Raw genomic sequence first — 72089 nt, forward strand, 5'->3', positions numbered from 1 at the left:
TGCCTCTCAGCAGTGATGATGAGGTGAATCTGTCTTTAGGCAGTGAAATTGAAATGGCAAATACTGAAGGCTCCATATACTGACTGAAAGAAGAGGAGTGACATCTTGGTGATAGCTTCACTCACATGAGCCTTGTCACACTTTGGTTCTAATGCTGCCAAGATGTGTTGCAGCTCACTACAACCTTGTCAGTGAAGACAGATATGCTTTTATTTTAATTACAAATGCTGTCATTTTGCCTTTAATAAATCATGCCCTGTGTAATGTGACCAACATAAATGCCCAAAATGTTATGATTGGAGGAATAATGAGAAGGTTGGAATTTTGCAGGATAATATTCATGTCATTATGTCATAGCAGACGGAGATGCCATCAATGTTAACATTATATGCTTCCATCATGAAATCACTAGTGATACAACTCCTTCCTGTTTTCAATATGGCTCATTTGACTGATACTGACCCCATCCCATCATCTCGGTTGCAGTGCACTTTAAGCCTGATTGGTAGCACTCTTTGACCTCAGTAATGGTTTCTTCAGATTACTATACTTGTTAAATGACACACTTTGTTCAGTGTCCACACTAGGGTCTACCATGGCCGCCAAGGGTTCATTCTGATGCTTCTTTATGTATCATGGCACTTTAAGAGTGCACTACTCACTGGTTTACAGTTTACTGAATTTAATGTCACTTATATAAATGTGTTTAAAGTACAATTCTATAATACAGGCTAAGTAACAGTTTATTGTTTTTAGTGCTGTTAGACTTCACTTCACATTTTCTGCAGTGATCTTATAGAAAAAAACTGTCCATGCACAATATTGTGATCATACAGTATGCAAGTTTATTATTTGTAATTCTTGCTACTGATTTTCAAGTTTTAACAGTTCCATACTAAAGGCTTTCAATACATATCTTCTGCTTTCCTTCTTTTATTTATTTCTTTGTTTTGCTGACACTTTGAACACCCAAGAACTCAGTTTTCAGTTTAGTTCATTGATCTCTTCTACCTGTCATCTTTCACGTTTATTTGAAGGAAGAGTGAGTTCCTGTGTAAACAGGGACAGCCAGAAATCTATTATCAGTAGTTCTAGATTTTATTAGATCAATGCTGTAATTGAATACTTAATTAATAAATTATTACAAAAACATATTTACCACTCATACATTCAGTTTCAGTGGAATATCATTGGAGTAGTGTAGTTTTATCTATACTAATAAAAGGCAAAGCCCTCACTGACTGACTCACTGACTGACTCATCACTAATTCTCCAACTTCCCATGTAGGTAGACGGCTGAAATTTGGCAGGCTCATTCCTTACAGCTTACTTACAAAAGTTGGGCAGGTTTCATTTTGAGATTCTACGCGTAATGGTCATAACTGGAACCTATTTTTTCGTCCATATACTATAATAGATGTCTGCTTGATGGCCGTAGGAGGTGGAGTTACGCCTCCCACATAATTTAGTGCCTGCCCATATAAGGCCGTCCGTCAGCGGCAATCCAATTGAAACACTGCCGTTAAATATTCACGGGTGAAGGACTGTGCTTATGCAGACGAAGATGAGATGGTCAGGGTGGTGTTTGGCATAAACTCAGCGAAACTGCGAGAGAAACTTTTAAGTGCCGGGTCTTAGCTAACATTAAATACAGCCGTGGACATCGCACGAGATGGCACCAGCACAGCTGGGAACCTTCGATGCATGTACACCGAGCGGCTCACTTAAATTGACGCAGTGCACAGACAAAATGCAACAGTTCCAAAGAGTGCCGAACAAAAAACGAATTACACAATTGAGAAGGCAGCAAAAAAATATGAAGCGTCTGACACATACAAGCATATTCATAAGTGCAACTACTGCGGAAACAAAGCACACGGTGGAAAAAGTCAATGTCCTGCTAAAGGAAGACAGTGTAAAAAAAAACCCGTGCATGCATTGTGTCACGTCTCAGATAAAGAGGAAGACGAGCTGTTTATTGATGCAGTAAGAAACGAATCGATGAATGAAACCTGTTATCTTTACAACAGTTGACAAACACGGAATGTAACTTAAACACAACACATCCTCCAAATACGAACCTGATTGAAAGAAATAATGATAATCAAATCCTTGATGACAGCAACACTCATAACACACACAAAACAATTACTGTATATTGACAATCATGTTACGTTATTTTTAAAATGTTCCCTTTTCTTTTTCATAACTTCTTTAACACACTACTCTCCACTGCGGCGAGTGTATATATATATATATATATATATATATATATATATATATTATATATATTATATATATGCGCTGATCTACATACTCTCAAATAGAGAAACCACATGCCGTGGCGCAATAGAAGAGGCTTCGCCTTTAGCGCCGACGTCCGAGGTTCGATTCCCGAGAGGGGGTGCACTGAGTATGTACCCCTGATGACCCTAAAATTAGGGCGAACCACGTGTCGCGTACTCTTTGCATTATTTCACAGTAAAACTATTTCAATATATATATACATACATATATATACACACACATACATATATATCAGTGCTTCCCGATTCATTTTACCCTCGCATCCCCTTGGTTTGAGACGTATGAAAAAATATGCGGTTAACGCAGAAAGACAGATCACCAATTGAAGCTTTATGAATAATGGATACTTTATTCGCCATCAATGATCGCTTTGGTAAAGCCATACTCAGTGTAATCATTAGATGAACGGTAAAAAGTAAGAGCGAGGGGAGGGTGACTTATTGAGGCACGCAGGCGAAACCACAATAGCACGCGAGCTCGATGTAGTGCGCGTCAACTCAATTTGAATTGCACGATCACATTCAAAACAATATATCTTTTCAAGTTATATTTAGTCGACACAAATATCTTTGGTTGGAATGTAAGGTGAATTTACTCTTTACATTTCTGTGGTGAAGAAAAATGTATGCAATGATGCCTACATTTAACTTACATTCCTACCAAAGACATTTCTGTCAACTAAATAAAAATTCCTTCTATTTAAAATTTAAATAGAACTTGAACAGATACGATAGTTCATAATATCCACGCAGACTTGCACGTAAGAGCGGGAGTCATCCGTTTTAACAAACAGCGTATTGCACTGATACGAAATAGCCTGCCCATTTAATTATTTAGGAATGGATAAATAAATTAAGATCTTGTAAAAATAATGTTTTTCATTTTTCTTCCTTGATGGATTCTGGCACCCTCAGCAACAGTTATATATATGTACTAGCAGAATACCCGCGCTTCGCAGCGGAGAAGTAGTGTGTTAAAGAAGGAAAGAGAAAGAAAAGGAAACATTTTGAAAATAACGTAACATGATTGTCAATGTAATTGTTTTGTCACTGTTATGAGTGTCGCTGTGATATGTATATATATATATATATATATATATAGCAAAATACCCGCGCTTCGCAGCGATGTCATGTGTTAAAGAAGTTATGAAAAAGAAAAGAAAACATTTTAAAAATAATGTAACATGATTGTCAAAGTAATTGTTTTGTGTATTTGGCGGCAGCGCCACAAGTTGTTTTCGTAGCTGCATCAGAAAATGTACCACCACGCCTGACATGCCTCCTTTTTACTGTTTTCTCACAGCTTGGATTGCTGCTGTCATATATATACACACACACATACACACACACATATACATATATATATATATATACACATACATATCTTCGTATCTACATATCTATATACATATCTACATGTACACACACATATATATATATATATATACATACCTATCTACATCATATATACACACACATACATACATACACACACACAAATTATATATATGTGTGTATGTATGTATGTGTGTGTGTGTGTGTGTGTAATATATATATATATATATATATATATATATAATCTAGATAGGGGTGTGTGTGTGTGTGTATATATATATATATATACACATACATACATATATACACATACATATACTTGTGTGTATGTTTGTATGTGTCTATATGTGTGTGTATAGCTTTGGTCACTGAGTGCAAGGGAAAAATAATAAAATATAGTCTATAAGTTATTAAACAGTAAAACATTAACGTTTTAACAAGTACAGGTACATTGAGCACTACTGGAGTGGTTTGGGTAAACTACATTTTAAAGACTGTGTAACACAACATGTAAGTAACTAACAGCAGCTAAAATGTATATGGATCATCTCTCGGTAGTAGATCCCTTTTGAAAGGCGCTACACGACGGCTGTGGTATAGAAATTACATTTTCTATGTGAACGTTCAAATTTGTGCTTCTGGTAATGTGCCTTACCGGCATCTAAAGAAAATTAGTTTTGTGTCCTCTGCATTGTTAAGAGAGAAAGGCTTTGGTTTGGCATAAAAGGAAAAAAGGTGTAAAGAAAGGAAAGTTGCCTTTTTCTTTTATATAGTATAGAGAGATGTGTTCGCTGACGTTATGATCGCCTTTTGGGGACAGTCGCGTGGGTCTTGTGTAGACTGGTGAGACGCCCCGCCATTAATCAGCTGTGATGGCACTGTCAGTCCTCCACTCGTGTGCGTGTCTTCATAATCCGAGGTGAGGACCTCATAATCGTATACGTTCAAAAGAAAGTGTGAATCGTCTTAATATTATTTTGCCGTGGTGTAGAAAAGGGGTCCCGTGTTTGCATTTGTCTGGGCTATAGCGCAGGTGGAGGATGAAAAAAATTAAAAGTGCTCACTTTGACTTAAAGCAGAAGTGCAGTCAGCGTCTCAAAGGCCGGCACAGCTATGCACGCGCGCTGGCTTCTCGACTTTTGCTGGGCAGGAGACCACAGTTTTGCAGACACGCTCATGATATCAAAAGTCTCAGCGCTCTTTGGAGGTCATTCATATATATATATATATATATATATAAAATACCCGCACCTCAGCGGAGAAGTAGTGTGTTAAAGAAGTAATGAAAAGAAAAGGAAACATTTTAATAATAACGTAACATGATTGACATTGTCATGAGTGTTGCTGTCATATATATGCCTGCCTAAATAAGTCACCCTCGCTTTGCTCTTACTTTATTTACCGTTCATTTAATCATGGCTAATTGGCGGAAAAATTATAAAATGGAAGGAGGATGGCTTTACCTAAACAATTATTGATGGCGAATCGATTATTCATAAAGCTTGAATTGGTGATCTGTTTTTCTGTGTTAACCTCATATTTTTTCATACTTCTTCTCAAACTAAGGTGGTGCGAGGGTAAAATGAATCGGGATGCGCTGATCAATGTAATCGTGTACCAGGAAATCATGCATTGACAAAAGCTCCCTTTGCTTGTAATGCAAAGTGTGATTAAATGCATTATTTTTTAACGCGTTATGGAGCACATGCATCGAAGCTTCTCAGCTGTGCTTGTGCTAAGAAAAGGAAATATTTTAAAAATAACACGATTGTCAATGTAACCTTTTGTAAGTAGTGCCTGGAGGATTCAGTGTGGAGAAACTCTAGACACAGCGTGTGTATTAACTAGTGGATTTTTCTGTGAGTATTTGGTGGCAGTGTGACGAAGTTGCTTCGGAAGACGGCGTTAGCCGCGGAGCTCAGCTCAGAGCGAAATGAGGTGAATGGGAGGGGAGATGATGACGTCACTCCTCCACCCACCTTAACTGTCAATCCCCACAAACACAGTCTCGGAATTTGCATAAGCACAGCCTTCACCAGCAATTTTAACTTAGTTACAAAGTGATCAAAACTGTCGCTTATACCCGCGTCCTCTCATTAAACTTGTATCCCGTGATTACCCGTGGGCATGACAAACGCCAGCGGCTGCCGGTCTATGAACTTAATTTAAACTTTAGTTTTACACCGTGCTTTGTTTCTGAAGTAGCTGCAGGCATGAATATGCTTGTACAGTATGTGTCACTCGCTCGCTTCTTATTGTTTCGCTGCCTTCTCAATTATATAATGCATGTTTTCTTAAGCGCTTTTTGGAGGTCTTCCTGGTTTTCTACGCACTGCGTTGACAGTCAGTTCATGTGATTACGTGGGAGGCGTGATGATGTCACACGAAACTCCGCCCCCCCCACATCATTCCAGCTCAACTCCATTACAGTTAATGGAGAAAAATACCTTCCAGTTATGACCATTAGGCATAGAATTTCGAAATGAAACCTACCCAACTTTTGTAAGTAAGCTGTAAGGAATGAGCCTGCCAAATTTCAGCCTTCTACCTACACGGGAAGTTGGAGAATTAGTGATGAGTGAGTGAGTGAGTGAGTGAGTGAGTGAGTGAGTGAGTGAGTGAGTGAGTGAGTGAGTGAGTGAGTGAGGGCTTTGCCTTTTATTAGTATCGATTTCAGCCTTCTACCTACACGGGAAGTTGGAGAATTAGTGATGAGTGAGTAGGTGAGTGAGGGCTTTGCCTTTTATTAGTATAGATATATATATGTATGTGTATATATGTGTGTTTGTGTATATATATATATATATATATACAGTGGTGTGAAAAACTATTTGCCCCCTTCTTGATTTCTTATTCTTTTGCATGTTTGTCACACAAAATGTTTCTGATCATCAAACACATTTAACCATTAGTCAAATATAACACAAGTAAACACAAAATGCAGTTTTTAAATGATGGTTATTATTATTTAGGGAGAAAAAAAAAATCTAAACCTACATGGCCCTGTGTGAAAAAGTAATTGCCCCCTGAACCTAATAACTGGTTGGGCCACCCTTAGCAGCAATAACTGCAATCAAGCGTTTGCGATAACTTGCAATGAGTCTTTTACAGCGCTCTGGAGGAATTCTGGCCCACTCATCTTTGCAGAATTGTTGTAATTCAGCTTTATTTGAGGGTTTTCTAGCATGAGCCGCCTTTTTAAGGTCATGCCATAGCATCTCAATTGGATTCAGGTCAGGACTTTGACTAGGCCACTCCAAAGTCTTCATTTTGTTTTTCTTCAGCCATTCAGAGGTGGATTTGCTGGTGTGTTTTGGGTCATTGTCCTGTTGCAGCACCCTAGATCGCTTCAGCTTGAGTTGACGAACAGATGGCCGGACATTCTCCTTCAGGATTTTTTGGTAGACAGTAGAATTCATGGTTCCATCTATCACAGCAAGCCTTCCAGGTCCTGAAGCAGCAAAACAACCCCAGACCATCACACTACCACCACCATATTTTACTGTTGGTATGATGTTCTTTTTCTGAAATGCTGTGTTCCTTTTACGCCAGATGTAACGGACATTTGCCTTCCAAAAGTTCAACTTTTGTCTCATCAGTCCACAAGGTATTTTCCCAAAAGTCTTAGCAATCATTGAGATGTTTCTTAGCAAAATTGAGACGAGCCCTAATGTTCTTTTAGCTTAACAGTGGTTTGCGTCTTGGAAATCTGCCATGCAGGCCGTTTTTGCCCAGTCTCTTTCTTATGGTGGAGTCGTGAACACTGACCTTAATTGAGGCAAGTGAGGCCTGCAGTTCTTTAGACGTTGTCCTGGGGTCTTTGTGACCTCTCGGATGAGTCGCCTCTGCGCTCTTGGGGTAATTTTGGTCAGCCAGCCACTCCTGGGAAGGTTCACCACTGTTCCATGTTTTTGCCATTTGTGGATAATGGCTCTCACTGTGGTTCGCTGGAGTCCCAAAGCTTTAGAAATGGCTTTATAACCTTTACCAGACTGATAGATCTCAATTACTTCTGTTCTCATTTGTTCCTGAATTTCTTTGGATCTTGGCATGATGTCTAGCTTTTGAGGTGCTTTTGGTCTACTTCTCTGTGTCAGGCAGCTCCTATTGAAGTGATTTCTTGATTGAAACAGGTGTGGCAGTAATCAGGAAATTGAACTCAGGTGTGATACACCACAGTTAGGTTATTTTTGAACAAGGGGCAATTACTTTCTCACACAGGGCCATGTAGGTTTGGATTTTTTCTTCCTAAATAATAAAAACCATCATTTAAAAACTGCATTTTGTGTTTACTTGTGTTATATTTGACTAATGGTTAAATGTGTTTGATGATCAGAAACATTTTGTGACAAACATGCAAAAGAATAAGAAATCAGGAAGGGGGCAAATAGTTTTTCACACCACTGTATATACATATATGTTTATATGTGTATATGTATATATGTATGGATATGTATATATATATGTTTATATGTGTGTGTGTGTGTGTATGTATGTATGTATGTATATATATATATATATATATATATATATACAGGTATATATATCACAGCAACACTCATCACTCACAACAGTGACAAAACAATTACATTGACAATAATGTTAGGTTATTTTCAAAATGTTTTCTTTTCTTTTTCATTACTTCTTTAACACTGTCCCCACTGCAAAGCGCGGGTATTTGCTATTCTATACTAATATAAGGCAAAGCCCTCACTGACTGACTGACTCTCTCACTCATCACTAATTCTCCAACTTCCCGTGTAGGTAGAAGGCTGAAATTTGGCAGGCTTATTCCAATAGTTAAGCAGGTTTCATTTCGAAATTCTACTCATAACGGTCATAACGGTCGACAACAACATGTTGAACTTTCTTTTTTATGGCCCCATTTTCACAAAATTTGGTAGGCGGCTTCCCTGCGCTAACCGAAACCGATGTACGTACTTATTTTGGTGGTATGACGCCACTGTCGGCTGCCATATTGAACTGTCCAACGTCACTAATTCTCCAACTTCCCGTGTAGTTAGAAGGCTGAAATTTGGCAGGCTCATTCCTTACAGCTTACTTACAAAAGTGGGGCAGGTTTCATTTCGAAATTCTACGCGTAACAGTCATAACGGTCGACAACGTTCACCATGTTGAACTTTCTTATTTATGGCCCCATCTTCACGAAATTTGGTAGTCGGCTTCCCTGCGCTAACCGAAACCGATGTACGTACTTATATCAGTGGTATGACGTCACTGTCGGCCGCCATATTGATCTTTCCAACGGTCTTTGTTACTTATGGGCCCATCTTCAAGAAATTTGGTACGCGGGTTCCCAACGCTAACTGAATCCTACTTACATACATATATACTGTACGCCCATAGCCTGCAGCTCGGTCACCTTGTGAGGCGCCGTTGGGTCCCCCATCCCAACACCTCCCACGTTGTTGGCTGCCTGCCTATATAGGGCTGTCTGTCGCTCCGGTCTCTACATTCCCGTCCTTGCTTCGTTATGGGATTCACGTCTCCCTGCTGATAACTACAGCCTTTTTATTTAATCCATGGCTTCTCCGCTATTTTAGTGTTAGTTTATTACGATTATAGTTATTGTGTAGGTATTTTAGACTTACTTTACATTGTTCAGGTACCCATTTCCTTTATCGTTCCAACCGTACCCCCATTAACATGTTTATCAAGGTGATAACCATCCATCAAAGAACTGTCACTTACCGAGTGGTTTCCATGCCCGGAGATGGCACCTACCTTTTTCATTCTCTGTGTTACATATTGCGCGGCCATATCAGGCTCACTCTTGATATCCGGAGGAACATTGTGTCTTATGTATTGAATGACTGGGACAGGTTCAAGGTGTGGACTGATGGCGGTACAGGAGATAATTATACTACACAGGAGCACTAGAAGAGTGAAATGCTTAAGCCCTTCACCTATGGTTCTGCATGTGAGTTGATGGCTGCCGCTGAATTGTTCGGTTGTCGCTTTCAAGTGTACCGAAATGGCTAAATATTACACCTTTGGACAACCGCCAATGCCTCTTAAACATCTTAGATTCACAGGTGATGATTTCAGTAGAGGACACTTTGATGTTTATGAATGTTTAAACTCTCAAAAGCTGGATGCGAGGTTATTGATGAAACCTGTTGTGTGCTTACAACGCTTGACAGATGCCAAATGTCACTTCAACACAAGTCCTGCAAATACTGTCGTAATTGAAACAAACCGTGAAACTCAAACTGATTATGACAGCAGCAATCCAAGCTGTGAGATTTGAGAAAAGATTACTTTTCACATGGCCAACTGTATGTTGCATGCTCAGAAGTAAGCTCAGCGCACAGCTTGGTCATATTACAACCAGAGGGTCGAACTGACAATGTGGTATACAAAGAGATCCTTAACAAATAATTATTGGTATATTTTCCCTCAGTTTAAAAAGGTTTAATTTTCTTCTTAATAAAAATTTTAAGGCAGTACTTCACCGCTGCGAAGCGCGGGTATTTTGCTAGTCACCAATATATCCTGCCACACAAAACTTCAAGGGAGACTCCCTCATGGACCATAGTTCATTTGTCAATACACTGATCTGCTGTAACATTCAAGGGGGAAAGGCTGATTGTTTTCCCACCCAGTTTCTTCCAGGTCCATCCACTTTGGAATTTCTGGTATCACCATTGTCTTCCAGAAAAGCATTCATTGGTTGTCAGCTCTCATGCACAAACAACTGACAACATGACTGAAGACATACTGTACTTGAATCTGTTGCAGACTAGCTCGGCATGTCAGACTAGATAACTGCTCTTCACAGGTGCGTGCTGCTAACTGCCTCTGACTTCTTAACATTATGTAAATAAAGGCTATGACAGAAAAATCACTGGAAAAGTTGTATAATGTTACATTGCCTTAATATGGCACTGGTGAGTGGTGAGGTCTTGCAGGTTTATTAGCACATGGAGGGAAGAACTTCACTGTGCATATCACAATGATACTCCTATAAACCTATATTATTTATAGGTAGTAATTACAAGATGCTGCTCCTGCTGAATCTATTACCTAACATCACAATCTACCCCTCAATATTCCTTCTTTATTGATTTTATAGTTTTGATTTATTATAAATTAAGTTTGACTGCCAACTACTAGCACTAGCTTTCAGTGGGAATTTAAGACAATTCCGACATTTCATATGTTCTGGTATACACAGATCCAATTGAACCTTTTCTTTTTCTCCCCCCGACACACACAAGCAGTGTTTTTACCCATTTTTGAGTTTGTCCTGATGCCAAATGCTGTGATGGGCTCTTTTTGATTATATTTAGCCAGCAGCTGACAATGCATTCTGTACCATAAAGACGTCTGTTCAGGCCCTGCTGTTGAGTCAGGGTTGTGCTCCTAGTGTAACATATATATGGAATATAAACCACTGAGCTATAACTCTGTACTTTCAGGTTTATTAATGAAAGGTGGTTTAGGGAAAACATACAGACATGAGGAGAACATTCGGATTACACATGGACTACAGTGGGATTTGGATATTTAAATCCAAGATGCCTGTTTGGTCAGGCAGGAAAACCTCATCCCTGTGTCACCTGTTTTTGTGTAAAAGACTTAACACCTTTACAAATACTTAAATCTGCAAATCTAAGATACTAGATGGAAATACAGTAGAACAAATGCTGATTTCTTACGTCCAAGTTTTGCAAAATTTAAAGGATTCTGTTTTCAAAATATCCAGTCCATTAAGGAGTACGGTCAATTTAGGTTTCCTATTTATTTAAATGGTATTTTATTACATTCTTATTTATCGTGGCACCATAAAGTGTTTGTATGTGTCATGGTTGAACATGCAAGTACAATAAGAATGTCTCTGGACTGACCTGTTTAAAACTTGTCTTCAAGATGTTCATGAAAAATCAGAATAGCTAAAGTAATAAATCCAGAAAGACCTTAGAAGGTCTTGGACAGAAGATGTCCAAACTGTGATTTGAACCAAACCCATGATTCTGTAAGGTAGCTATGGTAGCTGTTATGCCACTATGCTGACAATTGGGTTTCTTACTTTAGAGGTCAGTTTATTGAATACCCTTTCCAAACTTTGTTAAGCATCACCACAGCACTTAAGTCACAGTGCCACACCAGAAAGAAACCACTGTGATTTTATGTTTTGATAGGAAACTTGTCTGTGCTCATAGAGGCTCTCGCCTATCTGAGACTTGATGGTTCAGAGCCAATACAGCATTCTGCTGAAGGTATCTTCTCAGGTTTCATGGAAGTTCTAGTAGAATGTCCTTCATGGAAGCAAGACAGCAAGATAAAGCTGGAGAATCTGATTATGTCATGGGCTACATCACTGGCATTAAAATGGTAATGAAGATTCCAAGCTAATGTTGTACTGGTGACATTAGGGACCTGCATGTACTTTATATTCATTTGGGCTTTCCTGATCATATTGCATATTTTATTGCACTCTAGAATAGGCTTTAACACAGCCTTCAGTTGCATAAACATTATAATGTAAAATTCATTTATTTAATTCAAAAAGGCAAAAAGCAAAACCATTAAAATGACATGGGTAAAAATTTGGGTACATGGACAGTTAGTCAGAAAGACAACTGAAATACCTCTAATGTATTAGAATGTGTGCTTTGCATGTTTGCAAACATTGGTATTAGGACAAGTCAGATTATTACTTATTCATTCTTAATGTATTTCTTTTCCTTTTGTTGCACTGAAACAGAATCACCAAGACCAGGTGCCTTTATATTTACCATCTAATTATTTATTGTCAGTTGGATAGGAAAGCATGGAATGATTAAACATTTATGAATGCAATTAAGGAACATGGCCAGCCTTTAACAATTGAATGAATAGAAATTAAGCCAATAGGTATGTAATAATAGTTTTTTGTTAAGTAATTTAACTTTTAATATTTATAATTACCCAAGAGTGATGTAGGCCAAATGGCCTATGCCATCAGAACTGTCACTTTGTCTTTTTTAATTGACCATCGACACTGAGAGGTTTATTTTCTTCAGGAATACTGCTGAGATTTTGTTTTCGTTTCTGCTTATTGCTGTTTAATGTCCTTTATGGTGTCATTAGTTGTTAATCAGTTGCTTTACTGATCTTTACTGAGTGTTTAATGTAGTTTAATTGTATGTAGTAAAATGTATGTTAATGACAACAATTCTCTCCAAGCACTGTGACCCTATACTTTGTGAAGAATGCTGTAAAAAAATAAAAAATAAATTCAGCCCTTGAGGCCCCCAGACCCAAAACTAAGGACCACTGTCATAAGACAATTTGCCTGATGAAAATTCTTCTAATAACTGAGCTCATACATACAAATGAAACACTGCAAGATGCAAATCATGCACAGTAAACAAAAGTCATGCCATATGTTATGTAGTGCACCTTCTTCACGTGGACATGTTAATTAAACATTTCTGAGCATTTGCCCTGATGAGTGATCGTTCAGTTATTTTTCCTGAGATGCGGTCTGATCAGCTGCTGTCTTTCTGCTGCCGAGCTGTGAGTTCTGCTTGTTGCACTGCATGTCGATCATTTAAAAGCCTGTGCAGCAGCTGTTCTTTTGTCTCACTGCCTTGTCTTACGTAATGTTAAAGTGACTTAAATTGTCTTCCAACAAGATCACATATCATCTCCTTCCAAGCCTTCCAAGATTTTTTTTTATAATAGGGAGACTATTATCATTTATAGGGCATCTGCTTGTTTCTTAATCATCTTAGTCATCTTTCAGTACACTTTGTTGTTCGCTTGACCTTTATATGATTTCCGGCATTTTTCAACCCTTTATGCTATTTCTTTAAGATGAATGCTGTTACCCTAAAATAATCACATAATCAGAAAACTTTTAACATGATTGGTTACATCCAGTTGCTAATGGGACATGATAAAACATTGATATCTTAAATAACTACAGTTAACCCGGTCCATTAGGCTTATTGACAGTTATGTTAGCTTAGGAGTACACTTTTTTATGTGTGTCAAAAATGCCATATGTGCATGAGATGGCAGGTCTATTCCATATTTAAGACACACTAACATGGAGGATTTTCAGCCAATGGATTATTCAGCAGAAGTGTGTCAGGAAACAATACTGGGGCTCCTTTATACCAACAGCAATGTACTTGCATAATGCCTCACTGTGACTGACACATTTTCTGATTTTATCTGTAGAAATATACAGTAGAGCATTATAAGCCCAATTACAACCTCCAGAAGCCCTTTAGAATTGCTAAATAACAGCGCAGAGACAACATAGAAACATAGTATAGTACCAGTGATGCAAGGAGCTTGGCAATGTCTACAAACCGTAACAGACTTTACAAGGAAAGTCAATGGTGTTATAAATCTGAGAACGTCTTACCCAGTCAAATGCATCATTTGCCTAGTTTGAGGCCATTAATGACCTCTGAGTTCCCATTGCACAGGCAAAAAAAACTTTTTGGTCCCTGTGGAAGTTGTACAAAGTCCTTTAACACCTCCAAGGCAGCCATTCCTGACAGCATCCCTTACAATGCCTTTAGAACTTTTCTGAACTAATTAGCTGCTGATTTACTGAAAATTTCAACCTACGTCTTTCCCCATCTACTTTCCCAACTTGCTTTAAAATATCCAGCATTGTGCCTTTATCCAAACATTCTTAAAATGCTTGGTATCTTGTCACTCTCACTTCTATAATTACAAGTTCTTCAATTGATATGTTACTTGCTACTCTAGTCGAATTTACAATTTGACTCACCAAAACTGATCTACTGGTAATGCAATTTCCAGTGCACTTGTATATCCCATGTGGACAAAAGACCCATTCAACTAAGTGCTCAGCACCATAATGCCTTCAATGTTCATTACTAAAGCTAAGAGCACTGGGCCTGGAATTTTCTTGGTGTAGCCAGAGCTTTTATGGTTCAAGGCCTGGCATTGAGAATAGGCTCTAATATTTCCAGTACACTTGCCCTCAACACAGGTGGTTTTCCACATCACATATCTGTTTTTCCAACACACATGTAAATATAACCTGGTTAGATGTACAGTTAATTTCAAATACGCCCAGAGCGAAAACAGATGTGCATGAGACTGGTTCTGTTGTAGACTGGTGCCCTAGCTAGGTCTGGTTCCTTCCTTTTGCTCAATGTGGATTGGATTGTTCATGTTTGCTGATGACACCAATTTCATAAAACCCATCTCAGGTTTTGATGAAGTCACAAGTAGGAAGGAGGTAATAAAAAGATGTGGTCAATGAACTGTGAGCAGACTTGAAAAGATTTTTCTCGCCGTTATACTGTATATTGTCATGGTTGTGTGCAAAAGGATTGCCTTATAGGGCCACCTAAGGTATGTGGTGCCACCCCGGGATGAGAGGGGGCACTGTCGCTAACAGTTTTGTCTCCCTTTTCCCCTCACAGGCCCCCTTGAGGGCAACAAAACTAAGGAAGCCCCACCCCTTTTAGTGCGCTCAGTATAAAAGGGAGACAATCCCGGAAGATGGCATTTCATTTTGAACCTGACCACTGTAATGAGCATGAGAGAAGGTGCATCCTTTAAAAGAGCACTGTTTCTAGGGGAAGTGTCCCAGCCGGAGAGCAGCATCAAGCAGATGTTTTATTTAAAAGTTTTCTTTTTTTTGGAATTAAATGGGCTTCTTTCCCTGCATAATCAATGGCTGGGTTGTAGAGGTTAGAGTTAGTATTAAAGTTAGTAAATATCACCACTTTCAGCAATCTGGTTAGAAACCACACCAGAGGCAGTTGTTTCTTAAAGAGGTTCAGCAATGCTAAAGTGGCTACCCTACTCTGGTGATTTATTACAGAAAGTGTTTTGAACATCTGCATTACTGTCTATTAGGTAACACCTCTGTGGTATGCTAGGGACAAGAAACTGCAAAGATGATTAGGAGGCACTGCTTCCAAAGTCACTGGATGTCAAATAACCCATGTGGATTCGCTAAATGCTTCAAGATAGAAATATAAAGCTTTAACATTTTGCTCATCCACTGTTATCACACGTACAGAAAAGATTTATCAAGACTACAATTATTAGGTTTCATAACAGTACTTTTCCTTTAAGCCTTGAGATGAAGCAACCAGACATCTTGGGCCTAAAAGTGTTTTAAAATGCAACAGACCTCTTATTTTGTGTTCTTTCACAGGGCTTTTAAGAAACTTTTCAAAGAAAAACAGAAGAATCTAAGCTCAATCTCACTCTGGGATCACTCATTTCTTTGGGTTTTAATGAACGATTAACCTTTTAATCTCTTCCTTCATCTTCCCTAATGGCAGATTTTTCTCACCTACTTTCAATTGCCCTGGTATTGTGCCATCTTTTCCCCTATATGTGTTACTTGCTCTTCCCTTTTCAGTTGCACACCTCATAAAGGCTATACAGCCAAAACTGTGCATCTTTAAACTCCTTTCCTTTTCAGTGTGGTAATAACATCTGACCTTTAATCTTTGCATATTTTAAAATTATCTGATAACCATATCTATATTTGTTTCTTTTATTTGTTGGCTGCTGGCTAATGATAACTGTTATGTTGTATGTTTGTACTGATGTTTTATTTCATACTACCTGTGATCCCCATCTAAGTAATCAACATAGACCTCAGCATTAACATTTGCAGTGCACCATCTATTGGAATATATTTTGTAATGCATACAGTAACAAAATGCATTGCATTTGTCATTCCAACAGATAGTACATCACAAAACATTTTTAGTAATAAAATACATCATTACAAATGTTTGTGATACACCATCTGTTGGAATGACAAATGCAATGCATATGTCTCTGTGCCATTTGGTATGGGATTCGTAAAAGCATTTCTTATGTTTTTATGTGTCGAATGAAAATGCAATGCATTTTATTACTACAAATGTTTGCGATGTGACATCCGTTTGGAATGACAGGGACATAACAACCGTCCAGACACACAGATACAGTACTTGTCCTTTTAGTAAGATGGAAAGGAGATATCTTTCTCAAGGCACTTTTGATGCCTAAAGTTGCAATGTCCTGTTTTAACTTCAAGTTAAACTGTTTGAAAGGAAATTAGTTCATATTGCCAAGAACTGTGTGAATGACATAAAATAACAGTCTGATATGCAGGAAAGAAAAACACTTGAGTATAAGATTTTATCATTTCTTTTAAGCATGTTATGGAAACATATAATTAATATGTAGTATCAGCTTAACTTTGAGTAAGAAAAAATACAAAAAAGTTAAGAATTGCCCATGCAGTGTCGAGAGGGGTCTTCCGATAAAATGCCTTACTCATGATGGTCAGTAACATTCAGAAGACAGGACCAGAACTTTTCTTAAAGTACCTTTTATTGTTTGCTTTGTTATGTCAATGCTAATTGCTTTCTAAACAATATTGTCAGAAGGCTAAGTTTAAAGAAACAACTTTTTTGTACCATTCAGTGATAGGTTTAACCAATGTTGTTTATGTGGCCAGAACACACTACAGCCATTTACCTAACTCATGCATTTGGTGCACAGGCAAATCTACACAGTGAATCAAAGGAGGGGATTAATAGGCCCTACCTGATAAAACACATCATACTGCGTTCGAGAGCAACAAGTCAGATTAGCAAATTATGGCAGCATCATCAACCTCATAACCTAGCTGCACTATCTGCTACTTGAGCATAAAACCCAGTCTGAACGTTTCAGATTCTTACAATTAAAAGATGGCAGGTTGCTCTCCTCACTTCTATTTTTGAGGCATATCCCTCAAAATTCAGATCATAGTATATGTTTGTAATCTTCTTCACATCAGCTTCAATTGTTGTTAAGATCACATTTGAAGTTAATCACTGAGGACACAAGGACTGTGTTCTTTCAATCTTGACTCTATTTTATTAAATTAATACATGAGTAGTGAACTTCTTTGGCCTGAACTGACTTTTAAGCTAAGCTATTATTGTTCCTTTCATCTCAGTAGCACTGGCTTTCTTTGTTTTCAACATTGATATGTTGGAGCTGCTTAATGTCCCTTCTAGAAACAATCCACTCTTTGTCCTTAGGCTGTTGTCTGGTTCTTAGTTGCCACTTTATTAGGCACACATGTCGAGTACTGGTACGTCCCCCTTTTGCCTCGTTAAATTCTTCAAGACAAGAATTCAACAAAGTATTGGAAACCTTTTCTATGATTCAGGTCCATGCTGATTCATATCGTCAGAAAATTCCTGCATATTGTTTGCTGCAAACCTCCAGCTCCACCTCATCCAAAATGCACTCAGTTGGATTGTGATTTATGGAGTTTGCACACCATTGGTGTAAACTGAAGTCACATTTACAGTATATTTTTGGAACTGGCTTGATAGAATCTATTTAAAAACGGGCTGTGGCCATAAAGATGTGTGTATGATCAACAACAATGCTTAGGAATGCTTTAACATTTAAATTACACTCATCTGCAACATTAAGGAGCTTAATGTAGGCCATGAAAAAATCCACACCTATATGCTATCATGAATATCTTGTACAATTGAAACAAAGCATGTTATATTCATGGATTCATACAGTTTATTTTAAGATTCTAATTATTATCTCCAACAGAAACCAAGATACATTTTTCTAATCATGAAAATTTCTAAATTTAATGACCAATTGACCACTATGGTGGCCTCATCTTTCTCTTTCCAGTGACAGAAGTGGAAAACAGAATGGCCTTCCACTATTGCAATCCATCCACTTTAAGGTCTGGCATGTTGTCCCTTCTGTACAGCACAGTTTTAAAGAGGTATAATTTGAGTATTAACAGCTGTGTGGTTGAAAAAGACTAGCCACTCTCCTCTGGCCACTTAAGTGGACAAGGGGTAAACTTCTGCTCACTAGGATGATTTTTCTTCTAATTGCTGAACTCTCCATGATAAGTGCATGAAGATTCCAGGAGGGCAACAGTTTCAGCTGTAGCCAACACATCTGGCACTGACTGTCTTACCATCATTAATGATGCTTTGAACATGCACCTTGCCAATTCTAAAATTTGGTCAATGGCAAACCTCTTGAACATGTCTTCATGCTTTATGTACCTAGTTGCTGATTGGTTGCTAGGAGTACTCTGCTATTTGCAATAGCATGCTTATATATGTAATAAGGTGGCCAATGAGTGTCTTTTATGAAGACAATGTCACAGATAATAAAGAACATTAATATTTACAAATAAACCACATATCCTAACAATCATTCTGAAGATGACCAAGGACAACAGCAATTTTTAAAATTCACCTTTAGAAAATTAATTCAAAGTTATGTTTTAGGTCCCATGCTGATTCAGATTCATGTTTCGGTTGTTTTTACACAGAAATTGTTTGTAGGATACATAAACTGCAATTTCATGATGTCATTTGTAATCTCTTGATTGTAGCCACAATGAAACAGCAAAATAAAATATAGGCCCACAAGACTGCAAAATGCAAAAAGTGTTCTGTAAGATGTAACTATTAAGCCAGGGTTAAAATTGCAGTTTTTATGAGCATCAATAGGAAAAATAAAATCACAGATTATGGATGGAGTATCATCAAACATCTCAAATTTACCAGCAGATGAATGCTGTGCCACTCTGCTTTTCAAGCTAGTGCATTCCTAGTACATTTAAAAAAGTAATTTTCATATTTACGTCCTCTTCTAAATCTTACACTGCTGCTTCAGTGTACCTTTGCTTAGGCAACAATGCAGAGCGAGAAGGAATGAGTCATTGACAAAGTGCTGGCCCAGAAAAATAGACATGTTGTGCAGCCATTGTGTAAGTAAAAGGACAGTTAAATACTGGGTAAACAGTTGACAAGATTAAAACCCATATTATAAAACAGAAAAGGTTGCCACAAAGTTAAGAGGTGGACACTAACTAACTTCAGGAAAGGGAAAGATAGTCCAGGCTCTCTAACTTAAACAGGATGTTTTTAGGGCCGAGTGTTGTCATGAAGGTTAATTTGAGTAATGGAAAAAAGTTCATAGATATATCAGAAGCTGCAAGAGTACATGTTAGGGTAACAAAGAAGAAAGAAAAAAGAAAGAAACAGAGAAAGGAATTTAAGATTTCTGTTAGATGGGCTCTCGCACAAGATTCTACACCAAGCAGAGAAAAAAACTAGGGACTGAGTTTGAATACTAAGAGACTGGTGTGTTGTTAACTCCCTTCATATCTCTCTATATGTAAGAGTCTTGATTACAGTTTTTACTCAATATCCATGCACCTTGACAGCGAAGGAGACGTTCTATTTTAATTGTATCTCTGGACTAGTATAACTGGAGCAGCCACAATGAGCTCTCAATATTGCTTTTAGTGTTGTTTTAATCAGCACAAAGACAGACTACAGCAATGCTAAAATGAATTACAACTCTCCATGAACATATTACATGATATTTTACATCTATGCACCTCAGGAGAAACAAGTACTGTAGAAGTAGTAGAAGGTCCAACACAAAACTGTACAAACTGAAAAATGACAGACAGAAAAGCATTAGGAAAGACATGAACACACTAAAAAAAGGTGAAGTAAGGGTTAGGGTTAGGGTTAAATAAATTAACATTTATCTATAATTTATACAAATGATTTCAGCTTCTGGGGGAGTAACACATATTTTAAAGGTGGTATTATTATACAAGATTTATGGTTTACTGTCAAGTTTTGTCCCAAACCATATCACTAGTCACTCCTTCCTCCATCCTGCCCTGCCTCTTACCAAACACTCTCTGTATGTAGCTAGGTAACACTTGTTATGAGGTTAAATAAATGAAATGGCAAGACGCCCTCTGGACCTTTAGCATTCACAAAACCATTAAGGGTAAGTGTTCTTTTGTTTTACAAATTTTAGTTACTGCTTGTCTTTTCTGTTACAGCTTTACATGTTATGACTGGTGTGCAATAGTTTGTGATGATGACATCCACAAGCAACGACGACATCATCAAAATGTAAACACATTGAAAGTACAATAAAATATGAAGGCAAATTTAGAATTGCACATACCATTCACATCATGCCAGATCTTAACAGATTTAGGTAGTGGTGCTAATGCATAGTCCTGTAAACGATGAATGAAACATGGATTCTCATTCTTTTCTTTCATTTCAAGCAAAAAAAAAAATAACACATTGAATCACTCTAAATGGGCAGATGTTGGAATTTAATAATTACTTTATTTTGAAATTTCATCCTGAAGTACAGAAAAAACTATTACTTAGAAATTGTAGCCTAAAATAATCATACTCATGATGTATCCTGTAGATTGATAGTTTCTCTGCTAGAAACTGAGGCTTAGCAGAGTCTTGGGTGCTATCAAAGGTTATTTGTTCTGCACTGCTATGTTTTGAATAACAAGCTTTTACTTCATTTCATTTTGTATAATTGGTTAATTGTCCTCATCGTCTTTAAGAAGAACAACAGAGCAATTTTGTTGTTGACAAATAGATATGGAAGGTTTAATTAGGTCCTCAGAGGTCGAATGTTTTTCATTAACCACATAATGGAAAATGGGAAGGATGCTACTGTGAGAGAGCCTGTCAAAGGGCAAAGGATAAAACTGCAGTAGAGCTACTTGGAAAACTGCACACGTCCCCCAAATATATATATATAACTTTAAACAAATATTGTTACAGATATAAAACTGTTATTGAAAGATGTTTTCTTTATTAATGTAGAATTGGGAGTTATGATTGAGAAAGTGAATGAAGACTTATCCTTGACTAAGCTGTCATTTCACCTTGGTATTTGTCTCCAGTCAGCAGTAGGTGTGGCACTCGGCCCTACTTGCAAATATATATGGCTCAAAATATTTAAATCATTAAAGAAACATGCAATAAGGAACAATAATACAAAAGGAAAAAAGCTATGGCAATAAAACAAAGCTGAAAAAATGAACAGGTCTGGGAAAGCCCACTTGATTTGTAATGACTCTCAAGGAAGTAAACTGTTTCATTATGGTAAGCACATCTGAGATAATAACAATATGTGGATACTTGTCTGCATAAATATTTATTTGGTTCTTGCTGTAATATGTTCCTGAATTATTGCAATGGCAATAAAGGGAATTAGGGAAGATTAATTTAGCAGCAGCTACATTTTCTTAGAAATTCCTATTAAGGTGGAAACAATCAGTCACAGAGCTACAGATTTCAGTACTTAGCTAATGTCGTTTTGCCAATGGATAAGTAGCAACACAGCATTTGGAGGACAAGGGACATTACAATAAGGATCCTTTTTGAAGTGTAAAATTTCTTCTTCTCAAAATTCATTAACATCAATTTGAAAAGTGTGTATGAGAAAGAAAAAATTTAAGTTGAAGCAGTAGAGGAGGCATAGGTATTTGGGAACAGGTAGGTCTAAAACAGGTAAATAAGGAATGATTTATTTATTTTTCACCAACAGTTAGGGCTTCTTTTGCATTTGGCCTATATGAGGTTCCAATGACATTCCAGATTATATTATTATTATTATTATTATGGTTGTTAATGTATATTTAGATGATTTTTATCTAACAACACTCAAGATCAAGACATGTTACACATTTGTTTTAATTAGAGCACAGACTGCTCCACGGTACACAGAGAGGCAAAAGCAAAAACTTCACTCAGTAGTTTAGAGTCCAGTGTCCAAGCCATTGTACCACACTGCCTACGTGTACCATGCCCAATGAACATAAAATCTTTTCAGCAATACAGAATGTGTAAACTTTCTGATCAAATATCACTTTGGTCCCCTGATTGAATTATCTAACAATGCACGCCTTTATATTAAGAGTACATGTTTAAATAATACTCAACAAGAGGTAAAAAATAAGACTTGTGAAGTGAATATGATTGAATACTATTAAAAAAGAAGTTTGACAGGGCCCAAATCTAGGAAGGAAAAAAGAAAGAAAGAAAGAAAGAGAAAGAAAGAAAAGCAAATTATTCAATCTCTACATCAGACTTGATTACACTAGACAGGGACAAGTCAGAACTGAGAAGACTGGTCTGGAGCACAGATTGTAACACTGGAATCAAGATAAGGGTGGAGTCCAAAACCAGGATATAGAGGTTCAGTAAAAGTAGCCATGAACCTGTGCAAAAGCATCATTGTGTCTGTGACACAATAAAATGACAGACAACCAGTTGGGCAGTCCAGGTATACCCCAATTCTGGAGAAGCAGGGAGCACTGATCTTTGTCTTGTTATTATTGTGCCAAGCAATGTAGCTTGAACTAGAGCAAAATAAACTCCATGATTTGTTATTCCATCCAAGAAGACAGGAAAGATCCCGTCCCTTCCTGTTGATTCCTTTATATGTGACACCTATCCATGCCCCACCTCTCCACTCCACTTCCCAGTAGCAGCGGGTTCCAGACAGGCCCTCAGCACAGAGAACTTGGAGCTTACAATCAAACCTGTCAGGGTGATCACTAAAGGACTGAGCCTCTTCCATCCATGTTGCTTTCTTATTACCTTCAGATAAAGAAATGCGTGTGTGTGCCGTGTTGGGGTCCAATGTAAGGTGACATGCATCTGAACAGAGAAAGAAGACAATCAGTCAATTGGCCCATTAGCATATGCATCATTCTCACATGATGCATTGGAAACTAATGACAAAACTATAACTTAAAAAGTTCTGCACGTCATACAGTACATTAGGAAAAAAATGCACTGTTTGTTAGGCTTGATGTAATTTTAGCAATTTTAAAACACTTGCCCCTGATTTGAACATTTTGACTCTGACTCACACTAAGAAGTGGTTTGAGACTGGATGACTAAGTTGAAAAACATTGAGACACTGTGTGTAAAAGCTGAGTTTTTTTTTACATTTGTGCAATTTTATTTATTACTAGGAAACAGCTTGTTTGCTGCCTAAAAGCAAATTAAGAGAATATTTTGGGCTAGATAAAATTGCAGATATAAAAATGCTGTGCCCAATTCTGTGACACTGTTTGACAAACTGAATGAGTTTGGTCTCAGTAAATAAGGCTATGAAAATATAGGTTATATTTTTTAAATTAACCATTCAGTGTGCTTAATGCAGAATTAAAATTCCATAAATCTGATAGTGACGGAAGACAGACAAGTACAAATTGAATGCTACTCCAATCTCTGACCCTTCTCCAATTAACTGAAAGCCTTAACTCATTTGTGTGAAAGTGCTAATGTTATTTTGATTGAAATCAATGATACTTCAACCTCTACTAAGTTCATGTTGAAGCTATTTGCACATCACCATCAATATACCAATAATTTTCAAATAGTTAATTTTGTTGATCCATCACAGGTATTCTTAGATTTGTAAAACCTAAAGCAAAAAGACACAATACTTGGCAACAATACACAAGAAGTGAATTCTCTTTCTAAAAGATTTTTCACTTGCCAAGGTGGGACACATGGCCAGTGGCTGGAGGAGATAGTGCTAGATCAGGGGTGCCCACACTTTTTTTGGCTTGCTAACTACTTTTAAAATGACCAGGTCAAAATGATCTACCTACATTAAAAATGATATTATATGTGTGTGTGTGTGTTTATATATATATATATATATATATATATATATACTGTATATATTGTGTCACGCACAAGCACATCGGGAGCAGTTGAAGGACCTGACACGCAGCGCGATGAGACCCGTCAGGGGACAAAGACAGCGTACTAACATCTCTCTCCCTTTCTTCTTCAGAAAAGACAAAGCGACGCCGCCATAACACCGCCTGAGTAAACAACAGTCTCCACTTTCGAGTTCCTTTCTTCCTTCTGGTCCCCCAAAGATGACGTCACACTCCCATCCACCATCACGTCTAGCAGCAGCCATCATGTTTAATTTCCAGTCCACCTCTTTATATTGTCCCTCCAAATCTGCCATCTTTGTCTTTGTTAACCTCTTGCAACTTTTGTTTGAGAAGACCACCTGTTTTTTTTTCCTTTTGTTACAGTATACAGGGCATAAAAACCCCAAACCTTGATGCGAGTATGTCCTTTATTTCACAGTGGCGTAGTCGGCAGGATAACAGTCCGAAAAGATGACCGAAGGACAAAACCTGAACACGGTCTGAAAACTCTGGCCAAAGAACTACAGGCACTGAAGGTACAGCATGCTACCACGAGGGCGGAGCTTACGGATGCACGAAGACGACTGGCCACGGCAGAAACAGTAAAGCCAGAGCCCGCTCGGCCGCCGCCTTCTCCTATTTTGCCTTTGTCCGAAGCAGACGACATCGAATCGTATTTAGCCATATTTGAGAGGACGGCCACCCGCAATCAGTTGCCGCGTGCGGAGTTGGCCGCTATTTTGGCCCCGTACTTGAAGGGTCCGGCACAGCCGGCCTATCACGACCTCCAGAGACAAGAGATTTTCAAGCACTATGGCGTAACCTCCGACCAGCACGCGAGGGAGTGGCGGCATTGGCAGTTCGACCCCAACGGGCCTCCTAGGGCATAGGCATTTGAATTTTGGGGCAAAATCGGGCGCTGGCTACGGCCAGACGTGAATGACGCTCGACGAGTGGTTGAGCTGGTGGTGTGTGAGGCCTTTTTATACGCCATGCCGGAGTATCTCGCCCAGCAGGTCCGGAGATATCCTTTTTCGAATATGGACAGCCTTCTGCAGGTACTCGCGCGCCAGCTGGCGGTGAACCGACTCGTGGAGGCTCCTGCTAAACCACACAACAGAGCCCCCTTGCCGCGCTGTTTCAAATGTGGTGAGGTGGGGCATATCGTCGGCTCGTGGACTGCAGCTGGATGCGGGGTGACAGGTATTGTGCTCTGTCGAATCCCTTGGCGGTAAAAAACACGGGAGTGGTGTTAATTAATGGGCACTCGGTGGTTGCATTGTTTGATTCTGGGAGTAACATCACCATTGTTGCTCGCCGTTATGTTCTGCCGCGAGAGTGGGCTGCCCCCAATACGAAAGTAACTTGTATACATGGGAAGACCAAGTCATATAGGTCTGCATATTGCTACATAACCTGGAAAGGGGAACCTAAAAAAATATTTGTCGCTGTGTTCCTCGAACCCCCCTTTCCGGTTATACTAGGACATGACTGGTCGGAAAGGAAATGCGGTTGAGCCGCCACCACTCCGGAAGACAGGTTGGGTCTGATCATGGAGGGACAGGGTCCCCTCCCAGCTGCTCCCACACTGTGTACATTCGGCGACTGTTGATGACGTAGGGGACTCGTCCTCACAGCCGGACCTCCTCCCGGACATGCAAGCTGAGGAGGAGCCAGCAGAGGAAGACATGGGCCCCGATTTCCTAGCCGGCGTAGAGTATCAGTTCCGCTCCATGCCAGCTTTATTTAAAAGAGAACAGTAGAATGATGATTCCCTGATGTTCGCCCGGAATGCGATCGTATCCACAAACAATGTATTGTTAGCTGATTCCACACCACCGGGACCCCACTTTGTCTTAGAAAACGAATTGTTGTATCAAGTAGCGGAAAAGGAAGGTGAGGTTTGGAAGTTGTTGCTAGTCCCGCGGACCTACCGGCGGCAAGGGTGAACTAACACATGCCCACCTCCTAGGCGCCCATCTCGGGGCCGAGAAAACACTGGAGAGAATTAAACTCCGATTTTATTGGCCTGGGATTAACGAGGAGGTCAGGCGCTTCTGTCAGTCTTGCCCAGTCTGCCAGTGGCGCCAGATTCCCAGAAGGGACCGTGCTCCTCTCATCCCTATCCCCCTTATCAACGTGCCATTTGAAAGGCTCGGGATCGATCTAGTAGGACCCCTGGAACCTTCAAACCGACGTCCATAAATACATCTTAGTCATGGTTGATTATGCCACTCGATACCCTGAAGCAGTTCCCCTGCGCACTGCCAATTCGGAATACATCACACGGGAACTAGTAGCCCTCTTTGCCCGGGTGGGTATTCCTAAAGAAGTCCTCATGGATCAAGGAACCCCCTTCACTTCGTATACGTTCAGGGAGGTGGCCAAGTTGCTCCGCATTAAGCATCTCAAGACGTCTGTATACCACCCAAACAGACGGGCTGGTGGAACGTTTTAATCAGACCCTGAAGCAGATGCTTCGCAAGGTAGTCAGCGCGGACGGTCGGAACTGGGACCAACTTTTACCCCTAGTGCTGTTCGCTTACCGGGAGGTGCCTCAAGCCTCCACTGGGTTTTCCCCTTTTGAGCTGCTGTATGGGCGCCAACCCCGGGATTGTTTGAATGTATTAAAAGAAGGCTGGGAAGGAGAGGTGCTTCCCTCCGTTAGTATTCTAGAACATATCGGACAGTTACGCGATAGGCTAGAAAAAATCAGACCCATACTAAAAGAACACATGTCTAAGGCTCAAGCAGCGCAGCGAAAAGAGATCCTTTTCTCCTCCAGACTGATGCTTTGGACACAGGTCTCGGCGCCGTGTTGAGCCAGAGCATCGATGGTGTCGAACATCCCGTCATGTACCTGAGCTGGAAACTGCTGGACCGGGAGACCAGATTTGCGGCGATCGAGCGGGAAGCCTTGGCCATTAAGTGGGCAGTAACATATCTGAGGTATTATCTCCTGGGTTGGGAATTCACCTTGGCAACAGACCATGCCGCTTTACAGTGGATGGCCCTACATCGGGAGTCGAATCCCCGGGTCACGAGATGGTTTTTGGACTTACAGCCCTACAAATTTACTGTCACTTATCGTCGAGGTGGCCTGCAGGCCAATGCTGATGCTCTCTCCAGGGTCCACGACCTCACGGTTCGGTCTGCCCGTCCCGATGGGTCTGGGCTGAGGGGGTCATGTCACGCATGAGCGCATCGGGAGCAGTTGAAGGACCTAACGCGCAGCGTGATGAGATCCATCAGGGCACGAAAACAGTGTACTAACCTCTCTCTCCCTTTCTTCCTCAGAAAAGACAAAGCGACGCTGCCATAACACCACCTGGAGTAAACGACAGTCTCCAATTCTGGGGTCCTTTCTTCCCTCTGGTCCCCCAAAGATGACGTCACACTCCCATCCACCATCACGTCTACCCAGCCGCCATCACGTTTAATTTCCGGTCCACCCCTTAATATTGTCCCTCCAAATCCGCCATCTTTGTCTTTGTTAACCTCTTGCAACTTTTGTTTGAGAAGAAGACCTGTTTTTTTCCTTTTGTTACAGTCTATGGGGCGTAAAAACCCCAAACCTTGATGCGAGTTTGTCCTTTATTTCACAATCTATACTAATAAAAGGCAAAGCCCTCACTGACTGACTGACTGACTGACTGACTGACTGAATCATCACTAATTCTGAAATTTAGCAGGCTTATTCCTTACAGCTTACTTACAAAAGTTAAGCAGGTTTCATTTCGAAATTCTACACGTAACGGTCATAACGGTCGACAACGTCCGACATGTTGAACTTTCTTATTTATGGTCCCATCTTCACGAAATTTGGTAGGCAGCTTCCCTGCGATAAACGAAACTGATGTACTACTTATTTCGGTGGTGTGACGCCACTGTCGGCCGCCATATTGAACTTTCCAACATCACTGATTCCCCAACTTCCCGTGTAGATAGAAGGCTGAAATTTGGCAGGCTCATTCCTTATAGCTTACTTACAAAAGTTAAGCAGGTTTCATTTCGGAATTCTGCGCATAATGGTCAAAGCAGGTTTCATTTCAAAATTCTATGCATAACGGTCATAACAGTCGACAATGTTCGCCATGTTGAACTTTCTTCTTTATGACCCCATCTTCACGAAATTTGGTAGGCGGCTTCCCTGTGCCAACCGAAACCGATGTATGTACTTATTTTGGTGGTATGATGCCACTGCCGGCCGCCATATTGAACTTTCCAACGTCACTAATTATCCAACTTTCTGTGTAGGTAGAAGGCTGAATTTAGGCAGGCTCATTCCTTACAGCTTACTTACAAAGGTTAAGCAGGTTTCATTTTGAAATTCTATGCGTCACGGTCATAACGGTCGACAACGTCCGCCATGTTGAACTTTCTTTTTTATGGCCCCATCTTCACGAAATTTGGTAGTCGGCTTCACTGTGCTAACCGAAACCGATGTACATACTTATTTTGGTGGTATGACGCCACTGTCGGCCACCATATTGAACTTTCCAACAGTCTTTAGTTACTTATGGGCCCATCTTCAAGAAATTTGGTACGCGGGTTCCCAACGCTAACTGAATCCTACTTACGTACAGTGGTGTGAAAAACTATTTGCCCCATTCCTGATTTCTTATTCTTTTGCATGTTTGTCACACAAAATGTTTCTGATCATCAAACACATTTAACCATTAGTCAAATATAACACAAGTAAACACAAAATGCAGTTTTTAAATGATGGTTTTTATTATTTAGGGAGAAAAAATCCAAACCTACATGGCCCTGTGTGAAAAAGTAATTGCCCCCTTGTTAAAAATAACCTAACTGTGGTGTATCACACCTGAGTTCAATTTCCGTAGCCACCCCAGGCCTGATTACTGCCACACCTGTTTCAATCAAGAAATCACTTAAATAGGAGCTGCCTGACACAGAGAAGTAGACCAAAAGCACCTCAAAAGCTAGACATCATGCCAAGATCCAAAGAAATTCAGGAACAAATGAGAACAGAAGTAATTGAGATCTATCAGTCTGGTAAAGGTTATAAAGCCATTTCTAAAGCTTTGGGACTCCAGCTAACCACAGTGAGAGCCATTATCCACAAATGGCAAAAACATGGAACAGTGGTGAACCTTCCCAGGAGTGGCCGCCGACCAAAATTACCCCAAGAGCGCAGAGACGACTCATCCGAGAGGTCACAAAAGACCCCAGGACAACATCTAAAGAACTGCAGGCCTCACTTGCCTCAATTAAGGTCAGTGTTCACGACTCCACCATAAGAAAGAGACTGGGCAAAAATGGCCTGCATGGCAGATTTCCAAGACGCAAACCACTGTTAAGCAAAAGAACATTAGGGCTTGTCTCAGTTTTGCTAAGAAACATCTCAATGATTGCCAAGACTTTTGGGAAAATACCTTGTGGACTGATGAGACAAAAGTTGAACTTTTGGAAGGCAAATGTCCCGTTACATCTGGCGTAAAAGGAACACAGCATTTCAGAAAAAGAACACCATACCAACAGTAAAATATGGTGGTGGTAGTGTGATGGTCTGGGGTTGTTTTGCTGCTTCAGGACCTGGAAGGCTTGCTGTGATAGATGGAACCATGAATTCTACTGTCTACCAAAAATCCTGAAGGAGAATGTCCGGCCATCTGTTCGTCAACTCAAGCTGAAGCGATCTTGGGTGCTGCAACAGGACAATGACCCAAAACACACCAGCAAATCCACCTCTGAATGGCTGAAGAAAAACAAAATGAAGACTTTGGAGTGGCCTAGTCAAAGTCCTGACCTGAATCCAATTGAGATGCTATGGCATGACCTTAAAAAGGCGGTTCATGCTAGAAAACCCTCAAATAAAGCTGAATTACAACAATTCTGCAAAGATGAGTGGGCCAAAATTCCTCCAGAGCGTTTTAAAAGACCCATTGCAAGTTATCGCAAACGCTTGATTGCAGTTATTGCTGCTAAGGGTGGCCCAACCAGTTATTAGGTTCAGGGGCAATTACTTTTCACACAGGGCCATGTAGGTTTGGATTTTTTTCTCCTAAATAATAAAACCATCATTTAAAACTGCATTTTGTGTTTACTTGTGTTATATTTGACTAATGGTTAAATGTGTCTGATGATCAGAAACATTTTGTGCGACAAACATGCAAAAGAATAGGGGGCAAATAGTTTTTCACACCACTGTACATATATACGTCTATAGCCTGCAGCTCGGTCACCATGTGAGGCGGCGTTGGGTCCCCCATCCCAACGCCTCCACGTTGTTGCCTGCCTGCCTATATAAGACCGTCCGTCGCTCCGGTCTCTACATTCCCTTCCTTGCTTTGCAATGGGATTCACGTCTCCCTGCTGATAACTACAGCCTTTTTATTTAATCCACAGCTTCTCCGCTGTTTTACTGTTCGTTTATTATGATTATAGTTATTGTGTAGGTATTTTAGACTTACTTTACATTGTTCAGGTACCCATTTCCTTTATCATTCCAACCGCACCCCCATTAACATATCTATCAAGGTGATCACCATCGATCAAAGAACTGTCACTTACCGAGTGGTTTCCATGCCCGGAGATGGCACCTACCTTTTCCATTCTCTTTGTTACATATTGCACGGCCATATCAGGCTCACTCTTGATATCCAGAGGAACATTGTGTCTTATGTATTGAATGACTGGGACAGGTTCAAGGTGTGGACTGATGACAGTACAGGAGATAATTATACTACACAGGAGCACTATAAGAATGAAATGCTTAAGCCCTTCACCTATGGCCCTGCATGTGAGTTGATGGCTGACGCTAAATTGTTCGATTGTTGCTTTCAAGTGTACCGAAATGGCCAAATATTTTACACCTTTCGACAACCGCCAATGCCTCTTAAACATCATTCACAGATGACGATTTCAGTACTGGACACTTTGATGTTTATGAATGTTTAAACTCTCAAAAGCTGGATGCAAAGTTATTGATGAAACCGGTTGTATGCTTACAATGCTTGGCAGATGCTGAATGTGACTTCAAGACAAGTGCTGCAAAACTGTCGTAATTGAAACAAACCATGAAACTCAAACTGATTATGAGAGCAGCAATCCAAGCTGTGAGATTTGAAACAAGATTACTGTTCACATGGCCAACTGTATGTTGCATGCTCAAGAGTAAGCTCAGCGCACAGCTTGGTCATATTACAACCGGAGGTCCGAACTGACAATGTATAGTACAATAATAGTATAGACAGTATAGACAATAATTCTTGGTATATTTTCCCTCAGTTTGAAAAGGTTTCATTTTCTTCTTAATAAAAATTTTAAGGCAGTACTTCCCGCTAAGCTGCTGGTATTTTGCTAGTGTATATATATATATATATATATATATATATATATATATACTGAGTATCAGAGGTAGGTAGTAACGAATTACATTTACTTGAGTAACTTTTTTAAAAAATTGTACTTCTAAGAGTAGTTTAACCGCAGCATACTTTTTACTTTTACTTCAGTACATTTGTGAAGAAGAAAAACAATTCTTACTCCGCTACATTGGGCAACATTCGAAACGTTACTTTTTTGTCCATTAGATAAAGTCTGACAGACAATTTTCAATCTGCTCTGTGTAGCATATGCTGTCAAGTTGCACACACACCTTCCATTGCGTATCCAGCTCTGACACAAGGTTTTGTATGTTCTCCAAATCAAGGCGCTGCAGCTTTGAGAACAGATGTTGCATTTTTCGTTTGAAAGCATTAACTGAGCTAAGCATATTGACCATGGTTTGCTCTTTTCCTTGCAGTTGCAAATTAAGCTCATTCAATATGTTGGTCAGATCAGAAAAAAAATGCCAAGTCTAGCGGCCATCGATCGTTATTAAGTTGCTTGTATTCTGCAAGGAGAAACTCCTTTTTCTCCGGCCAGGGGTCTTGAAATCTCAGCAGGAATTTCTCCCTAGCCATCTGCCTCAACGAAGGCATCTTTTATCACCTTCTTAGCACTTCTTATGCATAATGATCGAGTGACTCAACCGGAACGATGCTTCTGTTTGTCTGCCTTTGCTTTTGAATTCAGCTGAGTGAAAAATAACGGCTGTCCAATTAACTGCGATTTTAGTTCCCTCTTCTTTTTCTTTCTCAGATCATTTTTTGAAAGAAAGTCAGTTTTGTAGTTTTTATGAACAGCTCGAAAGTGCCTTTCCACATTTTCCTTCTTTGAAATAGCAATGATAGATTGACAGATCAGACAAACACACTTCGATTGTGACATTGTGAGAGAGAAAAAATCCTCTTCCCACATCCAGCCCATAACCAACAAATTTTTTTTTAAATCCCCTCTTTAGTCGATATAAATTAGAATGCTAACTAGATCACTTAGATAGCCAGAGTTTTGCAGTAGTTTGCGTGTTTAATTGTGCATGCGGGATGACCAGTGTGTTAGAAGAAAAGAGATCTCAGACTGGCCGCTCTGTATGTCAATCAAGTGGCAAATGCCATAGGGAGGATATATGATAGACTAACATTAAAAAAAAAAAAAAATTTGAATGCAATGCGATCTACCTGCACTACCTTTCCGATCGGCCGGTCGATCGCGATCGACGTATTGGGCACCCCTGTGCTAGATACTGTGTTACACAGCCCACTTACATTCAGAAAATGTACAGAGAAGGTTGGAGTCCCCATAAGGGAAAAATTGTTATAAATCCATAATAACTATCTATTTTGGGGTGTCTACTCACTCTGAATTATTATAAAATTCAAATAAGAAAACACCTTCATTCTTATTGTAAAACAGACATTGTCTCACATTTTAAAAAGTCCTCTCTGCTCCTTGGCTCTGGTGATCTGAGCATGGAAACTATACCATCACCTGCAGAGGAAAGAAAACATAACTGCTGATAAAACAAATCATAGTGAACAGGACATCTTTAAGTTAACCCTTCCATATGGGTGGGCTTTATTGAACAGCCTCACAGGTTATTGACCGGAAAATAACAAGATTTAACTCTGTAAGTCATATTGAGTGCCATGTCATAAGGGGCACAATGATCTAAGGAGTGCTACTTGGATAGTCAAAGCAGAGTAATTAAAACAAACCAGTTCTTAACAATGGTCAATAGGCATCATAGAAAGAGAGATCAACTAGTTCAAACTGAGATACAGAATGAAATCACAACCCACTGCAATGATATCTACAATGAAATCTAAACGAAGTTAGTGAATCTTTTCAAGATATGGTGTTGGGCAGTAAATTAAAATTCAATTCACCTTGCTTTTGTATAGTGCTCATCACTGAGTACAGGCATAGAGTGCTGTGAAAAATTCACAAGATACAAACATAAATTTTACAAATTACTAATTACATAATAAGTATGATTTGCTCAAATAGACATGTGACCAGTGGACAGAGGAAAAGAAAAACTCCAGTCAGCAGCATCCCTGGAGAAAATGAACAAAAAAAAGTCAAAGACAAAGTCAGACACAGTCCTGGAGATTTAAACCAATTGGCCATGCATTCTCTCCTGGACATTCTACAGTAAGTACATCCTGTGCTGGGCCATCTAACCCAATGATAGAATCTTTCCATACGTTGATTCCAATGTTGTTGTCAACAACTAATTGATTGTTAAATCCAATGAATGTAAAATCACAATAGAATGAATAAAACACTAAAACCCATTCAAAATGGGTGGTGTCCATTTTCAAATTGAAAGTATAAAGCTCCACCCCTGCTTCACTAAAGACCACCAACCACGTTGGACCTCTTTGCTCCCCAACTTGCCTATACCTTGTAAGGACGTTTTAATTATTGCAGATCTGATTGTTTGCCATTTAAATTTTCTGCCATCTGACCACAAGACTTTTCTATTCTGCTGCCCTGGAGCCTGTGTGTTGAATATTGAAAGGAAAGCATCACCGATGATTGCGAAGCACATTTTGGAAATGTTGTTCTCCACACGGTTGTAAATGATATTCGTCACAGAAAGTCAGAGATATTGAAGATGGATTTCTCATTCCTTGTTCATGCCATTAAGGAGAGGACCCTGACTGTGAGGATCATCATCACGGGACCACTTCCAGTTAGGAGGAGAATGAAGAAGTGGTTAGCAGACTTCACTCCCAACAGGCTGAAGACTTTCTGTGAGAAGAACCACTTCGGCTTTGTAGATAACTGTGGTCTCTTCTGGGTGAGACCGTAGTTCTTTGGGTGGGTTGGCCTACACCCCAGTAGACTCGGAGCTCAGGTTATCTCCAAAAAAATCTCTAAGGTAATACAACACTCTTGACTGTTGAATAACATGTTTAATGATAAGACATGAATATGTATTAAATTATAATGAATGCATAAGGGTTTTATCTAAAGAAATACATTGCAGTAAACCTAGTATAATGAAATATAGATCTGCTGGAAAATAGAGGCAGGTGGTCTAGTGTAAATACAACCAATTTAATATTTATCTCTAGTTAACCTAAGGCTTCTGTAAAGCTGTGTGCTAACACAACCCTTAATATGGCTTCATTTAATAGTAGGGCTTTAACTAGTAAAATATCTTATGTAAAAGACTTTAGCATGGATAGAAAAATAGACTGTTTAATTCTATGTGAAACATGATTAAATGTAAATGGTGCTAGTGTACTTTTAGAAGCCGCTCCTCCAGATTATAATTTCTTTCTTTCTGGTTGCCAAAGGAAGAAGGGGGCGAGGGGGCGGCATCATAAATATTTTTTCTAGCCAGTTAAATTGTAATATTATCAGTTTTCGTAATTTCATATCTTTTGAGTATCTTGCTCAAGTTATTCAAGGTGTTTCACATTCTCGACTACCTGTACTTACCGTTTACCATCTGCTGAAATATAACGCAACCTTTACTGATAAATTTTCAAACTTATTAGCTATTATAATAACAGCTTATGATAGATTTGTAGTACTGGGCAATTGTAATTTTTATATAGGTGTTGAGGGTAATGCCAAGGCAAGAGAATTTATTAACTTTCTGATCATTTGATCTCAGCCAGCACATCACCCAGCCAATACATAAAAAAGGCCATATGCTGGATTTAGTTACATCAAAGGGACTTAACATTAACGTAACACAGATCTTGGAGATCCGTATATCATATCATTATTGTATTTTGTTTACACTAGCAGAATCTGTGACTAGAACCAAAGAGGTAATGTTATTTTGACACAACAGCTGCTGCCAGATTTTCTAATAAGATAAATAGTCCGCTTGAATTCACTGGCCTTTTCCAATGTGAGCAATGATGTAAATAATATGGTAGAGTATTTTAAATGCAAAGATATGGGTTGCACCCGAAAAGCATGTCAAGAAATTACTTACGGTCATAGTACCATGGAAAATTAAGACAGTCTTCCAACTTAAAAGAGAGTGCTATAAGGCAGAATGTCAATTGAGGAAGACTAAACTAATGGTCCATTATGAAATTCTAGACTCATATAACTAAATATAACTCATCACTTTATCTAGAGAGAATGTCTAAGTTTTCTAAAATTATTATTATTATTATTAATAATAATAAATTGTATTTATACTGCACTTTATATAAACAATCTCAAAGTGCTACAGAGTAAAATAAAGTAATAAAACAAAAAGACCTAAAAAAAATACTTCAATAATAAAATATATTTCTAAAAATTTAATAACAGTGCAGGAAATCTAACAGTCTTATTTTCAACCTTTGACCGTCTTTTAAACCAAGCTATATTAACACAGAAAGCATTACAGGCTAAAAAGTGAGGATTGTGCAGTTTATTTTAGTGAAAATTTATATTAGACTTGCTATAAAAAGCTGGCGTCAATGGAAATTTTGTTGGGCCTCAACACACTCAGTATTGTGAACTAAGATGCTTCACTAAAATTAGTTAGACCCCATTTCTAAAAGCTTCTTTAAAGAAATTTCTAATGTACTAATCAACAACATTCTTGACATAGCAAATTCTTCATTAGATTCTAGCATTTTCCCAGATTTTTTAAAAACTGCTGTAGTTAAACCTATGCACAAGACAAATAAAATTGATTGATCTATCTTTTACAGTTGTAGGCCAATCTCCAATTTGCCTTTTTTAGGCAAAATTCTAGAAAAGTAGCAGATAAGTGATTATTTGAATAAAAATGTTATCAGTATCTTTACATTGGCTGCCAGTATCCTTTAGAATCGATTTTAAAATATTTCTACTTGTATATAAAGATCTAAACAATCTTGCCCCTCCCTAAATTTGAGAATGCCTGTTTCCTTATGTACCAAATTACAATCTTAGATCTACAAATATTGATCTGCTCATTATTCCAAAATCAAAGCATAAAAGAACTGCTGAGGTAGCTTTCTGTTCTTGCACACATACAATTTGGAATAATTTACCAACAGAAATATGTCAGGCTAAATCTGTGGAACATTTCAAAAATGCACCCACACCTGCTCAAAGTGGTGGTCTATTCTGCAGTCACCAGGGAACTGGAGAAAATGAGAAGGATTTATAAAGCTTTATTAATAACTGTGCTAACTGTATCAACTGTGCCCAGTGGAGAGTGGGCTGGCCTAGGTCATTCTGACTTCTGTGATGCAGAAACTGATTACCATCGGACTTAATTATTTGATTAACTTGCTCCTGTCTTCCGACCGTGGCCCTCCAGAGGTTTATTTTTCTCCTACTGAACCAATCTTAGGGCATTTTTGTATTCTCCTCCTCCATGTCAGCTGGCCAACTTATCTAATTCTGGAATGAAGGACTCTACTTACTTCCTAAATTTACCAAAACTACTATGGACTTTTTTATTTGCTTTTGTATCTTTTCATTAGATTTATTAACATCAAGCAGTCTCTACTTAATGTATTGCTATATACACGTGCCTAATATTGTATTTTAAACAAGTGGCAGAGATAGAATGATATTTTTTACAGGTGCTTTCTGAAATAATAAAATAAAATAAAACTACTTTTGCTAAGTTCAAAACACAAACATTGTAACAGGAATATTTTTGTGAGAAATAAACAGAGTGTAAGGTCAAAACCAGGAAATAAAATTAAGGAGCACCAAAGTCCAAATTAGCAGATACAAAGCCAAATTCTACGTCTACACCATAATTCTAAGCTTCAAAACAATAAACTAGATGAAACTCAAAATATAAAAAAATGTTGAAAAATTTGGTCCTCAAAGTAGACTGAAAACAAAACAAAGTGAGAAAATGTCATAATTAGAAATAAGTCGTCTGCAAGCTAGCATATTTGGAGAGATCACGAGTGACCCAGAGATGAAAAATTTTGCTGAAATAAATCATTTAAAGAGAGGAACAAGTAATAACAAAGTTTAAGTTAATACATTCATTACTACTGAACAAAAACTAATCACTGAGGTGACAAAGTTACAGTAACAAACTGAGATCTAAAACAGACTTAATGTTACAGTTGCTACTATACTCGAGTCTCACATACCACATTCGTGAATGTTTTTCAGGAGACCTAAATAAATTACCCAGGTTTATTGTTCAGTGCCATCTACTGTATGTTAAGAAGATGTTGGAGTTGACCAAATAATCAAGAGATGATAACCAAGGAGCAAGGCAAGGAAATAGTCAGAGGAATATGAGGGTCAGAAAAAGGAAGATCAATGCCATTAAAACTTCACTTTTTTTAAAGGTCAAAAAAAAAATGAAAAGTTATGGAGAGGTTCAAAAAAGAAATAAAACTTGGCACTAAACTTTTAAAGATTCCGTTGCAGCGCGGACTATGACTAAGGAATTTTTAACAGAGTTTTATCCACTGAGGGACACTGAACATGCTGACCACTGCCACATTAGCCAAGATGATGATCATCACATGACCTACCCATAATGGCTTCACTGAAAAAAATTAAACAATACAACAAAATATAAAATGAATGAGTAGCAAAACCTCTTGATAAATTTATTTTAATAGCTTTATAATTTTTAAAATTCAAGAAAAAATCATAACAATATCAGCTTTTAAAAAGTCAAGCAAGTTATGTCACCACGTGTCACTTTCTAACCAACTCCCTTTAAATGAGTCGCCACATAACTGCAACAAGATGACAAAATGGTGTCACCTGGTAGAAGACAAAATAGCATTGCGATAAATATATATAAACAATTCTCAAACAAAAATATCAGAAAATAAAAATGTATTTGAATTCTCTGTTTTACAAAACCATAATTAAAACATATTAGAGATCTCTGAAAATTTTTAAACACAAAAAAATGTATACACATTACATTAACAAATGTAACAATGGTATTTGCATCACATGCCTGAAAATGGTAGTTCCCATGCTAACACATATAAATGTAACAATATTACTAAATGCTTAGAAAGGGGCATTTTCCTTTTAATGTGGATTTCTCCTGATTTATTAATCTGGCTCTCCTTGTGTTTTGACATCTAATGAATTCACAATATCAGATGACAAAGATGTTTTCTTCTGCTAAGGTCAGTCATCTGATACCACTATTTGAATTTGGATGTCATGTTTTCACTTAAGACTGATATCTGGAGATGGTAAATGCAACAAACTGAAAAACTTCCAGACATGCATTAAAAACAAAATAAAACAAAATTAAAGTCAAAGCAGTAGCTCTACATAAAAGGAGGGACAATAAAAGAGAGGGAATTCTGCAGAGCTAGCAGCCAGGTGACTGCACAGTGCATAAATACAACTGCAATGCATCTAGAAAGTATTCACAGCGCATCACTTTTTCCACATTTTGTTATGTTACAGCCATATTCCAAAATGGATTAAATTCATTTTTTTCCTCAGAATTCTACACACAACACCCCATAATGACAACATGAAAAAAGTTTACTTGAGGTTTTTGCAAATTTATTAAAAACTAGCAAAATACCAGCGCTTCTCAGTGGCGAAGTACTGCCTTCAAATTTTTATTAAGAAGAAAATTAAACCTTTTTAAACTAAGGGAAAATATACCAATAATTATTTGTTAAGGATCTCTTTGTATACCACATTGTGAGTTCGGCCCACCGGTTGTAATATGACCAAGCTGTGTGCTGAGCTTACTCTTGAGCATGCAACGTACAGTTTGCCATGTGAACAGTAATCTTGTTTCAAATCTCACAGCTTGGATTGCTGCTGTCATAATCGGTTTGAGTTTCATGGTTTGTTTCAATTACGACAGTATTTGTAGGACTTGTGTTGAAGAGACATTCGGCATCTGTCAAGCGCTGTAAGTATACAACCGGTTTCATTGATAACTTCACATCCAGCTTTTGAGAGTTTAAACATTCATAAACATCAAAAGTGTCCACTACTGAAATCATAACCTGTGAATCTAAGATGTTTAAGAGGCATTGGCGGCTGTCGAAAGGTGTAAAATATTTGGATATTTCGGTAGACTTGAAAGCGACAACCGAACAATTCAGAGGCAGCCATCAACTCACATGCAGAACCATAGGTGAAGGGCTTAAGCATTTCACTCTTCTAGTGCTCCTGTGTAGTATAATTATCTCCTGTACTGTCATCAGTCCACACCTTGAACCTGTCCCAGTCATTCAATACATAAGACACAATATTCCTCCAGATATCAAGAGTGAGCCTGATATGGCCGTGCAATATGTAACAAAGAGAATGGAAAAGATAGGTGCCATCTCCGGGCATGGAAACCACTCGGTAAGTGACAGTTCTTTGATCGATGGTGATCACCTCGATAGACATGTTAATGGGGCTACGGTTTGAATGATAAAGGAAATGTGTACCTGAACAATGTAAAGTAAGTCTAAAATACCTACACAATAACTATAATCGTAATGAATGAACAATAAAACGGTGGAGAAGCCGTGGATTAAATAAAAAGGCTGTAGTTATCAGCAGGGAGACGTGAATCCTGTGGTGAAGCAAGGAAGGGAATGTAGAGACTGGAGCAATGGACGGCTTTATATAGGCAGGCAGCTAACAATGTGGGAGGTGTTGGGATGGGGGACCCAACGCCGCCTCACACGGTGACCGAGCTGCAGGCTATGGACATATATATGTACGTAAGTAGAATTCAGTTAGCTTTGGGAACCCGCGTACCAAATTTCTTGAAGATGGGCCCATAAGTAACAAAGATCGTTGAAAAGTTCAATATGGCAGCCGACAGTGGCATCATACTACCAAAATAAGTACTTACATTGGTTTCGGTTAGCGCAGGGAAGCCGCCTACCAAATTTCGTGAAGATGGGGCCATAAATAAGAAAGTTCAACATAGCGAACGTTGTCAACCGTTATGACCGTTAAACGTAGAATTTTGAAATGAAACCTGCTTAACTTTTGTAAGTAAGCTGTAAGGAGTGAGCCTGCCAAATTTCAGCCTTCTACCTACACGGGAAGTTGGAGAATTAGTGACGTTGGAAAATTCAATATGGCGGCTGACAGTGGCGTCATACCATCGAAATAAGTACGTACATCGGTTTCCGTTAGCGCAGGGAAGCCGCCTATCAAATTTCGTGAAGATGAGGCCATAAATAAGAAAGTTCAACATGGCAGACGTTACCTACCGTTATCGACAGTTATGACCGTTACGTGTAGAATTTCGAAATGAAACCTGCTTAACTTTTGTAAGTAAGCTGTAAGGAATAAGCCTGCTAAATTTCAGCCTTCTACCTACACGGGAAGTTGGAGAATTAGTAGTGAGTAAGTGAGTGAGTGAGTGCTTTGCCTTTTATTAGTATAGATAAAAAAAACACGGAGAAATCACAGAGATGTTCAATCAGATTCAAGTCTGGGCTCTGGCTGTGCCACTCAAGGACATTCACAGAGTTGTCCTGAAGCCACTCCTTTGATATCTTGGCTGTGTGCTTAGGGTCATTGTCCTGCTGAAAGATGAACCGTCGCCCCAGTCTGAGGTCAAGAGTGCTCTGGAGCAGGTTTTCATCCAGGATGTCTCAGTAAATTGCTGCAGTCATCTTTCCCTTTATCCTGACTAGTCTCCCAGTTCCTGCCGCTGAAATACATCCCCACAGCATAATGCTGCTACCACCATGCTTCTCTGTAGGGATGGTATTGGCCTGGTGATGAGCAGTGCCTGGTTTCCTCCAAACGCAACACCTGGCATTCACACCAAAGAGTTCAATCTTTGTCTCATCTGACCAAAGAATTTTGTTTCTCATGGTCTGAGAGTCCTTCAGGTGCCTTTTGGCAAACTCTAGGCGGGCTGCCATGTGCCTTTTACTAAGGAGCGGCTTCCATCTGGCCACTCTACCATACAGGCCTGATTGGAGGATTGCTGCAGAGATGGTTCTTCTGGAAGGTTCTCCTCTCTCCACAGAGGACCTCTGGAACTCTGACAGAGTGACCATTGGGTTCTTGGTCACCTCCCTGACTAAGGCCCTTCTCCCCCGATTGCTCAGTTTAGATGGCTGGCCAGCTCTAGGAAGAGTCCTGGTGGTTTCGAACTTCTTCCACTTACGGATGATGGAGGCCACTGTGCTCTTTGGGACCTTCAAAGCAGCAGAATTTTTTCTGTAACCTTCCCTCGAGACAATACTGTCTTGGAGGTCTACAGACAATTCCTTTGACTTCATGCTTGGTTTGTGCTCTGACTTGAGCTGTCAACTGTCGGACTATATATAGACAGGTGTGTGCCTTTCCAAACCATGTCCAATCAACTGAATTCACCACAGATGGGCTCCAATTAAGCTGCAGAAACATCTCAAGAATGATCAGGGGAAACAGGATGCACCTGAGCTCAATTTTGAGCTTCATGGCAATGGCTGTGAATACTTATGTACATGTGCTTTCTCAATTTTTTTATTTTTGATAAATTTGCAAAAACCTCAAGTAAACTTTTTTCACATTGTCATTATGGGGTGTTGTGTATAGAATTCTGAGGAAAAAAATAAATTTAATCTATTTTGAAATAAGGCTGTAACATAACAAAATGTGGAAAAAGTGATGCACTGTGAATACTTTCTGGATGCACTGTAAATAAAGTAAACATTTTCTAATTAGGGATGGAGTGCAGTTGCGCAATGAGCTGCAGTGAGATGGCCAATGTTAAGTTAAAAGAGATGGGAGTTTGGTAATAGGAGTGTGGCTAAAGACTGAGAACAGTCACAAGTTAATACACAATGACACAAGATATTAAACAATTACTTCAAAAAGCTTTAACACATCAAACCAATAACAAATCCATGGCTCTGTTAAGACCTTGATTTCAAAGGAATCAATAGCATTACTAACAAGTAATAAATTCACAAGATCTCTAGGGCTGCACCTATTTATTTTTATTTTTTTTTATTGATTAGCAATTATCCATCCATCCGTTTTCCAACACATTGAATCTGAACACAGGGTCACAGGGGTCTGCTGGAGCCAATCCCAGCTAACACAGGGCAGGAACCAATCCCAGGTAGGGCACCAACCCACTGCAGGACACACACCAAGCACAATTTAGAATCGCCAATAGCTTACAGCACTCGGTATTCCCAGGCGGCCTCCCATCCAAGTACTAACTGAGCCCGACCCTGCTTAGCTTCCGAGATCGGACGAGATCAGGCGTATTCAGAGTGGTATGGCCGTAAACATTAGCAATTATTTTTTAATCTAATAAACTTGCAGCATCTACACAGCCATCTGTTACTTTAAATGTAAGTTTAATTAAATTAACTACATATTATGGGATATATGAAAGAAGTAAACTGCACATGTAGCAAGCCATCCTGTGGTTCTGAGTCCATTTAATAGAAAAAAGTGGCAGAACATAGAACAAACTTCCATCCATCCAACTATATCCTAACTACAGGGTCTGCTGGAGCCAATCCCAGCTGCAAGGCAGGAAACAAACCCCAGGCAGGGCACCAGCCCACTGCAGGGCACACACACACAAGGGACAATTTAGGATTGCCAATCCACCTAACCTGTATGTCTTTGGATTGTGGGAGGAAACCCATGCAGACAGGGGGAGAACATGCAAACTCTACACAGGAAGGACACAGGAAGGGAACCTGGGTTTCCTAACTACAAGGCAGCAGCGCTATTCACTGCCCCACCATGCCTCCCTAGAACAAACTCGTCAGTCAAAATAATAATTTTGGATTGTTACATTAAAAATTTAACAAACACCAAAAAGCAAATAATGAAAAACTTTTATCATTAAAATATCAACACTGTATTGTATAATAAATATTTCCAAATAAGTGTTTAAATCAGATATTACAGATCATTTAGAAGTGCAACGTAAGTGCAAAAATGTAAAATCAAGTAACAGTGGAGTTTGTTAGAATCAGGTTTCAAAACACAAATAATATAATCTTTTTAGCAGTCCAACATTAGTGCAAAGATCAGTTTGAGTAACACTTGATCACAACTTATCAATTCAAATAATACTTCAGATTAGGGCTGGGCGATATATCGAGATTTTAAAATATACTGGGATATAAATAGAGCAGGATATGGACTGAGGCAATATTGTTTCTATCAAGTTTAAATAAAGTTTTGTTTTAATCTTGTAAAAACCCTTTTTTCTTACGTCCCACTGTCTGCTCCAGGATTCACTACTGTGTTCTGCTAGCTACCCCGCCCCCACTTGCGCTTGCGTATGCATAAACAACTCTCTCTCGACATGGAGGTTACAACTGAAGAAAACTTAGTATGTAAAAAAGGAACAATTGATCGATTATTTGGAGGTGGTTTGGATTTCACAGGTCAGATGAGCAGTAGAATCATATAATCTGCAGGGAATGCCATAAGGCAGTAGTGTCAAAAAGTGGGAGCACTACCAATCTTTTTCATCACTCAAAACAGCGCCACAAAATTCAATGCGAACAGGCTGTTAAACTCTAGTACTGCAGTTACGAAGAATTTGCCACCTGAAATGCCTAAACCAATTCAGATTGACATTGCAAGCTTTATTTATCCATGCCTTAACCTTAAAAAAAGTGCAAAGAAGTGCAATATCACTGAGGCAGTTGCTTATTACGTAGCAAAAGATATGCTTCCTGTCTCAACACTGGAAAAGAATGAACAAAACTCTTGACCCACAATGTGAATTGCTCAGTTGCAATTACTTTGCAAGAGAAGTGCTGCCTAACATGTACATTCAATTCAGACATACCCCTTACCGACCTGATCACTAAACTAAAACATTTCGTGTTGACAACTGATATGTGGTCAAGCCACACCTGCGAGCCATATTTAAGTGTGAATATTCATTTCATTAAAGAATGGGAGATTAACCTGTGTGTCTGCAAATGAGCTATTTCCCTCAAAACCACACTTATGAGCACATTGCCAAAAACTTTGCAAGATATCTTTGCAAACTGGAAGCTGGATGAAAAGTGGTTCATTGCTATTAGAAGTGACAATAAGAGCAACATTATCCAAGTGGTACAAATGCTGAAGTGGCAAAAGATGCAGTGCTTTGGGCATAGACTTTGGCAATTGGTTTGTTCAAGATTAAAAATAAATAGCATTAACTGCTTATGTGTTATACAGTAATTATCAAAGCCAAAATTAATGCTTGCCTTTACACTGAATTATGTCATTTAAACACATAACTTATTTCATGAAGAGAATTTTAAATTTGCTACAACATAATATGTAAAATGCCCTTAGGCTAGACTCTTTTCCAAAAATGAAACGTGTTTTACAGATTTATTTAAATGCATGTGTAGCCATGTGGTAATCCGATTCCAGCAGGCCTAAGTGAACCTCTTTTTAACATAAGTGTAAAATATTACTGTGGTGGGCTTGTGCCCTGCCCGGGGTTTGTTTCCTGCCTTGTGCCCTGTGTTGGCTGTGGTTGGATCCAGCAGACCCCAGTGACCCTGTAGTTAGGATATAACGGGTTGGATAATGGATGAAAAGCATGTTTTATTACAAAACATGGCATGGATGACCACCACAAGTGACCTGGGCAATTTGTTCATGCAAAAGAATTTTCCGCTTCTCCTACAGCTGGTGGAGGAGGAGGGATCTGGCTGAATTTCAGTTGCTGCTGGATCTGCCTGCTCACCAGCTCATTACAGAGATGCCAACATTCTAGGGATCAAGGCAGAAAATGATTGAGAGGGTTCTAGAGCAGGAAAGCTCACTTTCAAAAGTCCTGTTTTCTGTCAAAAAATCCAGGCATCTTGTCCATACTTGGCAAGATTTAGAGGTACTTGAAATGGTCCAGAAAGCGCTCAAATCTCTTCAGAAAATCACAGATGCTTTGTATGGGGAGGACTATGTTACCCTTTCATAAGTCCAACCATCCACCCATCCATTATCCAAACCACTTTATCCTAATAAAGGGCAGTGGCGTAGCGTGTGTGTCAGCCGCCTGGGGTGGAGGAAAATTTCGCCACCCCCTTATTTAGGTATTTCAATTTAAAAGACTAAAATATACAGTAATTCTTTGCCGCCTCTTAAAAGTGCCGCCTGGGGCTGGCCGCCCCTGACTCCCCCACTACGCAACACCACTGATAAAGGGTCACGGGGGTCTGCAGGAGCCAATCCCAGCCAACACAGGGCACAAGGCAGGAAACAAACCCCGGGCAGGGCGCCAGCCCACTGCAGAGCTATGTCCAACCAGTGCTCCAAATTTTCAACTCTACCATTCTGGCACACGATAAAGGTAACAGTGAAACTGGAAAATCCATCAAATCCATTGTGGGTTACAAGAATGAAACGTGTGCCGACCCATCTCCTGTTGGACAAGGCATTATTTGTCAATCCAAAGTTTAAATCCACTTATATTACAGCTGAGAGGATCAAGGCACTGAAGCTCAGAGATGGATTGCAAATGGAATTGCTGACCTCTGAGGAGAGCTGCTGCAGCACAATCAGCTCAGCTGAGATATGTCTAAGCCAGCAGACCAACCAACAAGGGCACCACTTAAAAACAAAAAAATCCCTTGCAAGCTTTTTCACTCAGACAATGACCCCCACCTGCCCCACAGCATCAAAGAGGCAAACAACTGAGAATGAACTGTCCAACTACATTTTGCCATCTCCAGCAGAGCACAAAACAGATCCCTTTGCATGGTGGAAGGAGCATGCAGCATCTTCCCCACTTTAAGTTGCCTGGCACAAAACTACCTTTGTGTCCCTGTGACCAGTTCACCATCACAGAGGGTATTTAGTTGTAGTGGCAATATTGTCAGTTGTCACAGGGCATCCTTGAAGCCTGAGATGGTCGACAGGCTGGTATTTCTAGCTCAAAATCTTTAGGCTAGGATGAAATGCTTAGATACTACCTCAGCAAGAACTACTTTGCAAAATAGGTGACTAAACATGTTAGTGTAGTTTGTTCAGTTGTGTAAAATAATCTTGTTAAGGAAAACCTAAATGCACTTGTTATTGGCTACAGTTTATTAACTTGTCTGTTAAACAGTGGAGGGCAAGTAAGAGACAGGTCATATATTTATTTATATTGTTATTTATTTTATATTTATTATTATTTTATTTTAACACTAGGGTGCTCTGTCCCCTGCTCGCTTCGCTCGCCCACCCCCGGGTTTGGTTTACCGGAAATACAATTTAAAGAGATTGTTATTTTCATGGGAATTGTTACATATGCATTATTTTCACTTTTACTTTAAAACTTTTGTAAAAGCAATACTGTATTTGTCCTTTATTTCCAGCCCCGGGCGTGGTTAAATCTGATTCTCATAGGATGTATAACGTTGCACACATTGTTTGGGGCGGCTGAACACACGCTAAGGAGAAGCGGTTGGATCATCTGCTGGCTTATTGCTGCTGCTGCTGGCAAGCTGCGTATTCTGCTTGCCACTTGTCGTTGTTTTAAGAGCTGGGAGCACATGAAGCGTGTCTGCCAAAAGCATTCCAACAACTGCTAGGTTAGATGTCCGTGAACTTGTTTTAAATGTTGTCTCACTGCCTTATCTTGCGTGATGTTAAAGTGTCTCTCGCGGGACGTTAAACTGTCTTCCGAGAAGAGGTATGTTTCGTCTCCCTAGTCTCTCTTCCAAGATTTTTTTTATAGGAGATATAATTTCAAGTACATTTCCAGAACACTGAGGCCTGCCATTTTTTATTTACATTTAAACATTTATTTACATTTGCACTATGTTCTTAACCTGAAAGCAGGTAGTTCTTTTAAGTACTGTGGGCCTGTAAGTTAAATATATATATATTAATTTGCTATGTATTTCAACCTTTATTCTGATAAATACATTATTGTATGGCTTTAGCTTACAACTGAAAATTTTACTCCATAAAAATATCTATTTATATATCGTATATTGCCATTCAGCCAAAATATATTGAGATGTGATTTTTTGCCTATATCGCTCAGCCCTACCTCAGATTATATAACAAAAACATGAGCAAAGTTCTCCAGCACTTTGGAAGTCTGTGGTCTTTACATGAAGGACCTTCAGATGAAATAAGTACTGCCATGTTGATCTCTTGAAAAAGGTTAAAAACACGATGCATTGACATATGTTGTACCAACTGACATATTTAAAATAATTGACTATATTGATTACATTGATGCACTGTAACAGCACTAAAGATCTCATTTAATAATACCAATGTTTTAATCTCTTATGCCAAGATTAAAGTGAAGGTAATGTACAGTACCAAATGTATTTAAATAAGAAATACACATGAAATATAGATTAAAAACTACATTTGAATGAAGATTACAAACAATGAAATTGCAAACATCTGCTACATAATAGGGAAAGAATCACTGCATTCACAAATTGTATCTATAATCTTGCTTTTTTCATACTGGGGTACTGCTGAGTACTGGCAATACTGATGCAAAGCAGAGTGCCAGCCAGCAGCTAATGCCAGTCTTTTGCTGTATACAGTCACCCACACTTACTCACCAGGAAGAATAGTAACTGGAATGGGATTCAAGCCCAGTTTCCTGCAGCAATATCCAGTATACAACAAAGTCACTCAATGCACAAAGTAAAGAAAGGATAATAAATTGGTTTCATATATCATGAAAAAACAATTGATTCTATTAACAATAGAGAAAAAAAACACTGAGAAACTGGGATCGCCACCTCATGTTGCCCTTCTGCATAAAGATGCATTTAATAGTCAGGAGGAGGATGCATTTAGTAGTGAAGGAGACTGAAAGGTTTGAAATTGCAGGAGCATCTGCCAGTATTCTGTAGACTGCCCTTCCTTGTTGATCCATCATGAAGAAGGTTCAGTGGGTAGGCACATTGTGGAATTTTAACTGCTGTAGATTTGATTCCCACATTATAGATTTCAAAACAAAGGGCAAAACTGTTGCTAATAAGCTAATCAGTGTTAAAATGAATGAGGTATTGTTATCAGAATCAGGTAAGATAAAGAAGAAGTAAATATGTGCAAAGATTTTGTCTTCATAGGCTTAGAGATCTGTAATACAGGTATATGTGGATGTAGACTAAGCTCATGAAATCAGACTTCTAGTAAAAAGCTATGGCAATGCAGGACATGACCATGAAATTCAACATTTTCAATTGGCAAAAACTCCAAACGTGCTCTTACACAGAATTGTAGCATTTGGACCACCAGACAAGCAGAATAAAGGAAAATTATAATATTCTATAATTTTACTGTAAGAGATTACTTCATCTATCATGTACATAAGATAGATAAATATGCCAATTTTAGATCTCATCAAACAAAACATCTTTCTTAAGATGATGCTGAAATACTTTGGTCATACATGAGAAGAGAAGGTACATTGGATAAAGGAGGAATAGTAATGGTAAAAAGAAAATAGAAACACAAAGGGAAAACAAGATGGATGATTAACACCATCTAAATAATTCCATACCTCTCTCTGTGATTTTTGCAAGTTCCTTCTGGCTAATCTCATCCAAGTGCTCCTTCAAACATAACAGCTCTTTCCTCAAGTCCTCAGAGGAGAAGTCTGTGCCGACAGTAATGCTAAGTGAATCACCCTCACCAGGAGGGATACAAAGAGTCGGGAAATACTATAGCAAAATGCAAGGAAAGCAGAACTTCTGAGTTGCACAAAACTTTTGTCTGAAACAATAAAGGTTAGACTTGACCCAAATAGCTACACTACCTGAAGGAAGTGAATATGATCATCTGTCTTGGAGAGATCTGCTAGTTCATCATCTTGCCTCTTCAGAGCATCCATTTGCTCCTGCAGTCGCTCCATGATCCTTTCAGCTTTTCTTGATTCACACCTTTCCTGTTCTCTGATCAGTCCAGTCAATCTTCTGCGGATTTCCTCAATGGCACGGATCAGATCAATAAGATTTTTCTCCACTTCCTGCACTTCTCTGTCTGCAGAGACCTGGCGATGAAACAGAGAGAGTATTTAACCAGCACATATTTGACAGTTCTAAGAGTTCAAGGTATTGATCTTTCAGTCTGTAATGGGCTTTCACCAGTTTCTTTTTAAAAACAAAATCCTAAATATGTGAACTAAAAGTACACGTTTCCCATGCATCTCACAGTGGTTGACAATATAATCAGTCATTTTTTATCTCATTGTACCAAAAGTGTATTTTTGATATTTTTAATTGAATGGTTAAACTCTGTGATTTAGCTTCTAAAGAATTTTGAACTGAGACCACAAAATTATCAGGTATATGCTAGGGACACCGGAAGCCCCAGAGAAAGGTTTAGTCTGGTGTTTCTGTTGCAGAAATTGTGCTGCGTAGACCCAAAAATGTATAGTATTAAAAGTAGTCTTAAGCTCACAGTCTTATTCATTTTAAAGCTGGAAAGTGAGTTGGGGCAGGAGATCATTTGGCTGGATGAGAGAGGCCATGTCACAGTGAAAGAATTAAGAGATTAAATGCGAGTGAATGGATTGTGTGTTATACTTTAATGTTGGCAAGCATTTGAGCCATTCCATTTCAAAGGCTGGGATCAATAACTGTATCGTTAGACTAGGGCATTCCAGAATAGACACTCTGTATCCTTTCTCCAACATTCTAGTAACATGCATTTAAAATTATTTGGCTGCTACGTGAGTGAGTAAATGTGGACGAGCACTCAAATATGTGCTGTGATCAACTGGTGCCCTAGATTCTTGCCTAGCCCATTTTGACTTCATACAATTATGATCTGGATAAGCAACTGCAGAAAAGGGACTAATGTAAGGCTATAGCAGAAGACGCACAATGGACATTATTATAATTGCTCCATATATACAAATCCCAACTGTTAAATAAGATATAATCAATCACCAAGATGAAATTCACATAAGAATATGAAATCAAGATGTAAATATGTATTTGGTCATTGTGCTCAGAAAATTCACTGTGATTCATGCATCCTCATTTCTTCAGCTCACCTTAACCAACCTCACAGTCTGTCTCACCTCCTCCAGGCTCTTTTCTATCTCCAGGATTTTTCTTCTGATTTCAATCAATATAGCCCCCAATTGGGTCTGCATAAAAATGAAAAAGATGTTATTGTTTTCTAAATTGGACTGACTACTTACTCTAACCCAGTGTATGTACAATGTCAACCAAAAGTTCAAGTTAAGAAAGAAGAATCAGGAAAAGCTATCAATAAGTAAGAAAGGCAATGGATTGTAAAAATAAAGAATGAAAAGTAGAGACACAGAAATTAAATAACTAGGAGAAAAAGAAGGGGGGCAGATATGCAGTCTACATAGGCTACTGAAATAGCTAAAGAAATATCCAAATCACATCTTGCATATAAAGTCCAACCTTTGAGATTGTGTCATAAACAGAATATATGCAGTTACGTCCATAAATATTTGGACAGATACAACTTTTTTCTCATTTTGGTTCTATACATTACCACAATAAATTTTAAATGAAACAACTCAGATGCATTTGATTTGCAGACTTTCAGCTTTAATTCAGTGGGTTGAACAAAAAGATTGCATAAAAATGTGAGGCAACTAAAGCATTTTTTAACACAATCCCTTTATTTCAGGGACTCAAAAGTAATTGGACAATTGACTCAAAGGCTATTTCATGGGCAGGTGTGGGCACGTCCGCCGTTATGTCAGTATCAATTAAGCACATAAAACGCCTGGAGATGATTTGAGGTGTGGTGCTTGCATGTGGAGGATTTTGCTGTGAACAGTCAACATGCGGTCAAAGGAGCTCTTCATACAGGTGAAAGAAGCCATCCTTAAGCTGCGAAAACAGAAAAAACCCACCTGAGAAATTGCTACAATATTACGAGTGGCAAAATCTACAGTCTGGTACATCCTGAGAAAGAAAGCAAGCACTGGTGAACTCAGCAACGCAAAAAGACCTGGACGTCCACAGAAGACAACAGTGGTGGATGATCGCAGAATCATTTCCATGGTGAAGAGAAACCCCTTCACAACAGCCAACCAAGTGAACAACACTCTCCAGGGGGTAGGCGTATCGATATCCAAGTCTACCATAAAGAGAAGACTGCATGAAAGTAAATACAGAGGGTGCACTGCAAGGTGCAAGCCACTCATAATCCTCAAGAATAGAAAGGCTAGATTGGACTTTGCTAAAGAACATCTAAAAAAGCCAGCACAGTTCTGGAAAAACATTCTTTGGACAGATGAAACCAAGATCACACTCTACCAGAATGATGGCAAGAAAAAAGTATAGAGAAGGCGTGGAACAGCTCATTATCCAAAGCATATTACATCATCTTTAAAACACGGTGGAGGCAATGTGATAGCTTGGGCGTGCATGGCTGCCAGTGGAACTGGGACACTATTGTTTATTGATGATGTGACACAAGACAGAGGCAGCCGAATGAATTCTGAGGTGTTCAGAGACATATTGTCTGCTCAAATCCAGCTAAATGCAGTCAAATTGATTGAGCGTCGTTTCATGATACAGATGGACAATGACCCAAAACATAGATCCAAAGCAACTCAGGAGTTTATAAAAGCAAAGAAGTGGAAAATTCTTGAATGGCCAAGTCAGTCACCTGATCTTAACCCAATTGAGCATGCATTTCACTTGTTGAAGACTAAACTTCGGACAGAAAGGCCTACAAACAAACAGCAACTGAAAGCCGCTGCAAGTAAAGGCCTGGCAGAGCATTAAAAAGAAGGAAACCCAGCATCTGGTGATGTCCATGAGTTCAAGACTTCAGGCTGTCATTGAGTTTTCAACCAGATATTAGAAATGAACATTTTATTTCCTTTTATTTAATTTGTCCAATTACTTTTGAGCCCCTGAAATAAAGGGATTGTGTTAAAAAAATGCTTTAGTTGCCTCACAATTTTATGCAATCTTTTTGTTCAACCCACTGAATTGAAGCTGAAAGTCAGCCCTTCAACTGCATCTGAGTTGTTTCATTTAAAATTCATTGTGGTAATGTACAGAACCAAAATAGAAAAAAGTTGTCTCTGTCCAAATATTTATGGACCTAACTGTATATCCAAAGCATTTCTGTCCTGCATTAATTTTGTTATTTTATTCAAAAAAGACAATCTGATCATGTGCTGTACAAAATAAGAATTGACTGATCAAACACAGTCTGCTCAGATTTGAACCATTTTCTCTATTGAAGGTTCATAGGTTTAGAAAACAGAAAATATACATGGTCTGCAGTGAGGTCTGTAACCAGTAATTTCATTGCTGTCAGGACTGTGTACATAATTTTCTTTTGTTTTATAATTTATTATTTATGCAAAATTTATTTTTTCAATGGGCATCACATTTTTTTCCTTGGTTTCATGGGTGCCACCATTGTGCTGTTATGCATATTATGTTGCTATGATATATTGTTGGCCAAGCTATTAAATATTATACTTCTTAGAATCCAAACTTTGGACATGAGAGAACCTTTTTAACTAGTGTCCTTGTAGAATTCCTACTATAGACTCATTTTTCTTCGACCATGTATTATTTTACTCGTTTTGACCTTACAAACCTTTTTGAGTTGTGGTGTTGTGACTGAGACAATATTTAAGTTTTTCTACTTCCATTTCATTAATGTGGTCTGTGAGAAATTCAAATGGCTGTGACAGTCATCCACGGAGCCCACAACTTGTGTATTGCTTAACACATCAATATTTTTCTTTGTTTGTGAGGATGCTACACAACTGTACCATTCTATAAAGGGTACCTTTTTAGCCCTTTCTTGTTTTTCCTCATAAATGATGCTATGACCTTATCATTTAGTAATTAAAAAAGGGAGACACCATCCCTGCAGAGGGCTTCTCTCTAAATATTCCACACTGACAAAATATTTAAATATATTTAATTTAAGCTGTCTGGTTATTGAGGTAGTTGGTCACATGGACAACTTCTATACATGATAACATTCCATTTTTCCCACCTCAAAATCTGGAAATACCTGAGGTGTCTCACCTGTTTCTCTGCCCTTTCTGCCTCTAGTTCCACAGTCTCATGGCTTCGGTGTCCATTTGCAACACACAACAGGCAAATGCACATCTGGTCAGTTTTGCAAAAAGCCTCCAGACCTCTCTGGTGCTGCATACAGAGCTTTTGCTGCAGATTTCCAGTAGGGCTGACTAGTCGATGACTCTTCCATGCAGCCCCCTCATAGTGCAGTTGAATGTGAGTCTCACAGAATGAGGCCAGGCAAGTGAGGCATGACTTTACAGCACGGAATTTCCTCCCAGCACAGAAGCTACACTCAACCTCTCCAGGTCCAGCGTAGTTCTGGGGCAAAGCTGAGTTGGAGCCCCTTTTATTTAGTTTCTGCACAACCTCTGCAAGCAGGGTGTTTCTGCACAGCACTGGCCTTGGGGTAAAAGTCTCTCTACACTGAGGACAGCTGTAGGCTCCAGCTTGCTCCCAGCAACCTGTGATGCACTCCATGCAGTAATTGTGCCCACAAGGGGTAGTGACCGGCTCCTTCAGAATGTCCAGGCACACCAAGCAAGTCAGCAGTTCCTGAGATCCTATATTGGTTGCTTCTGCCATTCTACTTCAGAGCTAATGAGACACAGATTGGCTTAATCTTCCTGTTATTAAAGAAAAAAAAAAAAACTGCTACATTTTGGATTGCTTATTCACCCTCTTCATGAATAGGAGCGGTGAATAAATGTAATATTCATTATACTGCCTGTACAAGCTTGGCTAATGCTTAATTAATGTAATTAAACTTTTAGATCAAACATTTGAAGAATATTACTTTTAAGCAATGTGTTTTCATTGTTTTAACCCGAGGCACCAAACTCCTACTACGTATTTCAAATTTCACATCCATTACTTTAAACAAGTGACCTAAAATGGAGAAGACTCATTGATCTCCTCTTGGTGAGTTCACTGCTCAGTATATAAGATTTTCTTTTCAGATTTTAAGAACTTCTAAGAGTAGAATATAGACACAGGCAGTATTCTGGCAAATTTCAATCCAACTAACACTTTTACTTCACAGAATGATGTAGAGCTTGCCAATAAACGCATTTTAGAATAAAGAAATGTCAGGGCTGTGCTGGAGTACTTTTGCAGTAAACTCTGATTGTACTTTTTGAAAGGAAGTTTTTGTGAAGCAGGATTAAGACTGTTAAAGCAAACAATGAACTACAAAAATAGAAGCACATTATTTGTTCTATCAGATGCTGTCACAATACCCAGGAAAAATCAAAGCAGACCTTGTGCCCAAAGCCTCTGGCTTAAGGTTCTAAGTTTGAAGAACCACCAAAGTTGTCATTCAAGTTAATTTTACACAAAAATCAACCAAAAGCCAACCAAAATCATCGCTACTCAGAAAAATGGCTTTGTTAAAAAGTACCTGATGTGAAGAGTCCCAATGTTAAAAATAAGCAATGTTCTCAATGTTATGCAAATTACCACCATTCCATTTAGCAAAAAGCAAACACAGAAATTGACTATTGTTTTGAATTGCTGAGCCTGTTCAGAGATTGTTGCAGTCCTTTAGTAATTAATTTTATGCAATTTACTCTTAAAAGGTCCAGTATGCTCATAAAATTAATAAATACTAGCTGAAGCCTGCCGTAGCATACGACGGTGTAAGAACAGGAACGGAAAACGGTGAGAAAGGAATTCAGTATAACAAAGGCTTAGGAAACCATATACCAGTATAACGAAAATAGCAAGGAGGGAAACCAATGCTAACGGTTGAGAGAGTACTTTCCTGTAGCAGGCTATGGAAAACAGACATATATAGATAGACGCCACATTTACTGTGTTGCCCAGTCGACACGATAAGTCAGCACGTCCGCACTATTGTGAGTGGTAAAAGTGCCATTTAAACTAATACAGGTAGATGTGGAAACTGGGTTTTCTGATGAAAAAACAATAACGTTTTAAACATTATCGTTTACATACAACAGATTTTGGCGAATCGTTTACATGCAATTATGTATATCCATTTATACACTAATAATGGCAATTTTTAAATAATAATAATAATAATATTATTATTATTATTATTAAATAATTCCTCCTGTATAAGTAACATTTCTCGGACTGCTTTCTTCCATCTCCGAAACATTTCTATACTTCGTCCTGTTCTTATGCAACACAGTACTAAAGTATTGGTTAATGCCCGAGTCACCTCACGTATAGATTACTGTAATGCTACTCTCTGTGTCATCCCACAAAAACCTATCTATCGCTTAGAATTTATTCCAAATTCTGCTGCCAGGATAATAACTTGCTGTTCTAAATCCACTGAACATACTACACCTATTCTCTCTCAACTTCACTGGCTCCCTGTTAACTACAGAATACAATACTAAATACCACTCTTAACATTTAAAACTCTCCACGACCTCACTGATCTCCTACAGACTGACACTCCTCTCACTCACTCTGATTCTCATCTGCAGCTGTACTTTCTGTACCACACATCAAACTCTGTGCTATGGGAGCTCGAACGTCTCTCATAGTGCTCCTCAACTCGGGAATTCTTTTCTCTCTCATATACATGAACTCGATTCAATAACACATTTTAAAACTACCCTCAAAACTTATCTTTTCAAACTGGCATACCAATTGTGAATTTTGCACTGTTACTGCCAGTTATCTTTGTTTGCTAATTATTGCTGTTTGATTTAGCCTTCTCTTTAGCCTCAAGATCGACGGTGGACACAGAAGGAGGATTAAAGATGGTGGGCGGAGCTCTGCCGTGCGTTCCCCATGATGTGAGAGGAGGGTTAGAGTGGGCGGGCGGGGCTCTGTCGTGTGTTCTCCATGACGCCAGAGGAGGGTTACATGGGCTGGCGGGGCTCTGTGAATTGGCAGGCGTGGCTCTCTGTCTTGCGCTCACTGTCTTGCGTGCCCTTAGTGAATTATATATGTAGATGGTCAGGGTATAGTTATGTACAAATGATAATCTATACATATAAAGGAGAGTTGGGATCTGAAAGACTGTGTTTGTGTGTTTGTGGAGGGATGGAGAGTTAAAGCGGGTGGGGGAGTCACGTGATCATCTCCCCTCCCATTCATGTCATTTCATTCACTTCATTTCACTCCGAGCTGAGCTCCGCAGCTGACGCAGTCTTGCCGTTCTTTTTCCTTAGTGTTTAGTCCTCTCTCCCTTACTGATTTATATAAAGGAGAGTTGGGATCCGACAGACTGTGTTTGTGTGTTTGTGGAGGGATGGAGAGTTAAGGCGGGTGGGGGAGTCATGTGATCATCTCCCCTCCCATTCACCTCATTTCATTCACTTCATTTCGCTCCGAGCTGAGCTCCGCTGTTGTCGCGGTCTTGCCGTTCTTTTCCCTTAGTGTTTAGTCCTCTCTCCTTTACTGATTTACTGTTTACTAGACACAGTACTTACTGAATAGTATTTTTTCCTTTAGTGTTTATACTTTGTGTTTCTTAGTGTTTAGTTGACGCTGTGTGTGGTGTTCCCTGCGATGTTGTGGTTTACTGTTACTTTCTACTTTGTTTTTTTACTTTATTGTTTAGTAGATTTTCATTAACATTTTGACAAATATTCTCAAAACAGTATGGTTTTCAATCACTTCTTAAACAAATTGAGGGATTCATCAGTTTGGATGAAGGTGGACAGCTTGTTCTACCAGATAGGAGCTACTGTACATATGAAAAAAGTCTGGATTGACATTGGATACCATGCAGAGGTGGCATCACCAGACACTGTTTACTGGGAGAACTGAGTAGATGAGAAAGTGCATAGCAACTCACCAGTGTCTCCATATACATAGGTGCTGACCCATTGACTACTCTGAACACAAGCATCAATTAACTATTATAATTAAATCAGGATATGATAAAGACCCTTTCTTTAACAATAAATATGCAGAAACCTAATTGGCCACAAAGTAAATACAAGTTGTGATCAAAAACATGTCCAACACTTTCCATCCTTCTGTTAGAATTACCAGGTAATGGCCGTTAATTTGAAATATCCCGTCTTGGTACTTCAGTACCATGTGGACTACTGGTTTACTAGCGCATTCAATGCTGTCACTTAATTTCTTAGTTAGTGAAGGGATAAGTAGCAGACATTCAAAGGCACTTAAAAATATATATATATATGTAGAGAAAATACTACTGTTAGAAGCACCATTGGTTGTTGAGCTTTAAAAACTTGGGTTCTGCAAAAGGCCAAGCAGAGCTCATTGATATGCCTTGTTTTGGCAGACAAGCACAGCAGTTATTGTGCCTTTACTTCCAAGGTATACAGTGTTTTACTTCTCACTTGTGCAATGTTGTTGAAACCTATAGATTATATTGAGAAATTAGGGGTGTAACAAGTAGATCTAGTTTTCCTATGAATGCATTCAAACCAGTGATAATCCAGGATGTGTAAAATTATAAACTGAAGACCAGACATATGAACTACCCAAAAAAGACCTATTATTAAAGCACATTATCAATATCTTATGCCATATTTTTATAAGGTAACTTATTACTTAATGTGGCAACACTCAATGAATATGAGTGATACTTGCAAATGTGGAGCTTGTGTCCCAAGATGGTTAGCTTTAAAAATCTTCATCAATAACAAAGCAAATGCATACCAACTAATGCACATACAGTGAAGGCTAAAAGCACTCTTGTGGAATAACAATAATAATAATAATAATAATAATAATAATAATAATAATAATAAGCCGTGGTGATATGTTTCTCAAGACAGAAGGGTTTATGCTTGTTAAATAAGATCAAGTAATAAATACAATAAACTACAGAAAATACATTCTTAATGACACTAGCATTACAAAGAGTAAATGCAGATACTACCACAAGCTACAAGAAACAATCCAACATATCAGGCTATAACTACTGACACAATCAGACTAGATTCAGTCTTTACACATCAAGAACTGTCACTTCAAGACAAACAAGTAGTCACATACAAATCCCATTATAGGTACTAGAAAATGGCACACATAACCTATACTGGGCCAGAGTTGAAAGACAAAACTACCTACCATAACAGAACAGACATAACCCTAGTAGACAAACAAAATAAAACTACATATATTATTGACATTGTCATACCAAACACACACACCTTACAAAATACATGCTCAAATAAAATGCAGACTTCCACAGATCTGACAAGAAATATGCTGCTTATGTATAATGGACAATGTGATTATTTTGGCCATTGTTGTATCTGCCTATGGTGTCATCCAACATACATTACACAATAGCCTTCAGACATTACATTTAAAACCAAGACACAGACATAAAACTACAGAGCATAGTCATTTTAATTACATATCACTCAGTCAGGAAATTACTTAATGCAAACACAATCCCCTAAAACTTGTACACACCTAAAAAACTGTCCTATATCTTTGACTAGGCCCAATCCCAGAAAATACTTTCACTATTAATAGTATATATATATATATATATATATATATATATATATATATATATATATATATATATACACAAAGTAAGACGAATGTAAGAGATAGCATGTCTGGTGAAAAGAGGTTCCTAAATGACTGACTGAAACCGACAGACATGCCATTGTACCATTGAACTTCTTAAAACAAACAGACTTCACTGTGCTAGTAATTATAATAAAGAGACCTGAAGATTTTATAGTAATTTACTGTAGAGCTACCTACAAAATGAAAAAAAAATGAATGTGACTCAGCTAAGAAAAGTGTGTCTATCATCTCAGTTCTACTGTATATGCCTTATAAGAACAGTGAAGTCAAAGGAAGTCTCTGAGAAAAGGACTTTTCTATGTACTTTAAAGTTAGTGGGATATTTTACAATCATTTAGGAGGCTAATTTTATTATAACCCAAGAAAATTTGGTGAGACCCCTGACCATAATGAAGCACTTTCATAAAAGTTTAAATAGATGAGACAGAAAGCATGAAACTTGAGTTTTAATACAGCAAACTGAGACATGCTGGAGCTTTTTTGTTTATCTAGATTTTTGTGTTGACTGAATTATTCAAGTTGTGTTTGAGCCCACACTACCTGCATGTTTATGTGTGCACAGCAGATTGCAAAATAACTCATTTTTTGCTCTTCTAACTAAATCTCAGCTAGTCAATCAATTTTTATTTTAAGCAGAGTGTTGAACAGAGCTGTATAGGATGGGATACAGAACAAAATCATTTGTTTTTTAAAGTATCTTTCACAAAAAAACAACAACAATGTACCTTGTTCAGAAATCATTCAGAATTGTAAACACAAGTTGGGCTCACTAGTCAAAAAGGTCCACATTTCAGTTAGTCAGAAGTTAGACAACCAAAGGTTCAGTTACAGGGCAGATGTCTTTGTGGCCAGCATCCAAAAATAGTCTATTAATTCAAACAACCCTTGTGGGTTCAACAAAGACAAACAAACCAATGACGTCTCAAGTGGTATTACATGAAGTCATCTAGATAAACTTCATGAACATCCAGGAGCAGATGGGGCTTTCCATTTTTATAAAGGATTCTTACTGCTCACTCAAATAAGATCGCTCAAACTTAACTATGAATCACCTTAGACAAAGAAAGGAGTTATTTTTCGGAGCAGTGGGACTTTTTTGTGGATTATGGTGTTGGTATCACTATAACTTAAAAGTAATAAGTATATTACTTATAAGTATATCCATCTTATATTCTTACTATATGAATGAACTGCATTGTTTGTTTTATTGCAGCAAGAGTGTTTGGGATATACAGTATATTCAAAAATAGTCTATCATTGCATCCATATCACAGCAGAGAAAGTGAATATTGTTTAACATAGACTTTTTTCAATTATAGATCTCTTTATATTTCTGATATCCTAACTGCAACTTGTAACAGAGATCCTAAGGTGGGCAGAAGATAAAATCATCACACAAACATTACATTAATTTGACGTCCCTGAGTGGAAGTCTTAATAATTTTTTCAATTTATTTTATTGGTTACTGTCATTGCCAAATGCAACCCTGATGATTAATTAAATGATTGTTTAACATCATTCAGTCAATTCTTTTTCTTACACCATGCATACTTCCTACAATCAAGTAATTGTCACCCCCACCATGAGTAACATTTAAAAAGCTAAAAAGAACCTCCAGAGAAAGAAAGCAGGGCTTGTTCTATAGATCTGCCCTCTGATGTTGCTTTTGAAAATTGTGTCACAACTTAATACTGCTAACAATCCTAATGGCAGAGTTACGAAAAAAAACAAAACAAAATTCACCCTCACCAGTCTCTTTCGTCTCCGCAGTGAAAAAAGCCTGCTCATGTAAGGCTCTTTCAAGAGTTACGAGGACTGTGCTACATGGCACTGAGTAGGTGGGGCAGCTTAATGACCTCTTGCTGCTGAGGATGGGCTTGATGTCAGTGTCTAATTGAAGTGGTGCAGTCCACACCAAAGATGGCATACAATGCCGTGACCACGCCCAGTGACATGTGCCTTGTTTGCTATTGCCAGATGACTACATTTTAATTTGGTGACATTATTTAAATAAATTCCTGGCATTTACTCCTGGCAACCATATCCTCTGGTTTAAGATGTGCTTTGTGTTTTATCATCATCTGTTTGGACCTTTGTTTTTCTCTCAGTGCTGTTTTTCAATTTTCCTTTTGTTTATGGTTTAGCCCATAATGTGATATTTACTTTTGCTTCTTTTATGACTACACTTTTCTCTACTCCTTTATTCCAGTTTTTATACTATTGACCAGTTTTTGTTCTTGTTTAATATCACACAAACAATACAGCACCCTTCTAATGTAAATACAATGCCAAAGCACAATACCTCATTTTAAAATTGGAGTCCTGGCTAGCAAGCCACTTCCTTTAAGGAAGTTAATAGCATGGAATAACTCAGGAACCATATCCAGTGCCTAACCTGCTGAAGTGTCTGCCAAGGTCATGCAAAAAGACAGTTTCCCCTTGGGGGTTAACAAAGTATATCAAAATAAAAAAAAAATATAATCTTACCTCCTTCATAAAAAGCCATTAGTAGCTTTTCTCTCTCCAATTGACACGGAGCCTTACTTTCCACAAACAACTGCCAACAAGGTTTCTTGCTTTCTTAGTTCTTACAATAGCCATCACAATTTCTAGCATCTGCAGTGACACAGGCAGTACCACTGTCAAAGTTGAGGGAAGCACCTTCATCTTAACCTGTGCATGCAGAAGCTGCTCCCTCACCATCTCCCTTTGGATGACTTAATTCTTCTTGGCATAGGTAAAGTGACTGAAAGCCTCCTTGTTTACCTGTTGCCAAAAGTATTACTTTAGCTATAGGGTGCGTAATCGATTATTTAAAAAATGGTTGATAAATAAAGCATTGTCAGAACATGGAACACAAACTTTGTGAGTTGCTTTAGACACTAACTAGACAAGTGTCTGTTTGTGGCACCACATTATGAAGGGCCTGTAACAGCTTGGGAAGCCATTTGGCATTATTTTATTATTAGAGGACGCTTTGCAAACAAATAGGTAACATGTATATGAACAACTTTATTTCTTGCACCACTAAAATTATAACCTTTTATTTATAAGTGAGTAGTGAATTACAGACCAGTCTCTCTCCACTCATTTCTATCCAAAACACTTGAATATGGTGTCTCTAACCAAGTTTCTTTCCTTCCTTCTACAGAAAAGACTGTTTGAATCAAATTGGTCAGGCTTCAAGTAGCCATTCTACCTTTACTCACTGTTGTCAACACATTACAGCCAGCTAGAACTATGAACATGTTATCTGTTCTGATCCTTCTTGATCTCTCCTCTGCCTTCGAAACAATCAACAATTAGATCCTCCTTGCCACCCTCTCTGTCCTAGGCATCACTGGGACTGCCGTTGTGTGGTTTGAATCCTACCTCTTGGGCAGATCTTACAATGTGCCCTGGCGAGGAGAGATGTCAAGTATGCAGCATCAGTGCTGAGTCCTCTCCTCTTCTTTCTATATACCACCTCACTTGATCCTGTCATCCAGTCCCATGGTTTCTCATATCAGTGCTATGGTGATTATACGCAGCCGTACCTGTTGTTACCTCCAGTGGACCACATGGTATCAGCTGGAATCTCTGCGTGTTTCACTGATTATGAAATATGGATGAAGAAATGCCATTTCCATCTCAACCTGGCAAAGACAGACCTTCTTGTTATCCTAGCTCGTTCATGCATTCAGCACCCCAGCTCTTAGTTGGGCTCATTATCACTAACACCCACCAAGTCTGCACACAACCGTGGGTTGGTGATTAATGAGCAAAAGTCCTGCACTGGCAATTTTGCAATGGTCTCTCAGTCATACAGATTAACTCAATACAAAAATCTGCAAAATCAGACCATACCTGACAGGGTAAGAAGCACAACTCATGGCCAAGGCTTTAGCCTTGTCATATCTAAGCTGCTATTACTCTCTGCTGGAAGGATTCAAAATGCATTCGTACACCTGGTGCTAAATCAGCTAAGGAAAGCACATGTCACTCTTTTTTTCAGATTACTAAATTGGTTCCCCAAAGCAGCACATATTAAATTCAAATCATTTATGTTTGCCTACAGAATAGTCAGTGAGTCAGCACATATATATATATATATATACAGTGCATCCGGAAAGTATTCAAAGCGCATCACTTTTTCCGCATTTTGTTATGTCACAGCCTTATTCCAAAATGGATTAAATTCATTTTTTTCCTCAGAATTCTACACACAACACCCCATAATGACAACGTGAAAAAAGTTTACTTGAGGTTTTTGCAAATTTATTAAAAATAAAAAAATTGAGAAAGGACATATACATAAGTATTCACAGCCTTTGCCATGAAGCTCCAAATTGAGCTCAGGTGCATCCTGTTTCCCCTGATCATCCTTGAGATGTTTCTGCAGCTTCATTGGAGTCCACCTGTGGTAAATTCAGTTGACTGGACATGATTTGGAAAGGCACACGCCTGTCTATAGAAGGTCCCAGAGTTGACAGTTCATGTCAGAGCACAAACCAAGCATGAAGTCAAAGGAATTGTCTGTAGACCTCCGAGATAGGATTGTCTTGAGGCACATATCTGTGGAAGGTTACAGAAAAATTTCTGCTGCTTTGAAGGTCTCAATGAGCACAGTGGCCTCCATCATCCGTAAGTGGAAGAAGTTCGAAACCACCAGGACTCTTCCTAGAGCTGGCCGGCCTTCTAAACTGAGCGATCGGGAAGAAGGGCCTTAGTCAGGGAGGTGACCAAGAACCCGATGGTCACTCTGTCAGAGCTCCAGAGGTCCTCTGTGGAGAGAGGAGAACCTTCCAGAAGGACAACCATCTCTTCAGCAATCCACCAATCAGGCCTGTATGGTAGAGTGGCCAGACGGAAGCCACTCCTTAGTAAAAGGCACATGTGGGGATGTTTTTCAGCGGCAGGAACTGGGAGACTAGTCAGGATAAAGGGAAAGATGACTGCAGCAATGTACAGAGACATCCTGGATGAAAACCTGCTCCAGAGCGCTCTTGACCTCAGACTGGGGCGACAGTTCATCTTTCAGCAAGACAACGACCCTAAGCACACAGCCAAGATATCAAAGGAGTGGCTTCAGGACAACTCTGTGAATGTCCTTGAGTGGCCCAGCCAGAGCTCAGACTTGACTCCGATTGAACATCTCTGGAGAGATCTTAGAATGGCTCTGCACCGACGCTTCCTATCCAACCTGATGGAGCTTGAGAGGTGCTGCAAAGAGGAATGGGCCAAACCGGCCAAGGATAGGTGTGCCAAGCTTGTGGCATCATATTCAAAAAGATTTGAGGCTGGAATTGCTGCCAAAGGTGCATCGACAAAGTATTGAGCAAAGGCTGTGAATGTACATGTACATGGGATTTCTCAGTTTTTTTTATTTTTAATAAATTTGCAAAAACATCAAGTAAACTTTTTTCACATTGTCATTATGGGGTGTTGTGTGTAGAATTCTGAGGAAAAAAATGAATTTAATCCATTTTGGAATAAGGCTGTAACATAACAAAATGTGTTAAAAGTGATGCGCTGTGAATACTTTCCGGATGCACTATATATATATATATATATATATATATATATATATATATATATATATATATATATATATATATATATATATATATATATATATATATATTGTAAAAGATTCAGAGCCAAACAGTAAAAAGGTTTGGGGTTTTCCGGGCCCCGTATATTGTCTACTTGTCTACAATCCACAGATCAAAACCGGAAGTGGAGGAATGCTGGGAAGGAGGCGTGAGGGATGACGGGACTGCTGACGTCAAGGAAAATGGCGGAGGAAGGGCGGAAGTGGGCATACTGCGGTACAGTGCCTTATGGCGGACCGTCTTTAGTTCTGGAAAACAAAGGAGAATGGTTAGTACCCCGCCACTCCCCGCCGGCGAACGTCTTTCGATGTGTTTTAAGATCCATCCACGGCCTCCTACTCGCGCATGCGTGACACAACCCCACCCTTAGCCCGAGACCGTCAGGACGGGCGGACCTAACCGAGAAGTCATGAATACGAGAGAGGGCATCGGCGTTGGCCTGAAGGCCACCGCGGCGATAAGTGACCGCGAACTTATAGGGCTGTAAGTCCAGAAACCACCTGGTGACCCGCGGGTTCGACTCCTTATGAAGGGACATCCACTGCAGCGCAGCATGATCAGTCACTAGAGTGAACTCGCGACCCAACAGGTAGTACCGGAGATAAGTCACGTCCCACTTAATGGCCAGGGCTTCCTTCTCCACCACCGCGTACCGAGTCTCCCGGTACAGCAGTTTCCGGCTCAGGTACATCACGGGGTGTTCGACACCATCGATGCTTTGGCTCAACACGGCACCCAGGCCTGTGTCCGAAGCATCGGTCTGGAGAATAAAGGGTAAGCCAAAATCAGGGGTTCTTAATATAGGTGTCGACGTTAGGGCCTTTTTTAAGTCACTGAATGCGTTTTCTGCCTTGTCGTTCCATACCACATGAAGGGGAGCGCCTTTCTTTGTTAAGTCAGTCAAGGGTGCTGCCCTCTCGGAGAAACGGGGTACGAACCGGCAGTAGTACCCGGCCAACCCCAGGAAAGCCTGCACCTGTCTCTTGGTATTCGGACGAGGCCATCCCAGGATGTCTTTGACTTTGGAACACTGGGGTCTCACCTGTCCTCGTCCCACAAGGTAGCCTAAATATTTGGCCTCCTTCAAGCCAAAGAAACACTTACGGGGGTTAATATGGAGGCCGGCTTTAGCCAGTGTCGCGAGGACAGCTGAGACCTGCAATAGATGTTCCTCCCAGGTGCCGGAATAGATGACGACGTCATCCAGGTAGGCGGCACTATATGGGGCTTCAGCACTCTATCCACCAGACTCTGAAAGGTCGCTGGGGCCCCGTGCAGCCCAAATGGGAGGACCTTGTACTGCCAATGTCCACTAGGGGTGCTAAAGGCCGTTTTCTCTTTCGCGGATACCGTTAAAGGAATTTGCCAATACCCTTTTGTCATGTCAAGGGTAGTCAAGTATCGGGCCGCACCCAGCCGCTCGAGTAGGTTGTCAATGCGGGGCATCGGGTAGGTATCAAACTTGGAGACCTGGTTTAGACGTCTAAAGTCATTGCAAAACCTCCAGGAGCCGTCTGGCTTGGAAATGAGGACGATTGGACTAGACCAGGGGCTATGACTTTCCTCAATGATGTCCATATCCAACATGCGTTGCACCTCCAGTTCCACTTCAGCGCGTTTTGCCTCCGGGAGTCTATAGGGCCTCTCCTGAACGATCACTCCGGGGTCTGTGACTATATCATGCGCAATCAGGGTGGTCCGACCAGGTGACTCGCTCACCACTTCAGGGTTGGCGTGGATGACCTGGGCTATCTCACGCCGTTATAAGGGTGTCAGCTCGTCCCCGAGGTTAAGGGCAGACGCGCCAGCGAATAGGGAGAGGGACCTTTGGGTGTCGGGGACCTCTTCCCTGTCCTTCCATGGTTTTAACAAGTTGACGTGGTAGATTCTCTCACTCGGTCGACGATTAGGCTGGAGAACCAAATAGTCGATGATCCCCTTTCTTTCTTTAACCTGGTATGGCCCCTGCCAATGAGCTAGCAGCTTAGAGTGGGAGGTGGGAACGAGCACCATCACTCGATCCCCCGGGAGGAACTCTCGGAAGACGGAGTTGCGGTTGTAACACCGGGCCTGTGCTGCCTGCGCACGAGTCATGTGGTCTTTTAGGATAGGCCTGATTTTAGCGAGCCTGTCGCGTAGTTGTGCGACATACTCCAATATATTGGAGGAGGGAAGGGTCTCATCCTCCCAGCCCTCTTTTAGTATGTCTAAAAGTCCCCGGGGTTGTCGTCCATACAATAACTCAAAGGGGAGAAGCCCGTAGAGGCCTGGGGTACCTCCCGGTAGGCAAAAAGCACTAGCGGTAGGAGTTGGTCCCAATTCCTGACATCGGCGCTGACTACCTTGTGAAGCATCTGTTTCAGCGTCTGGTTAAATCGTTCTACCAACCCGTCTGTTTGGGGTTGGTAGACAGACGTCTTTAGGTGCTTTATTCTGAGTAATTTGGCAACCTCCCTGAACGTATCCGAGGTGAAGGGAGTACCCTGGTCCGTGAGGACTTCTTTGGGAATACCCACTCTTGAAAATAAGTTGACTAATTCCCGTGCGATATTTTTCGTATTAGCGGAGCGCAGGGGAACCGCCTCTGGGTATCGGGTTGCATAATCAACCATGACCAATATGTATTTGTAGCCACGGGTGGAGGGTTTGAGGGGTCCTACTAAATCGACCCCTATTCTGTTAAACGGAATGTCTATTAAAGGAATGGGGACGAGAGGAGCGCGGTCCCTCCTAGGAATCTGGCGAGTCTGACACTCCAGGCAGGACTGACAGAAACGCCGGACCTCCTTGTTGATCCCAGGCCAGTAAAAGCGGAGTTTGACTCTTTCCAGTGTCTTTTCAGCCCCAAAGTGGGCGCCTAAGAGGTGAGCGTGAGCCAGTTCACACACCTTCTGCCGGAAGGTATGCGGGACTAGGAACAACTTCCGCACCTCACCCTCGTGTGTTGCTACCCGATACAACAGATCGTTTTCTAGTACAAATAAGGGCTCGCATGGCATGGAACCGTCAGCTTGTGAGCTGCCTGGCAGAACAACCGCATTCCGGGCAAACCGCAGGGAATCGTCATTCCACCGCTCCCTCTTAAATGAGGCAGGCGTGGACCGAAATTGATGATCCAAATTGCTCAGTGGGTCTTGTGAGAGGTTGTGCGGGAGTGTTCCCTGGCTTGTTCCTTCCCCGGCGGAAAATTACCGGATAGGGGGGTTCGGGCAACACCGCGACCATCAACCTGGAAACCCTAAGACTTGGTCTCTCCATGCACACGTGACACGTAAATGCTGTTTGAGCCACTGTCGCGGTAATAAATAACAGCGAGCAACAATGGTGATGTTGCTGCCGGAGTCAAACAAAGCCACCACCGAGTGTCCATTCAACAACACCACTCCCTTGTTTGGAGTTGCCAGCGGGTGTGACGGAGTACAATACCTATCCTTGAAGGCCCAGGTGCAGTCCATCGGCTCCATTGTCGTGTTGAGGGGACAGGTCGGCAGTAGGTGTCTGCACTTGTAACAGCGCAGAGAGGCCGGTTTCTCTTTCGGTTTCAATGGCGCTTCCGCAGCGCGTCGAGAGGGCTCGGGGTGGGCCACCCGTCCCTGTCGGTTCCCACGTGCTTGCCTTTCGTACCCCCCGGTTTGGTAGGCCGCGAGCTGACGCTCCAGGACCTCCAGGAGTCCTGACATGTCCTTATATGGGTGTCGCTGGACCTGCTGTGCGAGGGTGCTAGGTAGGGCGTTAACCAGGCCCTCACAGGCCACTTTCTCTACGGCCTTCCTGACTTGGGGACCCTCGGGCCGTAGCCACCGCCCCTTCTTTCCCTAAAAATCGAAGGCCTGCGCTCGGGCCAGCTTTTCTGGGTCAAATTGCCAGGTTCTCCATTCTGCCGCCTGCTGGCCCGGCTTTATGCCGTATCGTGCCAGGATCTCCTGTTTTAGGAGGTCATACTGCGCGGCTTCCTCCTCGGAGAGGTCGTAATAAGTGTGCTGCGCGGGTCCCTTCAGGTAGGGCGCAAGAATGGACGCCCACTCGGATCGCTGCCACTTGTTCCGGGTGGCCGTCCGTTCAAAGATGCCGAGGTATGACTCCACATCGTCGGCCTCGGTCATAGGCACCAGAGACTGGGCCGTTGGACGAGGCGGATCAGGTCTTATTCTCCGGGCCTCGGCCAACTGGGCTTTCGTTTGCTCCAGCTCTCTGTTGGTAGCCGCCTGGGCCTGTTGTAGGGCGACGATCTGGGCACTCATCCCCTGGAGTACAGTGTTCAGGACCTCTCCTTCTTTCATTTTTCTTCGGACAAGTATCCTGCCGACTACGCCAATGTAAAAGATTCAGAGCCAAACAGTAAAAAGGTTTGGGGTTTTCCGGGCCCCGTATATTGTCTACAATCCACAGATCAAAAAAAACGGGTCAAACAGATAGAACAAAAACATTCATCTGCACGACGCCATACTAGGCGTCGGCGGCCATTTTATATGGGAGGAGCCGGAAGTGGAGGAATGCTGGGAAGGAGGCGTGATGGATGACGGGACTGCTGACGTCAGGGAAGATGGCGGAGGAAGGGCGGAAGTGGACGTACTGCGGTACAGTGCCTTATGGCGGAGCGTCTTTACTTCTGGAAAACAAAGGAGAAAGGTTAGTACCCCGCCATTCCCCGCCAGCGAACATCTTTTGATGTGTTTTAATAAGATCCATCCGCGGCCTCCTACTCGCGCATGCGTGACAATATATATATATTGAGACTCTTATGAAGTCTTCTTCTTATCTACTCAGGTCTGCTGATACCACCTCTGTGTAACACCAAATCACAATCCAGACTCTTCATGTGTATCTCCTAGATATAGAAAGTGCTACAAACCTCCATTTAAACTGTTACCTTACTCAGTGTGTTTAAGAAGCATTTTTTCACTTTCTACCTGATATTAGCTATTAAATTTTGTAAACTATGCATTGTAATTTCCTTGCCTTTTGCTCTGAGCATTTGACATGTAATGATCAATTTTGTAGCCTTGTTCTGCAAAAACATGCTTACAAACAGACAATTCCAGAATGTTTACTTGATTATGCTGACCTCCTTTGTAAGTCACTTTGCATAAAAGATTTTTCTATGCAATTAAATGTAAATGTATAGGATTGTGTTCACCTTACAAAGTGTTCTTGTATTTCCTAATTTTGGAGACTCATAGAATAACATACTGTATAAATAATCAGATGATACTTTCATTAAAATTATGTAATAATGCACAGTTTTACAACAAAATTTTATTTATGTTTTTTGTTTGACGAGTCCATAACTACTTCAATTTACTAAATCCATCCATCAATCCAACTCGCTATATCCTAACTGCAGGGTCACGGGGGTCTGCCGGAGCCAATCCTAGCCAACACAGGGCGCAAGGCAGGAAACAAACCCTGGGCTGGGCGCCAGCCCACCACAAATTTACTAAATGCTGCTCATATTAATTGCTTTTGTGCTGCTGCACTATAAAGGTTTTCAGTAATGTAAATTACATACCAATTAAATATGGATCAGTGATAATGCAGCAGACAGTTTTCTCATCATGTGTCCTGCACAACTGAAGAACTCTGATCAGTGCATGTAATTAAGAAAATTTTACTGTACTCTGTACACATGCCAGTAAAGAGTCTGTATGCTTCTAGAAAAGGAGGAAACCTTGGGGATATGAGGTGAGAAGACTTCGACAGCAACGGCCTCACAGTGCCTTACAGGCAGCTTTGGTTTAAAGAGACAGAAGGCAGCCCTTGCCGCTGTGCCCACAAGTTCCCCTGTGATTAACAATGATGTTGTCCATTTTAATAGTAGGATTTAATGTACAATGCTGAGAATGTGAAACTGATGAGTGCTTACGTATTGAGATTCTGTGGATGTCCCAGCCATTTACAGTCTGCATAGCTTTTCATGCACATGTAAGGCGGAGTATCCAACTTTAAAGAGGGCACCCTGGCCAGGCGTCTGTGGGCTGGATGGTTGGATGGACTCATCTGGGTTGGCAGGTGGTGAAAAATAGTTTGAGGATGTCACATTTTATTTTTGATTTTGATTTAATGATTGCTTAGCACAGTTGATTTAGTTAATTAATGTATACGTTCTGTTTTTTAAGTTAAGGACGCAGAGCTCTATTTGTGAAGAAAGCGAAGTTTATACTGTGTGGTCAGTATTCATGCTGTGGTGGTTGACTCTGAGTATTGTGCAGTGATAGGCAGGGGGGTGAAGAGTAAAGCCTTCATGTAAACCTGGTAAGCTTTATTTGAGGGTGATCAACTATGGAAGAGCACTTCGTTGGAGCATGGTTAGCTACTGGAAAAACCAGTGTGGTGGCTCAGGTTTAGCTATAAAGTAGGAGGTGTAAGAGTGCTCCGATAAGCCAGGTTAGGCACCTGATTATATTGAATAGGAGCTTTATTAAATGGTTGGTGGGCCGATGTTAACCTGTTTATTTTTTCCTTTTTGATGGGGGGCTGAACCTTTACCCCAGAGGGTCGCTGGGTAAATTCTTGGTCAATTGGGAAATGTTTTTTTTGTTTCTTTAATTGAGTGTAACACAGTGTAGGTTACTTTTCTGTGCATTGCTGGTTTTGTGTTACCCACTTGTGTGTATTCATTACACTTGGACTTTATTTTTGAATAGAATAATTTTTTCATTGTACATATTCATTTATTAAGAACTAACTTGTTGAATAAAATCACATTTAACATCATCTGCCACCACTGTTCCTTGCGCTTTACTTTTGTTCCTCTATGCTTCCTGCAAGCTGTCTGTTCCACAGTTGACTTGGGACATTTTTTGTGGCATAGGTAGGTACCTTGTAGACCAGTGAGAGTGTAAACATTGCATCGAAAAGCTCACAACAACACATCCACTTATGTCTGAGAAAGAGGACCATCCTCCCCAGGGGTATTGGAAGAAGCATCAAATGGAGTAAGAGCAATGAAAAAGGTGTTCCAACAGCTTCTGTGTGTCCACGAGCACTTAGAGAAACAGCAGGAGCAGAGATGGAAGTCTTTGTAGCACTAGTTTTTGCTACAGCAGTCTGAGATATGTCAAGGGTGTTAGTAAAGGCTTACAGAGGGTCCAGAAGTACAGCACTCCACATCAGTAAGTCAGAGTCCAAATACCACAGAAGGTGTTGACCCCCAACAATAAGCAAAGTTGCAGATTTGACAAGGTGGATAGAAATCCCAAAGCTACTTCTCTTTAGGGAGGGAGAGGACATTGAACTGTTCCTTATTGGTATTTTTGAAAGAATGATCTTTGACCCCTCAGTCTCAGGAGTTACTAAATATTTCTCAGTCTCTTTCTTTATTTGATGTTCTTCTATCACAGTTGCTTTTACAGCCATTTTCACTGTGCCGTGGTGCATTTTCTGAATGCCAGATATGGCCAGGATGGACCGGCTAGCCATCAACACATTTCATCTTTAGTTTTTTTACTTTTACAGTCATGGCCAAAATTATCGGCACCCTTAGAATTTTCCCAGAAAATGCACCATTTCTCCAAGAAAATTGTTGCAATTACAGATGTTTTGGTATACACATGTTTATTTCCTTTATGTGCATTGGAACAACACAAAAAAACAGAGAAAAAA

The 72089-nt window shown here is 39.8% G+C and overlaps 1 protein-coding gene and 1 non-coding gene across 2 annotated transcripts; both read right to left on the reverse strand.

The window, feature by feature from the left end:
* Positions 1–22555: 22555 nt before the first annotated feature.
* Positions 22556–53966, reverse strand: LOC120538624 (tripartite motif-containing protein 16-like). Its single transcript, XM_039768011.1, has 6 exons — positions 53388–53966; positions 50393–50488; positions 49151–49384; positions 48896–49055; positions 32944–33006; positions 22556–23146 (listed from the first exon to the last, which is right to left on the reverse strand). The coding sequence occupies exons 1-6, from the start codon at positions 53964–53966 to the stop codon at positions 22599–22601; spliced, it is 1680 nt and encodes a 559-aa protein (XP_039623945.1). The 3' UTR covers positions 22556–22598.
* LOC120539839 lies at positions 42570–42688 on the reverse strand. Its single transcript, XR_005635699.1, has one exon. It is a non-coding gene; the product is annotated as a 5S ribosomal RNA (ribosomal RNA).
* Positions 53967–72089: the final 18123 nt, after the last annotated feature.

The sequence above is a fragment of the Polypterus senegalus genome, chromosome 11 (assembly GCF_016835505.1).
Source record: "Polypterus senegalus isolate Bchr_013 chromosome 11, ASM1683550v1, whole genome shotgun sequence".
NCBI classification, from domain to species: Eukaryota; Metazoa; Chordata; class Cladistia; order Polypteriformes; family Polypteridae; genus Polypterus; species Polypterus senegalus.

Bases quoted from the DNA above. Each gene is read 5' to 3' on its own strand.
- LOC120538624 (XM_039768011.1), bottom strand. From the start codon at position 53,966: ATGGCAGAAGCAACCAATATAGGATCTCAGGAACTGCTGACTTGCTTG. The intron at 49,056-49,150 runs GTAGTGTAGCTA...ATTTTGCTATAG, and splicing joins ATCATATTCACTTCCTTCAG to TATTTCCCGACTCTTTGTAT. The intron at 33,007-48,895 runs GTATGGAATTAT...TTTCCTCTGCAG, and splicing joins TGCAAAAATCACAGAGAGAG to GTGATGGTATAGTTTCCATG.